The sequence below is a fragment of the Salvelinus namaycush genome, chromosome 13 (genome assembly GCF_016432855.1).
Source record: "Salvelinus namaycush isolate Seneca chromosome 13, SaNama_1.0, whole genome shotgun sequence".
NCBI classification, from domain to species: domain Eukaryota; kingdom Metazoa; phylum Chordata; class Actinopteri; order Salmoniformes; family Salmonidae; genus Salvelinus; species Salvelinus namaycush.
The window spans coordinates 4,103,094-4,165,460 of NC_052319.1; the positions used below are offsets into that span (position 1 = coordinate 4,103,094).

At 41.8% G+C, this 62,367-nt stretch overlaps 2 protein-coding genes and 1 long non-coding RNA gene across 3 annotated transcripts; 2 read left to right on the forward strand and 1 right to left on the reverse strand.

Annotated features, from left to right (window-relative positions):
- Nucleotides 1–20,942: 20,942 nt before the first annotated feature.
- On the forward strand, nt 20,943–24,747 carry LOC120057829. The gene is made up of 3 exons (XR_005477967.1): nt 20,943–21,223; nt 23,849–23,931; nt 24,136–24,747. It is a non-coding gene; the product is annotated as an uncharacterized LOC120057829 (long non-coding RNA).
- A 2,857-nt stretch (nt 24,748–27,604) lies between these two features.
- On the reverse strand, nt 27,605–35,103 carry LOC120057830 (P2Y purinoceptor 8-like). The gene is made up of 3 exons (XM_039006290.1): nt 35,062–35,103; nt 29,778–30,096; nt 27,605–29,662 (listed from the first exon to the last, which is right to left on the reverse strand). Exons 2-3 carry the CDS (start codon nt 30,068–30,070, stop codon nt 28,903–28,905), a joined length of 1,053 nt encoding a protein of 350 aa, XP_038862218.1. The 5' UTR covers nt 30,071–30,096; nt 35,062–35,103; the 3' UTR covers nt 27,605–28,902.
- A 12,466-nt stretch (nt 35,104–47,569) lies between these two features.
- Nucleotides 47,570–56,080, forward strand: LOC120057831 (fas apoptotic inhibitory molecule 1-like). The gene is made up of 5 exons (XM_039006292.1): nt 47,570–47,734; nt 48,045–48,194; nt 48,578–48,806; nt 53,244–53,293; nt 54,406–56,080. Exons 2-5 carry the CDS (start codon nt 48,081–48,083, stop codon nt 54,553–54,555), a joined length of 543 nt encoding a protein of 180 aa, XP_038862220.1. The 5' UTR covers nt 47,570–47,734; nt 48,045–48,080; the 3' UTR covers nt 54,556–56,080.
- The last annotated feature ends 6,287 nt before the right edge of the window (nt 56,081–62,367 follow it).

The following is a 62,367-nucleotide window of genomic DNA, read 5'->3' on the forward strand; positions in this document are numbered from 1 at the left end:
AGAGTAAACTGCCTGCTACTCAGGCCCAGATGCTAGGATATGCATATAACCCTAACCCTAACCCTATTCGTAGATTTGGATAGAAAACACTCTGACGTTTCTAAAACTGTTTGAATGATGTCTGTGAGTATAACAGAACTCATATGGCAGGCAAAAACCTGAGAAACAATCCAACCAGGAAGCGGGAAATCTGAGGTTTGTAGTTTTTCAACTCTTTGCTTATCCAAGATACAGTGGAAATGGGGTCATGGAAATGCACTTCCTAAGGCTTCCACTAGATGTCAACAGTCTTTAGAACCTTGTTTGAGGCTTCTACTGTGAGGTGGGGGCGAATGAGAGGGGAATGAGTCAGAGGTCTGCCAGAGAGCCACGAGCTGACCAGGCGCGTTCACGTGAGAGAGTTAGCTTGCGTTCCATTGCATTTCAGAAGACAAAGGAATTCTCCGGTTGGAACATTATTGAAGATTTATGTTAAAAACATCCTAAAAATTGATTCTATACATTGGTTGACATGTTTCTACGGACTGTATCGGAACTTTTTGACTTTTCTTCTGCACCTAGTGATCGCACGTCATGAATTTTGATTACTGGGCTAAACGCGCTAACAAAAAGGAGGTATTTGGACATAAATGATGGACTTCATTGAACAAAAGAAACATTTATTTTGGAACTGGGATTCCTGGGAGTGCATTCTGATAAAGATCATCATAGGTAAGGGAATATTTATAATGCTATTCTGACATCTGTTGACTCCACAACATGGCGGATATCTGTTTGGGTTGTGTTGGTCTCTGAGCGCTGTACTCAGATTATTGCATGGTGTGCTTTTTCTGTAAAGTTTTTTGAAATCTGACACAGCGGTTGCATTAAGGAGAAGTCAATCTAAAATTCCATGCATAACAATTGTATCTTTTAGCAATGTTTATTCTGAGTATTTCTGTAAATTGATGTGGCTCTCTGCAAAATCACCGGATGTTTTGGAACTACTGAATGTAACGCGCAAATGTAAACTCAGATTTTCGGATATGAACTTTACCGAACAAAACATACATGTATTGTGTAACATGAAGTCCTATGAGTGTCATCTGATGAAGATCATCAAAGGTTAGTGATTAATTTTATCTCCATTTGTGCTTTTTGTGACTGGAAAATGGCTGTTTTTCTGTGACTTGGCTCTGACCTAACATAATCGTTTGGTGTGCTTTCGTCGTAAAGACTTTTTGAAATCGGACACTGTGGCTGGATTTACAACAAGTGTATCTTTAAAATGGTGTAAAATACTTGTATGTTTGAGGAATTTTAATTATGGGATTTCTGTTGTTTTGAATTTGGCGCCCTGCAGTTTCACTGGCTGTTGACGAGGTGAGACGCTACCGTCCCACATACACTAGAGAGGTTAACAAAAACACTCATAATTGTTCATATTTCATGCACAAAGCATAGGATGGACACTTCATGTGTGTAGTGGGCATACTTTCCAAGTTACAGTATTTCCTTTATATCATTTTTAATGATATCACAAAATAACAAACTAAATGACATTAGTGTTCTATAGGCAGCCTCTGACCATTCCTCACGTTCTATGTTAGAAATATTGTTCCAGTATTCACTTTAGAACGTGTTAGAGTTTCAGCGGAAAAAGGTCTATTGAAACAAAAGACATTCCTCTTGTGAACATTGGAGAGGGAGTGCTGAATGTTCTGTCAACATAAAACATATTTTCATATGACCCTCTATAATGTTTATGACCACAAATAAGAATAACTGCAGCAACCCTGTGTTTATAAACGTGGGTATAAACTTTTCCACTTCAGCATGCTTTTGTGGCACTGTCGATGCCGTACGGGCAAGAAGGTTGAGGGTTTGCCGACCACGACGGACAAAGCATACTGATTTCGGGCACTTCAATATCATGGTTTGCGTTTTCAACACCGCAATAAAGACTGTCAATCTCGACCAACAGAAAATACATCCCTCCCTACCTTGTAGTTTTACCCAGTATTGAAAGTTTGGCTTGACAATCTCCAAATGTCATTAATATTTTTGGTGTTTTGTAACAGATCTCTCTTTCCAATCATCAAATGGCTGCTGCACAGATTGTTGTTAACATCCTGTGTGTGTGTTGTTCAGGATGTGGTGAACTCTCACACATGCCTGGCCTTCCTGAAGGAGACGTCTGACTTTCACTCAAGCTACATCATCACAGAAAGTCAACATACATACCACACCAAAATACCACTAAGTTTGTCTGAAGAGGTTAAAGTGTTTTGTTAAATATCATGTAAAATGTGTTCCGTCTTAATTGGATTGTGTGAGTGACTCTGAAGCATTGGTGTGACAATCTTTATTTTTTGGGTGTGTGAGGATGAGCTGAAGTGGACTTTTGAGTATAATGGAGGCCATTAAAGCTGTCTGTTGTGTATGCAGGCTGTCTCTTGTTAATAAATCATTGTGTTGTGTACCTTGCAGGTTGTCCAGAGGATATTCTACAATGTCAACAGGTCATGGACAGGCAGGATCAGCTGTTCGGAGCTCAGGAAAAACAGATTTCTCCAGGTAGGAAGGAAATTCTGAGGTGGAATGGATAATTTGTCAGATGTGGAGGGGCTGTTTGGAGTCTGGATCCTCCCATGGTTTCTTCCCATCAAGGGAGGTTTTCCTCGTCACTGTATAGTGAAAAGTGCTAAATAAGTCACTATTAATTGATTGGTTAATTGATTGTTTGGCTGGTTGGTTGTTGAATTGATTAGTCCAACAGAATGTGTCCCTGCTAGAGCAGCAGCCGGAAGAGGATGTGAACCAGCTGAGTTCTTCTCGTATTTCTATGTCATCTACTGCAAGTTCTGGGAGCTCGACACAGACCATGACCTCTACATAGACCAGAGAATCATTCACTTGACGTCCCAATGAGCTTGATTTATCTTGTGTGATTGTGGATCACATCTCCCCTAGTCTAAGGCATTTTTTTCACTACATTGACATTTTGGCTTCTACAGACATTTCTGTAATAGGCACCATCAAGTATTTTATGTCTATGGATTCAGCAAACTGTTAGCTACAATAAATATAATGTCAACAACAACAAAAACGTTGAGACACATGAGTGAAAATATGCCATAAAGGTAAAAAATATATAAAATGTTGAATTTCTTTGTTTCTTGTTGCGAAAAGCACTGTAAACCATAATAAACAAGATATCCAACACCAGATTGTGGTTCCCCCAGGTCTTGAGAATAATGTACCAGTGTTTGGAGGCACAAATATCAATGAAACAAACAACTATATACATATTTGGGACTACTGCCAACGTCTGTTTTCAACAGAACATAAGCCCATTCATATATAATGGCCACGTCTGACCCTCACATATTTTGTCACAGGTTAAAGCCATTCCTAATTTCACAGAGGGTCACCCCAGTGATCCCACAGTCATTAGTGGGACTAGCTCCCCATCTACTGGCCTTCATGTGTATTGCACCGTAGGGAACTACTTAAGCAATAAGGCCCGAGGAGGTGTGGTATATGGCCAATATACCACAGCTAAGGGCTGTTCTTATGCATGACGCAACGCAGTGCCTGGATACAGCTAATAGCCATGGTATATTTGCCATATACCACAAACCCCTGAGGAGCCATTTTGCTATAAACAGGTGACCAATGTAATTAGAACAGTATAAAAAAATATATGTTTTGTCATACCCGTGGTATATAGTCTGATATAGCACAGCTTTCAGCCAATCACCATTCAGGGATCAAACCACCCAGTTAATAATAATGTGTGTATGCATGTACAGTTCATTCGGAAAGTATTCAGACCCCTTGACATTTTCCACATTTTGTTATGTTACAGCCTTAATTCGACTAACCGTTGCCCCAGCACATTGACTCTGTACCGATACCCCCTGTATATAGCCTCGCTATTGTTATTTTACTGGTGCTCTTTAAATATTGGTTACTTTTATTTCATTTTTTTAATGTATTTTTCTTAACTGCATTATTGGTTAAGAGCTTGTAAGTAAGCATTTAAGGTGAAATTTAAGGTAAGGTGAAATTTCACTCAAGCAAAACACCAGTCTCAATGTCAACAGTGAAGAGGGGACTCCGGGATACTGGCCTTCTAGGCAGAGTTCCTCTGTCCAGTGTCTGTGTTCTTTTGCCCATCTTAATCTTTTATTTTTATTGGCCAGTCTGAGATATGGCTTTTTCTTTGCAACTTTGCCTAGAAGGCCAGCATCCCGGAGTCGCCTCTTCACTGTTGACGTTGAGACTGGTGTTTACGGGTACTATTTAATAAAGCTGCCAGTTGAGGACTGAGGATATTGAGGATATTTCCAGAGTAAACTGCCTGCTACTCAGGCCCAGATGCTAGGATATGCATATAACCCTAACCCTAACCCTATTCGTAGATTTGGATAGAAAACACTCTGACGTTTCTAAAACTGTTTGAATGATGTCTGTGAGTATAACAGAACTCATATGGCAGGCAAAAACCTGAGAAACAATCCAACCAGGAAGCGGGAAATCTGAGGTTTGTAGTTTTTCAACTCTTTGCTTATCCAAGATACAGTGGAAATGGGGTCATGGAAATGCACTTCCTAAGGCTTCCACTAGATGTCAACAGTCTTTAGAACCTTGTTTGAGGCTTCTACTGTGAAGTGGGGGCGAATGAGAGGGGAATGAGTCAGAGGTCTGCCAGAGAGCCACGAGCTGACCAGGCGCGTTCACGTTTCTCAAACTAGACACTCTAATGTACTTGTCCTCTTGCGCAGTTGTGCATCGTGGCCTCCCATTCCTCATTATATTGTGCTTAGAGCCAGTTTGCGCTGTTCTGTGAAGGGCGTAGTACACAGCGTTGTACCAGATCTTCAGTTTCTTGGCAATTTCCAGCATGCAATAGCTCAAAACAAGTATAGACTGACAAGTTTCAGAAGAAAGTTCTTTGTTTCTGGCCATTTTGAGCCTGTAATCGAACCCACAAATGCTGATGCTCCAGATACTCAACTAGTCTAAAGGACAGTTTTATTGCTTCTTTAATCAGGACAAAAGTTTTCAGCTGTGCTAAAATAATTGCAAAAGGGTTTTCTAATGATCAAATAGCCTTTTAAAATTATAAACTTGGATTAGCTAACATAACGTGCCATTGGAACACAGGGGTGATGGTTGCTGATGGTCCTCTGTACGCCTATGTAGATATTCCATAAAAAAATCAGCTGTTTCCAGCTACAATAGTCATTTACAACATTAACAATGCTTACACTGTATTTCTGATCAATTTGATGTTATTTTAATGGACAAAAAATGTGCTTTCTAAGTGACCCCAAACTTTTGAACGGTAGTGTATCGAATCAAATGTTATTGGTCATATCCCATAGGAAAGCAAAATCCAAGATGAGAGCTCCTTTATAACCACTGTCCATTTTGTCTCATAGAGCACTAGTCAATACTAAAGTGAAATGCTGTGCATTTTCTCATGCATCTCAATTGTCACTCCTGAGAAGTAGACATGGATCTGTCTCACAGTGACCACTGTATGAGTTCTCTGAACTCTCTCACACGTGTCTCTTTTCTCAGTCTCAGCTACTAGATAAATGAGAGTAGTATTTAAAGATTTCAATGTGATACGAACAATTAGATGCTCTATCTCAAACATGTCTTACATTCATCCCATACAGATCTCAGTGGTATTCACACATTGTAATCTTGAACCTATCTCACATATGAGACTAATTATTACAGGTCTGATCAATTCATGCAAATGTCATCTCAGAGATATCTCTACATTATCTCAAAGTGGTGCTGAAGGGGGAAATAATCACAAAAGTGGAGCAGATATGATTTATTTCCATTAATTCATCATTCAATATACATTCATACTGTTCCAACACAAGTCATTTGTTGAGCATACCTAGTCCTTCTCAAGTGTGTTTTGAAAAGGAGTTGCAAACACAATACCGGGCATAGACGTCAAGTCAAGGAAAACAAATTTGACCAAAACACATGCTCAAGGGCAATTACAACTGTGTTGACAGGGGTGTCCAATAGGGGCTCAACATGAAAGCATGTACCATGTGTTACAGTATCTTGCAGCAAAGAAAAACCTGCACATTCAAATTCGCTAATAAGTTCCCATTTGTCACCTGATTCCTCAGAGGTAAAGAAATCAATCTGCCCATACTTTATTTGTGCTACTTTAGAAGAAGAAAAAAATGTAAAATGTGTCCTTATTTCTCCTTTCCCATAATGCCTTGATGTGAGACGAGTTCTCTTAACTTGTGCCCTGTAAAATGCCTTCACTGAATGTGGTGAATTACTGTGGCGACCAGCATGTTTTTCTATTGCAGAGAGGTGCCTTGCCTCCAGTTGATGTTCACTTGATGCTCCAATGATGTTTGTTCTCGACTTATCACTGTTTTCGTCATAAAAACTATGGTCACTGGTCTTCCGTGCGTAAAAGTCAGCTATGGCATTAGCTGGCTTTAGGATTTTGCAAAATAGCAGGGATAGACTGCACTAGTGTGACTGCATGGACCATTTGCATGGGTATATTTTGAGTACACTTAACAAATAGCCATTTTTGTCTTCAAAATGGAAACAAGAATGAGTCCATGATGGGCCAAGGGCTCTGACGCTGTCTGCTAGGTGCACAAGAAGTTGAATATATGCAGTTTGGTAACGCTCACCATAGAGATGACTAATTTGAGAGCAAAAGTTCCATAGCAGTTTCTCTGCATGACCAATATGTTGTATTGATATTGAGTCCATCAGAAGAATGAAAATAACTTAGAAGGAGGAAGTGGTTGTAGTAAAGCGTTCCAAGAACACAACGGAAAACAAAAGGTCCAAAAAAGATTAAAACAGTCCTATATTCTGATGCCTTAAAAAACATCCTGTGAGATGCTACTGATCGAGGATATCGTGTCAAGGATGGTGGTCGGACATCTTGCAATCGCTTGTCTATTTTTTTTTTTTTCTTTTGAAATGCTGAAGGTCTGATGAGAAGACTCGGTGGAAAATCATAGAAGCATCAGAAGGCGCATCAATCCTAACAGCTGAGTGCATGTAGTCAATGCCAGTGCTACGGATTAGGTCATAACTTTTAAGTTGGCTGAGCCAATAGGGACCCTTCACACCTTTCACAGTGGTTTTTGTCTCAGGCCATTTTAGCATCATCATCAAATGTTTGATGCGTGCGAGGTGGCCCTTTTGGATGCATTTCTTCGAATGGAAATGCATGAACATGCCTCCTTTGCCCTGTCTTCAGTCTTTCCAGGCTGCTCACATTTCGAACATCCAAAGTTCCCATTGAACTGCACTATATTTAGTACTATCGCTTCGGCAGGCAAGTCACATGTGCCAGCAATGGTGAGCACTTTGCACAAAAAAAAAGTTGCAGAGCCCTCTGCAAGTTGCACATGAATTCCATCCTCTTGAAGTTTACTCAGTGTGTTACTTTGTGGTCTAAGAAATGTAACCATAGATGGTTTTGAGTCCCCATACCAAAGCCCAGCAAAAATCGTATTACATTTTTTTGTGCGTTCAATAAAGCTTAATTCATTAATGATACAATAAAGGCCACACTGAAAATGTCAACAATTTAAACATTTGTACCCCATCTGTGTTCCATGTAAGTGAGACGTTTCTAGGATCACTAAGAGGTCCACCTCCATCTGCATGATGTCTGTAAACTTCTGCATCATATGTATATTCTATGTTGTGAGGATCTTTCTTCATCCTACAAAATCTAAAGTTAAGCTTTTCCTGAAAAAAAAACCGGCTTGAGAAACAATGATCTTATGTGAGCGTCAATTTCAACCTCCATGAAGGATGTGGCTGATCCTTCTTCTGACATGCCGGTCCCACAGGTGAGACAAGTCTCTGAACTTCTGTACACTGCCCAAGCAGTCTGTACTGAGACTGGACAGTGCAATGCTGTTATTTAAGCAAAACACTAAGGGCCTTACCAGTTACTTTATGACAGTTTGCGTAAGCCATGATTACCAAAAGGCACTCTCCAACGGTTATGGATGCATTGTCATATAATGGTTTGCCTGAGTCGTTGGATGTTGACTGTGCACCCTCCTCGCTAGACACCTTTTCAAATCCCTCACTGAAGATAAAGTTATCATCATAGGGTCAATCCATGAAATCAGGCAACGCTTCCTCAAAGGATTCAGATGGATCATACTGATCAGTATTGTCACATACAGTTGTTAGGACATCAGGAGTATCTCTGCTGGCCGATCTGAAGTTGGAAGTTGGCTCTTCATTTTCAATGGTCATTGAAACATTCTCTTGTGCTGGTAACAGCAAATAATAAAACAACAGTTTAATAGTATGTTTAGACAGCATTTATTAATAGTAGAACATTGTGTTGCACAATCACTGTGTGTGTACACATGGGTCTCAAACAAAAAAAACTTGGCAAGATAACACACGTGATTAAAATAAAATGTGATGTTTATGCAAATATGTTTCTAGTACAAGAGGGTGCTACTATAAAACATAGGAAGTGGAATAAGAACGTTTAATAACTTACTGAAATATTGTTCATTCGTCATGATGGGGCGGGTACGTTCTGTCCTGATGGGGCGGTTGCGTTCCATTCATGCGGGCAGGCTGCAGGGAGTAAAATGAAAAACAATATTAAAATTGTGTCTGCTATGTTAAAAGATGGCAGAGCAATGCCACGCCACTCACCAAATGTGCAATCCTTCTTGGTCATTTAAGTGGCCCAGCGTTGTCTTCATTCACCTTTCTTCTCCATCGGCTTCCATGCTCTGGTCTTGTCATTTTGAGTCTCCAATATTATTCAATAGAGATACAACTAATTACGGCTAGCCCAGTGCTGCAATGTGTTTGCTCACTCAATTATCATCAAGATATATAGGCCTCATCTTATAAAGATTTAAGATGCAATACTAATATGCATTGCCAAATAAAATTGTTAGGAATTTTGTCCCTTATAAACAGTACACACACATGCTGAAATACTAGGGGTGTTGTGCATATCAACAACTAAATAATAAGGCTACCAGCTAGGCTAACGTTATATTGGAATGGAATATGCATGGGGGTCTCGACTGAAGTATATTATGTGATAAAGTTGCAGAACTAACACAAACAGATAAAGCTATTTTACTTACTTAGTTAACTCTTGCGAACACTGACACAACTTTTCCCTGATGAGTTTGTAAGAAGAGCTCCCTGGCAAAACCATATAAAGTCTATTTGCTCCCTGGCAACTAGCTAATCAACCCGGGCATACACTGTTTTGCGTTTATTTCAAAGAACATATAATTCATTGGACGACCTTACTTGAAATGTGATTGGACGCCAGTCAAAGACCCGCGGGAATGTGTAACGGCATTCCTCCTCCTCTTCATACGAAGAGGAGGAGTAGTGATTCGACTAAAGTGCAGCGGGTTGTGAATACATAATGATTTATTACAGCAAACGACGAAACACGAAAACAAACACTTGGAAGTATTACAAAATAACAAAAACGAATGTAGACTGACCTAAACCATGAAAACTTACATATAACACGAAGCACGTAGGAACAGGTACAGACTATAACAAACGAACGAACAAACGCTACAGTCCCGTGTGGTGCGCAGACACAGACGACAATCACCCACAAACAAACAGTGAGAACAACCTACCTTAATATGACTCTCAATCAGAGGAAACGTCAAACACCTGCCTCTAATTGAGAGCCATACCAGGCAACCCCAAAACCAACATAGAAACAGAAAACATAGACTGCCCACCCAAAACTCACGCCCTGACCAATAAACACATACCAAACAACAGAAAACAGGTCAGGAACGTGACAGAACCCCCCCCTCAAGGTGCGAACTCCGGGCGCACCCCTACAACTCAAGGGGAGGGTCTGGGTGGGCATCTGTCCGCGGTGGCGGCTCCGGCGGTGGACGAGGACACCACTCCACCACTGTCTTTGTCCCCCTTCTTAGCGTCCTTTGAGTGGCGACCCTCGCCCCCGACCATGGTCCAGGAACCTTCACTAAGGCCCCTCCTACATAGAGGAGACAGCTCAGGACAGAGAGGTAGCTCAGGACAGAGAGGTAGCTCAGGACAGAGAGGTAGCTCAGGACAGAGAGGTAGCTCCGGACAGAGAGGTAGCTCCGGACAGAGAGGTAGCTCCGGACAGAGAGGTAGCTCCGGACAGAGAGGTAGCTTAGGACAGAGGGACAACTCTGTACTAATGGCAGCTCCGGACTGAGTGGCAGCTCCGGACTGGGTGGCAGCTCCGGACTGGGTGGCAGCTCCGGACTGGGTGGCAGCTCCGGACTGGGTGGCAGCTCCGGACTGAGTGGCAGCTCATGACTGAGTGGCATGACTGTAGGGCAGCTCATGACTGTAGGGCAGCTCATGACTGGAGGGCAGCTCATGACTGGAGGGCAGCTCATGACTGGAGGGCAGCTCATGACTGTAGGGCAGCTCATGACTGTAGGGCAGCTCATGACTGAAGGGCAGCTCATGACTGAAGGGCAGCTCATGACTGAAGGGCAGCTCATGACTGTAGGGCAGCTCATGACTGTAGGGCAGCTCATGACTGTAGGGCAGCTCATGACTGTAGGGCAGCTCATGACTGTAGGGCAGCTCTGGCTGCTCCTGACTGGCTGGCGGCTCTGGCAGCTCCTGACTGGCTGGCGGCTCTGGCAGCTCCTGACTGGCTGGCGGCTCTGGCAGCTCCTGACTGGCTGGCGGCTCTGGCAGCTCCTGACTGGCTGGCGGCTCTGGCGGCTCCTGACTGACGGACGGCTCTAATGGCTCGGGACAGACGGGCGGCTCTAATGGCTCGTGGCAGACGGATGGCTCTAATGGCTCGTGGCAGACGGATGGCTCAGAAGGCGCTGGGCAGACGGATGGCTCAGAAGGTGCTGGGCAGACGGATGGCTCAGAAGGCGCTGGGCAGACAGATGGCTCAGACGGCGCTGGGCAGACAGATGGCTCAGACGGCGCTGGGCAGACAGATGGCTCAGACGGCGCTGGGCAGACAGATGGCTCAGATGGCACTGGGCAGACGGATGGCTCAGACGGAGCTGGGCAGACAGGCAGTGCAGAAGGCGTTGGGCAGACGGCCGACTCTGACCCGCTGAGGCGCACAGTAGGCCTGGTGCGTGGTGCCGGACTGGAGACACGCACCTCAAGGCTAGTGCGGGGAGCAGGAACAGGGCACACTGGACTCTCGATGCGCACTATAGGACTGGTGCGTGGTACCGGAACTGGAGGTACCGGGCTGAGGGCACGCACCTCAGGGCGAGTGCGGGGAGAAGGAACAGTGCGTACAGGGCTCTGGAGACGCACAGGTGGCTTAGTGCGTGGTGCCGGAACTGGAGGCACTGGGCTGGAGACACGCACCATAGGGAGAGTGCGTGGAGGAGGAACAGGGCTCTGGAGACGCACTGGAAGCCTGGTGCGTAGTGTAGGCACTGGTGGTACTGAGCTGGGGCGGGAAGGTGGCGCCGGATATACCGGACCGTGCAAGCGTACTGGCTCCCTTGAGCACTGAGCCTGCCCAACCTTACCTGGTTGTATGCTCCCCGTAGCCCGTCCAGTGCGGGGAGGTGGAATAACCCGCACTGGGCTGTGTTGGCGAACCGGGGACACCATGCGTAAGGCTGGTGCCATGTACACCGGCCCGAGGAGACGTACTGGAGGCCAGATATGTTGAGCCGGCTTCATGGCACTTGGCTCAATGCTCACTCTAGCCCGGCTAGTGCGGGGAGGTGGAATAACCCGCACCGGGCTATGAACACGTACAGGAGACACCATGCGCTCTACTGCGTAACACGGTGTCTACCCGTACTCTCGCTCTCCACGGTAAGCCCGGGAAGTTGGCGCAGGTCTCCTACCGGACTTCGCCACACTACCCTTTATCCCCCCCCCCAAGAAATGTTTGGGTTGTACTTGCGGGCTTCCAGCCTTGCTTCCGTGCTGCCTCCTCATAACGTCGCCTCTCCGCTTTAGATGCCTCCAGCTCCGCCTTGGGACGGCGACACTCCTCTGGCTCTGCCCAGGGTCCTTCTCCGTCCAGAATCTCTTCCCATGTCCAATCCTCCTTGACCCACTGCTGCTGTCGTTGCTGTCCGTTAACCCGCTGCTTGATCTGGGTTTGGTGGGTGGTTCTGTAACGGCATTCCTCCTCCTCTTCATACGAAGAGGAGGAGTAGTGATTCGACCAAAGTGCAGCGGGTTGTGAATACATAATGATTTATTACAGCAAACGACGAAACACGAAAACAAACACTTGGAAGTATTACAAAATAACAAAAACGAATGTAGACTGACCTAAACCATGAAAACTTACATATAACACGAAGCACGTAGGAACAGGTACAGACTATAACAAACGAACGAACAAACGCTACAGTCCCGTGTGGTGCGCAGACACAGACACGGACGACAATCACCCACAAACAAACAGTGAGAACAACCTACCTTAATATGACTCTCAATCAGAGGAAACGTCAAACACCTGCCTCTAATTGAGAGCCATACCAGGCAACCCCAAAACCAACATAGAAACAGAAAACATAGACTGCCCACCCAAAACTCACGCCCTGACCAATAAACACATACCAAACAACAGAAAACAGGTCAGGAACGTGACAGAATGACAGTTGGAGATTGGATTGAGATCATTACTTTGCTGATGATGAGTGAGTAGTAAAGTAAAGAAGGTAAGCATCATAATCAACTGAATACACTGTGAATTATTAAATTATCGTACCCCAAGGTGAAATAATAATAATATATATAATATATAATTTTCAGGGTCATTTTCCAACATTAGCTACAGCCAGGTTAGCAGTTGCGTGTTGAAAAATACAACGGCACAATTTTCCATTTTGATCTCCCAGACTAGTGCTATTGTTCAGATTTAAAGTTACTGGTTTTAACAAAAAGGTATAATTATGGATAAAAATTAGCTAGCTAGCTACCAGCACTTCTAAATAATCTCTAACTTCTGTCCAAATGACCCAATAATTTTCATCTGCTTGCTAAATTAACTGAATTTAGATAAAGCAATGATTGTAGTTATCATTATATCATGAGTGATTGATGGGTTTGAATTTGTATTTATATAAATTGGTCAAAGCAGGCAAGTTACAATTGAAACGGCAAATTCTCTTGAAAACAAACAGATTGAAATTACTATTCACAGAATGGACATGCCAAAGCCTAAGAAGAATTGTCCTCCAAAGAGACAAAGGTTTCCCACAAAGAAGGTGCAACATATGTCTCCAGAATTGGACCCAAATGAGCATTCTGGTAAGTACTGCGCTAATCTGAAATCATATCAACGTTTTCTACCCGTAGGATAAGCACCATGCAGGAGAAAATAATGATGTGCAAATATGTGTCTCAACCAGTGATCTTTTGAGTAACACATGGCAGACCGCCTTTAACATTTTCTCTCCCTCTTCTCAATTTCTCTCAGGACATTTAGCTTTTGTGAGGTTTGAGGATGGATACACTGCGAAAATCTTCCAAACATCTGATATTCTAGGTGAAGAGGACGTTCCTATCAGACAGCTGCAAGATCTTAGGTCAGGAGTAGCCATTCTAGCCAAGGGGTCAGATGGCAGATTGTATAGGGCCACTGTTGAATACATTAGGCAGCCAGACCAGATTGGGAAAAAAAGGTTTGAAAGAAAAACAATGACAGACTCTTAGAAATGGACAACCAAGAGAAGGGCCGCCCAACTCAACCAACAGTATGTCAGTCACCCACAACTGAACATTAAAGCTCACTGTGTACAAGTGACACTGTAATAATTGAGAGGAGCCCATTGTCTGAAAACAGCGAAGATGCAGATCAATACCCCCCCCCCTGCAGACAAAACACAGCCAGTCCACCTCTCTATGGTGGCAACGCACCCGCCCTAGTGAGACAGCATCAACCAGCCCCAAATTAACAGTACGCACCAACCCCAGTTGTGCAGCATCCCACAGCCCCCTTGAGACAGCACACACCCACTCTGTTGAGACAGCATCCACCAGCAGTGGGATAGCTTCCCCTAGCCCCCGTGGGACAGCACGCACCAGCCCCCACTGGATGGAACGCACCAGCCCCAGTGGGACAGCATGCACAAGCCCTCACTGGATGGAACGCATCAGCTCCAGTGGGACAGAACGCACCAGCCGCATGGCAGCCATGTGATGGTTGCAGTTACGAGGTCGAAAAAAATCCTCCGTGACAAGGGAAGGATGGAGGAAGTTTGCATTTGCATGGCAAAGAGGGACTTTGCTGTTAATTGCAATTCATCTGATCACTCTTCATAACATTCTGGAGTATACACACATTGCCATCATACAAACTGAGGCAGCAAACTTTGTGAAAATTCATATTTGTGTCATTCTCAAAGGTTTTGGCCACGAGTGTACTGTATGTGCTATTGTCTCCTCTCAGACTCAGTCCAGATCCGAGAGCTGCAACCTCTCATTGACATCGTTGGAGAGAAACACTGTGAGCTACAGGAGAGAAGGCCATCGGTGCCGTTCGGCCAGCAAGAGTTGTTTTCTGACAGTGGCATGTTCCTCTCATCGATCTAGGCAAGATGGCTTGCGTCTGTTTCATTTGCTTTTTGACCATTTTTTCTCAGTGGAAGAATGTGTCAATTCAGTTGCCTTTGGATGCCATGGCAAGATCCCCCGAGGGGAAGCGAGTCCTTGACCGGAAGAAGGTCAGCGGAATTCTAAGTAAGCATTTTCTCAAAGCTAGGTTACTTTGTTACTTAACTGTCTACAGCAAATTAGGATTTATTCTTGATGAAAAATGTACGTATGTTATTTGCTAATACATTACTGCAATCAAGTTTCTGAAAAAATGCAGCTTAAATACCTCAGAAACAAACCAAAATCCCCAATGTCCTTTTAAGACGTTTGTGTTTTGCATACTGTGAGTCCTTGAGTAGAATTGTCATGTGTTATTTATGTGTTATTTGTCAAAATATGAATTAAATGTTTTAAATACTTTATTCCAGCCTACGTCTTGCGATGTGCTACCTTGGATGGTTGGACCGGAATCGATGAAGCCAAACTGAAGAAGACTTTCATCAACAAGTGTAGGACCAGAGCAGGACATAAAGAGTAGTGACTGTTCTAAAATATTTTTGTTTGTGTACCATGTGCAATGTTCATATTTGAAATAAGGTTAATTTAAGAACACACTGTTATGGGCTAACTGGTGTCACATGTAGGTTAGATTTTATGTTCACTACATCTGGTGGGTGGCAACTGCCTATTTTCATTTCTACAATATTATTTGGGGGTTTACCTAATGTTTCAAATCAGGTACAAGAGCATATGCTAAATATTAATTTTCTTTACGTTCTTAGAGTTAATGGAACCCAAGCTGTGCTGGGAATGAAAAGTGATATGCTTTGTAAATATAATAAGCACTGTTGAATACATTTGTTGAACACTATCAGTTTTCATTCTGGTTTTTAATCATAATTAATACTGCAAATGAATGCTAACAAATTAAATTCTTAATTGTTTCTCATCCCATTAATCAAGCTCATGCATAGCTTCTGTAGTAATTTTAAGATACATCAAATGTAGAGATCTCCTTTATGGCTCATTCTTCTTAGATATTTCTGAAATGATCACCTCAGACGAAGATCATTAGTCTAATAAAAGTCTCAAACTTGTCTCAGGAACTTATTATTGCTCCTTTAAAATAACAGAGGCAAGAATGAGCATCAAAGGTATACAATGATGAGACCTCCTCTGCTGATCATACTTCTCAAATACTGCAAAAACCATCATCTCAATTCATCTTCATGTGTTCTATATACGTCTCATAGAAGTCTCTTCATCTCAATATTTCGCCTAAGGGGCCTTTAGGAGCAATAAACCAGACACAAACGGTCACAGAATGATTCAAAATTGAGAAGCTCTAGGTAGTCTCAAAAGATCTGGAGGATATCCGAGTGAGCAACAGATATTTTCCTATGGGATGTGCCGAATGCAGGTGTAGAACTTACTGTGAAATGCTTACTTTACACGCCCTTAACCAGCAATGCAGTTGTAAGAAAATATAGTTTTTTTTAAATTACAAAATAAACTATATAAACAAATAAACTATATATAGACACAGTGCCTTCGAAAAGTATTCAGACCTGTTGACTTTTTCCACATTTTGTTATGTTAGTCTTATTCTAAAATATAAATAAATTAAAATAATCCTCAGAAATCTATACACAATTTCACGAAAATGACTAAGTGAAAGCAGGTTATTAGAAACTTTTGCAAATGTATAAAAATAAATGATTTACATAAGTATTCAGACCCTTTGAGGTGAGACTCGAAATGGAGCTCAGCTGCATCCTGTTTCCATTGATCATCCTTGAGATATTTCTACAACTTGATTGGAGTCCACCTGTGGTAAATTCAATTGATTGGACATGATTTGGAAAGGCTGTCTATATAAGGTCTCACATTTGACAGTGCATGTCAGAGCAAAAACCAAGCCATGAGGTCAGGAATTGTCCGTAGAGCTCTGAGACAAGATTGTGTCAAGGCACAGATCTGGGGAAGGGTAAAAAAAAAAAAACATCATTAAAGGTCCCCAAGAACACAGTGGCCTCCATCATTCTTAAATGGAAGAAGTTTAGAACCACCAAGACGCTTCCTAGAACTGGCCACCCGGCCAAACTGAGCAATCGGGGGGGAAGGGCCTTGGTCAGGGAAGTGACCAAGTACCTGATGGTCTCTCTGACAGAGCTCTAGAGTTCTTCTGTGGAGATGGGAGAACCTTCCATAAGGACAACCATCTCTGCAGCACTCCACCAATCAGGCCTCTATGGTGGAGTGGCCAGACAGAAGACACTCTTCAGTAAAAGGCACATGACAGCCCACTTGGATTTTCCCAAAAGGCACGTAAAGACCCAGACCATGAGAAACAAGGTTGTCTAATCTGATGAAACCAAGACTGAATTATTTGGCCTGACTGCCAAGCGTCACATCTGGAGGAAACCTGCCACCATCCCTATGGTGAAGCATGGTGGTGGCAGCATCATGCTGTGAGGATGTTTTTTAGCGGCAGGGTCGGGGAGACTAGTCAGGATCCTGGGAATGATGAGTGGAGCAAAGCACAGAGAGATCCTTGATGAAAACCTGCTCCAGTGCTCAGTGCCCCTCAGACTGGGGTCTGAGGTCCAAAAGGACAACGACCCTAAGTACACAGCCAAGACAACGCAGGAGTGGCTTCGGGACACGTCTCTGAATATCCTTGACTGAACCAACCAGAGTGTAACCTGATTGAGCAACTCTGGAGAGACCTGAAAATAGCTGTGCAGAAACCCTCCCCATCCAACCTGACAGAGCTTGAGAACATCTGCAGAGAAGAAAGGGAGAAATCCCCAAATATAGGTGTGCCAAGTTTGTGGCATCAATCCCAAGAAGACCAGATGCTATAATCACTGCCAAAGGTGATTCAACAAAGTACTGAGTAAAGAGTCTGAATACTTATGTAAATGTGAAACCTGTTTTTGATTTGTCATTATGGGTTATTTTGTGTAGATTGATGAGGGGGAAAAAACAACTTTAATACATTTTAGAATAAGGCTGTAACGTAACAAAATTCGGAAAAAGTGAGTACTTTGCACACTCTTGGCATTCTCTCAACCAGATTCATGAGGAATGAATCAAGACAACAGTCTTGAAGGAGTTCCACCATATGCTGAGCACTTGTTGGCTACTTTTCCTTCAGTCTGCGGTCCAATTTGGTTGAAGTCGGTTGATTGTGGAGGCCAAGTCATCTGATGCAGCACCGTCAATCTCCTTCTGGTCAAATAGCCCTTAAACAGCCTGGAGGTGTGTTGGGTCATTGTCCTGTTGAAAAACAAATGATAGTCCCACTAAGCGCAAACCATATGGGATGGCGTAACGCTGCAGAATGCTATGCTGGTTGAGTGTGCCCTGAATTCTAAATAAATCACATACAGTGTCACCAGCAAAGCACCCCCATACAATCACACCTCCTCCTCCATGCTTCACGGTGGGAACCACTCATGCAGAGATCATCCGTTCACCTACTCTGCGTTTCACAAAGACACGGCAGTTGGAAGCAAAAATCTCAAATTTGGACTCATCAGACCAAAGTACAGATTTCCACCGGTCTAATGTCCATTGTTCGTGTTTCTTGGCCCAAGCAAGTCTCTTCTTATTATTGGTGTCCTTTAGTAGTGATTTCTTTGCAGCAATTCGACCATGAAGGCCTGATTCACGCAGTCTCCTCTGAACAATTGATATTGAGATGTTTGTTACTTGAACTCTGTGAAGTATTTATTTGGGCTGCAATCTGAGGTGCAGTTAACTCTATTTTTTATTTAACTAGGCAAGTCAGTTAAGAACAAATTCTTATTGACAATGACGACCTACCAAAAGGCAAAAGGCCTCCTGCGGGGACGGAAGCTGGGATTAAAAAATAAATAAAATATAGGACAAAACACACATCACAACAAGAGAGACAACAGAACACTACCTAAAGAGAGACCTAAGACAAAAACATAGCAAGGCAGCAACACATGACAACACAGCATGGTAGCAACACAACATAACAACAACATGGCAGTAGCACATGGGAGCAGCACAAAACATGGTACAAACATTATTGAGCACAGTCTGATGGCCTTGAGATAGAGACTGAAAAACAGCTTCTCGGTCCAAGCTTTGATGCACCTGTACTAACCTCGCCTTCTGGATGATAGCAGGGTGAACAGGCAGTGGCTCGGGTGTTTGTTGTCCTTGATGATCTTTTTGGCCTTCCTGTGATATCGGGTGCTGTAGGTGTCCTGGGGGGCAGGTAGCTTGCCACTGGTGATGTGTTGTGCAGACCGCACTACCATCTGGAGAGCCTTGCGGTTGTGGGCGGAGCAGTTGCGGTACCTCTCTCTCCCTTGATGTCCTTGAATAAACTGGAAAAAAAGTGTAAAATGGAAAACACCAGTTAGCTAGGTGGAGAGAGTGAGGTTCCTTTATTGGAGGTCCTGGTTTGGGGTGGTGGTCAGGTAGCTCTCTCTCTCAAAATTGACTCATTATTCCACAGTACAGGCAGAGGAGTGGTGGCAAATGTAGAGGTCAGAGAGAGTGAGAAGAGGGAGGGCAAGAGAATAAAAACAACAGCTGTCTTACACCTCCAATAGGCCTCTTTCTCTCTTCCTAATGCACTTATCCTCTGCAGCAGAGGTGACTCTGGGTCTTCCTTTCTTGTGGCTGTCCTCATGAGAGCCAGTGTAATCATAGCACTTGATGGTTTTTGCAACTGCACTTGAGGAAACTTTCAAAGTTCTTGAAATGTTCAAGATTAACTGACCTTGATGTTTTAAAGTAATGATGTCGTTTCTCTTTGCTTATTTGAGCCGTTCTTGCCATAATATTACTAAATAGGGCTATCTTCTGTATACCACCCCTACCTTGTCACAACACAAGTGATTGGCTCAAACGCATTAAGGAAATCAATTCCACAAATTAACTTTTAACAAGGCACACCTGTTAATTGAAATGCATTCCAGGTGACTACCTCATGAAGCTGGTTGAGAAAATGCCAAGTGTGTGCAAAGCAGTCATCAAGGCAAAGGGTTTGAAGAATATTTTTATTTGTTTAACAACTTTTTTGTTACTACATGATTCCATATGTGTTATTTCATAGTTTTGATGTCTTCAATATTATTCTACAATGTAGAAAATAGTAAAAATAAAGAAAAACCCTTGAATGAGTAGTTGTGTCCAAACTTTTGACTGGTACTGTATATTACAGAGTTTGTTGTATATGAAAAAAAAGGGTCCAGTACCCTGTACCATCTCTTAGTCTTGTGGTACACAGAGTAGTACTGTAGTGTCCATCCACCTGGTAAAGAGGAGGTTTACCATCCCTGACCCACCTGACCTGTGGTGTGGCTCATCTTATCTTGACTAAAATAAAAGTAGTTCTAAATTGTAAAAATGTTGCCACATTTCAAAAGCAGAAAATCCTTCATTACCAACATTCATACTTTTTCCCCCGACTAAATGATCTACCCTTCCCCATTTAGCTCAGTGGAGGTGTGTAAGGGGAGAATGTTAAAGCCTGCCCTATGCTATTGTTTTGTTGTAGTGGTAGGGGGTTGAGGGAAGTTATGTGAAAATATATCATTGTTTATTTTTTTGTGCTAAAGCCTATCATGATGTAGTCTATTTCAATATAAAATAAACCCTGTATCACCAAATGTATATATTTTCATTTACAGATGTATTCAGCAATGAAATAAATAATAACGGCACATCCAGTAAAGTTATTGTAGACTTCGCTACTGCCTTATCGTACCAACAAAGTAAATAGACGGCGAATTTACCGTTAGGCTATCAAAACAGTAAAATAATAAAATGCCTTGGATGTTACCGTTATCCACACTGTAAATAGTAAATGTTTTCGAATGAACCAAATAGCCGATATGTTATCACACGGTAAATATTTCTGAAGAATATCACAATTATAAAGTAGACCTATTTACGATTCCTCCACAATGAATTCCATCCAGTTCATCATAAGAAAACTACCTAGACCAAATCATCTCCTTCATCCTCACTGATCTTCAAAGTCTCGTCTAACACTTGTTTCATGGTGAACGATTTACTTTCCATAATTGTTCATGCACAAAACAAACAGAAAACTTAATATTTCTACCTCACAGACGTGTTCACTCGCCCCGTAGGCTTCGGTATGAAACTGAGAATCACAAACTGACTTCCAGTTAGTTGTGTGACATCATATGACAAGGTGACAACAAAGTCTGTGATTGGGTAACAAAGTCTGTACACATCGAGATACTGTAAGATTGACTACTGTACCATCCATTGATGTGTCCAGGGAAATCCAGATAAACTGGACGTTTTCCGTCACCTTACGTAAATTGTGATACCCGGAACTAGACAAGCCATATACCGTGTTATTCAGCGAAATGTCAGCTTTCATTGAAAAAACTATGTTTCTAACAATTACCGTTCAAATGTTATTAATATAAATATAAACTATGCATGTTTGGCGCATGGGTTCGTCAATCGACTTTAGGGCTTTCTATAATGAAGACCATGTACAGTGACTCACGTCACATTATCTTGCTGAGGTTGTAAAAGTTATTTATCTTGTGTGTTTTCCAGCCATTTCCCACAAGATTATTAAAATAATATTTTACGGGAGAGTTACCAGGTAAGAAACATGAACGAATGGCTGTTATGTAGTTCCACACTGTGTTTTGTATTGTTGGTCAATTTCTTCAACAAATGATCAGGTCTATATAATTATCAAACATACATTAGTAATGGAAAGGAAACACAGACTCTTTGTTTAAGTATTACAATTATCCTTTAGTAATACAATTGTAGGCAGAAGTTGGTACAGAGTACAGTACATGATAGCTCTCCCCAGATTCTGCAAAATGTCTTAAGACATTCTGTAACTCATATAGCCTCTCCCAGTCCTCCTTGCATGAGTTTCCATGGCAACAAAATTCTGAACATCAGTAGAAAGAAGGGCAAAACCAGCAATAGTCAAATTCATGTGGGCCTGCATGAAGTAGGTGATGTTATTAATCCAATCCCCTAATACTTTAATTCCAACCCCTGGGAAGAGTGCCAATCTGAACAGTTCACCATTGCTAAGAGAAAATCCACTAGCCAAGCCATTATCTGCCTTTGCTCGTTTCACACGGCTACTGCGGTGCGCTGTAGAGTTACGCTTAGTCTCCAATAGGGTCAGCAGTTGGTCGCGACTTCAATTTGAGTTTGGCCTAAATAACAGCAACCATCCCACCCATTAGGCAATTGTAGGAAGCCATTTTCACCGCAAACCCACATAAGCCCATTAGGAGCCCCCAATCCAGACCCTATAACGGATATCAAAATCAAATTTGTTTATATAGCACTTCTTACATCAGCTGATATATCAAAGTGCTGTACAGAAACCCAGCCTAAAACCCCAAACAGCAAGCAATGCAGGTGTAGAAGCATGGGTATGGGTATTCCAGCTATAGAGAATATAGAGTCAGAGAATGTTAATGCATGATTCATATTAAGGGAGGGTTCAGTAGTTGGTGGCACACCCACGTAACTCCTACAGCTGTCTGAAAGGCCCATGGTAGTACTATCTCTACCACAAAGACAAAGTTGGGGTTCGGTTACAGGTATCAAATTATTCAAGACAGGTTCTATCTTGTTATTTCTAGATACCAAAGGCAGTGGAAAACACTAACATAACATGTCATAATAGGGCATTGGGCCACCACAAGCCAGAACAGCTTCAATGCGCCTTGGCATATATTCTACAAGTGTCTGGAACTCTGTTGGAGGGATGTTGGAGGGACACCATTTTTTCACAATATTGTTTTGTTGATGGTGGTGGAAAACCCTGTCTCATGCGCTGCTCTAGAATCTCCCATAAGTGTTCAATTTGGTTAAGATCTGGTGATTGAGACCGCCATGGCATATGCCTTACATCGTGTTCATGCTCATCAAACCATTTCAGTGACCACCCGTGCCCTGCGAATGGAGGCATTGTCATCCTATGGGGGCATAGCCATCGTTGCCAAAATAATGGCCTGCCCACCATTTTTATACATGACACGAAGCACGATGGGATGTTCATTGCTTAATTGAATCAGGAACCATGTGTGGAAGCACCTGCTTTCAATATACTTTGTATTCCTCATTTACTGAAATGTTTTCTTAGCTGGCATGCCTGTTGGCAAGGTTAGCAATAATTAAATGTACTGAATAACTCACATTCCTTTACATTTTTACCCAGATTTTAGCATAGATGCAGAGAAGCATGTTACATTTCTTCAACAAAATAACCACCAGTCAGAAAACAGACAGCTCAAGAGGAATGCTTATATATGCAGAAAAATATACACATTTTTTTACATAGAATTAAGCATACCGATTGTGGCTCTAGATTGCAGGAAAAGGCTGTTTCAGGAGTTTGAAGCATGCAAAATTGTATAACTTCCAGACCAACCCCAAGACGTCGTCACATACATTGTGCCCCCTCAGCGCTTCAATCCTTCACAGAGCCAATTAGACACTCTCAGAGGTGAACCAAAGTGAATGCTTTTTTCTCACGGAAAGACATTGTTATTTCATAACTTAACACCTTTGTCCCGAGTCTGATCACCAATCCACCATCTAATAGAAAAGTGACTACTCTATACTACAATGGCCATGAGGCAAATCAAATAAAACAATAGATCTTTATTACATGTTCCAAACCAATAGTCCCATAATGCATTTGTTTGAACATATGTGAAAACCCCTCTTGTGCAGTTACTGACGTATCTGTACTATTCGTGTTAGGACGCAATATGTTTCGCATGTGAAAAGCTGTCATCAAAAACCATTGATTATTAATACCTCCTCTTCACCATCAATACACAATGCAACATACAGGAACTGTCCAATACAAAAGACATTCTCTGACAATAAAGCTATGCATGTAGTTTCTTTTGATCCAGTACATTGTTTTTGTTTAAATATAGCCATATTTATTTTATAACTTTCCCCCTGTGGAATCAGTGACTCGCGTAAAAACGCTTCCAAAAACTACAGAAAGTGTCCATAGACACATCACCTAACAAATACTAATATCCTCTTTAACTTGTAGCCTTGTGTGTGTATTATTGGCTGTCCTACAGGATTTAAAGTCAATTGTTAGGTCAGGTTTGAGGAGGAAAATATGAATTGATTTATAGTCCAGCACCACCTCTGTGTAGATACATTAGCTATAACTGCAGCTGTGCATTTAACATCCGATTGTATTATCATGATTCAATTCTAACAGGAACAGGAAGTGAACTGCACGAGCCTACAGCTGTACGAGCCTACAGTCTGACAAAGAAGAACACTGCCATCTGCTGGGGAAAGGTATGATGTGTAAGACCCACAGGATCAAACAGTGCTGAGAGTGGTGGTATTTTCTCTAGTCTTATGGATGGGTTTTTGATCGTCATTGCACAATACCCTGACTTAATCAATTTCTGCAAACAATTGATTTCCAGTCAAGTTTGGGGACCTTGGGTATTTGAGTCGTATTTGAGTGCAGTGATCTTGTTCTCGTTTTCTCTAAAGGAAAGTGTCTACCTCTACTGTGGCTGTCGTACTCTGCTCCAGTGAAGAGGTGCTCCAGAATGAAGTCAAGCAGCGTCCTCTGAAGTTTAGAGTTGTGGGTGTAGAGCAAGGGGCCCACACCTGCAAATGCTAGTTCTGGGCCGTCAGGACATCACAGAGAAAGGGGGGGGGGGGAGATAATGCATGCACATCGATGGGGCAGAAGCCATTAATTGTTACAATTCCGAACGGTCAGATAGCATACAACATTGACAAGAAGCTGCCATGTGGGTGGTTTGTTTCAGCTGAAAAAATATATATAGATGCAACATGCAACAATTTCAAAGATTTTACTGTTACAGTTCATCTTAGGAAATCAGTCAATTGAAATAAATAAATGATGTCTTAATCTATGGATTTCATATGACTAGGAAAACAGATATCACAAAAAAGATATCTTTTTTTTTAAAAGGTAGGGGCGTGAATCAGAAAACCAGTCAGTATCTGGTGTGACAACCATTTTCCTCATACAGCGCGACTCCTTCGCATAGTTGATCATGCTGTTGATTGTGGCCTATGGAATGTTGTCCCACTTCTCTTCAATGGCTGTGCAAAGTTGCTGGCAGTAACTGTCGATCCAGAGCATCCCAAACATGCTCAAAGGGTGACATGTCTGGTGAGTATGCAGGCCATGGAAGAACTGGGACATTTTTAGATCCCAGGAATTGTGTACAGATCCTTGCATTATCATGCTGAAACATAAGGTTATGGCAGCGGATTAATGGCAAGACAATGGGCCTCAGGATCTCGTTATGGTATCTCTGTACATTCAAATTGACATCAATAAAATGCATATGTGTTAATTGTCCGGAGCTTTTTTGGTAGCACATTTGGTTCCTTGGAAGATGTGGGAACTTACATTTTTGGTTTCCCATTGGTTCTGGGAATGAAGTAATAATTGTCCTATCCGGTTAAACTGAAAGTATTTTAAATGTTCTGAGAACGGAATTGGAAATTTTCATTCTTTAGGACGTTCTCTGAACGTTACTAAAGTTTTCTTGTGGTTTTTGTGTAAAGTTTTCTTAACGTTCTCGAAACAATTTGAGATAGAACCATGAGAAAACATTAACCTGTAGGAAAAGTTATATTTTCTCAGAATGTTAAGCAAAACGTTCCATAAAAACCACAAGAAAACTTGTAACGTTCAGAGAACATTTGAATAATATTATTTAAAAACGTATACCTTCCGTTCTCAGCATCAACAAAACTCTCTCTATTCCTTATCCTGTTAAGTGTGTTCAGGTTGGTTGGACTCGCCCACTAATTGGCCACGCCTGATCTTAATAAGTGCTTGTTTCCTTTGAAACAACAAAAATTAACAGCTTTGTATGCGTAAAAAAAACATGGCATTCTTTCTCCATTCTGATGATGCAGTGAACTAATTCCATAGATAGAGAACAGAGATTATAGGTTTGAATCTCACGACTGCTGTGTCCCAATTTTTTTTAAAGTGTGTTTGCATGATCAATACCTAAGGAAATTAATTTCCATGTGTCCTAAAAAAAGATAGCAGTGAAGTTACTCAAAACTTACTCATTACGTTGGTCGTCAAAAATGTAAATATAAATTACAAAACATACACTATACAGCACATTTGGAAAGTATTCAGACCCCTTGACTTATTCCACATTTTGTTACGTTACAGCCGTATTCTAAAATGAATTAAATAGTTTTTTCCCCCTCATCAATCTACACAAAATACCCCAAAATGACAAAGCAAAAGCAGGATTAGACATTTTTGCAAATGTATAACAAAAAAAAAACTGAAATATCATATTTACATAATTATTTAGACCCTTTACTCAGTACTTTGTTGAAGCACCTTTGGCAGCGATTACATCCTTGAGTCTTCTTCTTGGGTATGACGCTGCATGCTTGGCACACCTGTATTTGGGGAGTTTCTCCCATTTTTCTCTGCAGATCCTCCAAGCTCTAAGGTTGGATGGGAAGCATTCCTGCACAGATATTTTCAGGTATCTCCAGAGTTCAAGTCTGGGCTCTGGCTGGGCCACTCAAGGACATTCAGAGAATTGTCCCGAAGCTACGCCGGAGTTGTCTTGTCTGTGTGTTTAGGGTCGTTGTCCTTTTGGAAGGTGAACCTTCGCCCCAGTCTGAGGTCCTGAGAACTCTGGAGCAGGTTTTCATCAAGGATCTCTGCACTTTTCTCTGTTCATCCTTCCCTCAATCCTGACTAGTCTCCCAGTACCTGCCGCTGAAAAACATCCCCACAGCATGATGCTGCCACCCCCATGCTTCACCATAGGGATGGTGCCAGGTTTCCTCCAGACATTACATTTGGCATTCAGGCCAAATAGTTAAATCTTGGTTTCATCAGACCAGAGAATATTGTTTCTCATGGTCTGAGTCCTTCAGATGCCTTTTGGCAAACTCCAAGCTGGCTGTCATCTGATTCCGTTACTGAGTTTGGGTAATTCAAATGTTACGTTACTGATTACAATTTTGGGCAGGTAACTAGTAACTGTAACGGATTACATTTAGAAAGTAACCTACCCAACCCTGTAAATCAGACATGATTACTCGTACTGTAACAAATCTTAATATACATTTTCAAAACACTATCAAGACTCATATGCAAACATACTCAGATCAACCACATGGTGGCGATATTTGGCACACATGCTCAGGGATGTGAGTATAGCTAACCTGTAGAGTATGGTTGTGTTTGGCCTCATGGTGGAACTGTTGGAAGAAGGTGAGCAACAGTTTTCTCTAGAATCTTTGAAAGGAAAAGTAGTTATTATTTGTATTTATTTAACATTTATTTAACTAGGCATGTCAGTTAAGAACAAATTATTTTTTACAATGACGGGCTACACAGGCCAAACCCGTACGACTATAGGCCAATTGTGCACTGCCCTACGGGACTCCCAATCACGGCCGGTTGTCATACAACCTGGAATTGAATCAGGGTGTCTGTAGTGATGCCTCAAACACTGAGATGCAGTGACTTAGACCCCTGCGCCACTCGGGAGGTTTGAGATGGGCCTATAATTTTTCAGATCATCTGGATCAAGATCAGGTTTTTTAAGGAGTGGTTTAGTTACAGCCAGTTGTTTTCTAGATATTGTAGTTTAGATTTTCAATATATATTATACACTGGCAACAGCCAAAATAAATAACCTAGGAATCAGGCTTAACCTGTCATATCTGAACATTCACAGGTAGGGCAAGACTACACAGCCTTCCCTTAAAGGTGAAAACACATCCACCGAATTATGGTCTGCCGTTCGCTGACTGCGTGGTGTGTTTTAGGGACCACCCCGCCAGTGGGCGTCTGACTGCCAAATGGGTTTGCAAATTACAGTGGGCACACTGTTTAGACTGGCGGTAAGTACTCTCGGCCGTGCTATGAACCCAAAACGAATCTGAATCACAGGACTTCAAAAAGATATATATACTTGCCAAGATAATTTCTATATCCATCAAGGCTTGAGTATAACATTTAATCACAGTTTCTAAATTGAACACTTCATAATTTTCTTTCAACTCACACAAGTTTTGACCTCAATCATAACACAGAGGCCATATAGCCCTAGGCCTCTTTCTATCCATGCTCAGATGTGTGTGTGCTCTCAACATTAGAAAGGACAAAGAAACCAGACAAATGCAAACTTTGAGCGCTCCAAACTAACGACATCGGGGAAAATGACTGTAAACTCCTAAATCGAATGAAATAAACCAAAACGTATTTCTGACAAGTGTAGCATAGTTTGTGAGATCTGAAAACAATGTGTCCACTCAGAGTTAGAACGGTAAATTCATATGCATATATATTTCAGGAAAGAACAAAGATTAGCGATGTAACCACACCATAACGGTCTAGATTACTGGGAAATGATGGTGATTAACAGTAAATGCATTACTGGTGATATAATTAGCGGGGAATCAATAAACATTGAACAAACAAAGGGTATACTTAATAATTCACACAATGAAATAATGAATTTGCCCGAATTGGCAGGAGGCAGAGAGCACATAAGCTCTCACTTAGCCACACTATCTTATTCCTATCTTTATGCAAGTTGCAACATTCCTTCACAAAATAAATAACCCTTTTTTACTAAGGCCAAGATTCAATAATATTAAGCCGAGGTTTTGGCAGTGTAGGAGGTGGAACTGCATTGGAGCTGTCAAATCAGTGAGCAGCGGCTCTTGCAATCATTGTCAGGAAAGCCACACCCGCCCTACTTGCGTTAGATGTTCAGAGCAAGTGTAGGCTTTATATAAATAATTACTTTCAAATTGAAAAATCATTCAACTAAATTATGAGTATTTCTATCATCTTAAACCAGGTGTAGATTACATCTCACATTCCAGTGTTCAAACTTGTAAACAAGGCTGCAAGTGATTTCTGTTAATGCGAAATCACTTTCAATGTTAATGCGAAATCACTTGCAATGTCCTCTTTAGGTATACTGCCAGGAGCCACTTGTGGATTTGACAGCTCTAACTCAGTTCCACCTCTGACAGCATCAAAACAACAGCTATGCCGATGTCGGCAAAAGCAGATCTGATTGAATAGAGCCCAAACTTTGGAAATGCAGAAGCACCATCTGCCCTGGTTTGTTACTGGATCTATATACAGCACACAAAAACATTCCATCCTGTGAAATTATTTTGAAATGTCATTTGACCCAACACGAGATATTGCGACATGCCATCTTGGTTGTCATCTGCCCTCTCTCTCCACTTTACAGGCAAAGTTTTTTAACAGTGTTGTTTAACAGAAACTCTGGTGTTTTCTCCGCCCTGTCCCCCAGACACATACTGGGCAGAGTACAGGCTCTCTCGGTGCGGGTCTGTCTTCCCTGTGTCCAGACTGCTCAGTGTTCTCAGCCTTAGCATCTGCCTCAGCTTTTGACGGAACTCCCTAGAGGCAAAGTAGTAGATGAAGGGGTCGAGGCAGCTGTTGAGGCAACTGAGGGAAAGAGTCAGCTTGTAGGCCATGTAGAGGGAGTCCCCGTAGAAGAGCCTCCGGATGGTGTGAGCCAGGAGGAGGATGTTGTTGGGAGCAAAGCAAAGTGTGAAGACCGTTAGGACGGTGACAGCAAGACGGATAGCTTTCTCTTTCTGGTTGGTCTTGGAAACTCGAGCCAGCTTGCGGATGATGCCGACGTAGCAGAATACAGTGATGCAGAACGGGATGAGGAAGAGGATGACAAACAGGGTAAGTAGGAAAGCGGCCCAGGCCTCCATTGATGGAAGCATGTCCCTCTTCAGAACGTCAAAGCAGGTGGTGATCCCGAGTTCTGGAACGTAGAACGTCAGGTCGGTTGTCATTAATGGGTACAGGACAGATAGGACGACTGTCCACATGGCGAAACAGCAAATAACAGCGAATGACTTCCTTTCCCTGGTCTCACGGAAGAGCATGGGCCAACAGATGCCCAGGTAGCGGTCTCCACTGATGGCGGTCATAGTTAGAATTGAGCAGTACATGTTGGCAAAGAAAACCAGGGTCAGGAGCCTGTGGAAGATCAGAATATATTTAATCGTTATTCATCTGTGACAAAGAAAGACATATTTCTCAATGAGACTGATCAGGATAAATAAATGATGATTAAAAAAATAAACAAGAATACCTGCATATGCCCGGGCCCAGGCTCCAATTATGCCCCTGCATCTGATACTTGATCTGGAAGGGCAGGACGAGGCCCAAGACCAGGTCAGTCAGGGTCAGGTTTATCATGAAGATGATGGAGGGAGTTTTGGGAGAGGTACGGAAGAGGAGAAGCCACATGGAGAGGCCATTTCCTGTCAGGTTGATGACGGTGACCACGATGTAGATGATGGAGATAGCTGTGCTGGCTGTCACGTTCTGGAACAGGGACAAGGTGATGTTGTCCAGTTTGGTGCTGTTGGTACTCCAGGCCATGGTGACAATGACGTCACACAGACTACCTATGATCAGACAGACATTTAGATTATGTAAAAGGGTAGCATTGTCTTGTCTGTAGCCCAATGTACTAGCTAGTGTCGCGTGGGATCTGAACTTTTGTTTTAAAACAAGAATTGGCAGACAATAATGTGCCAATGAATTAAAGATCACCAAATATTTGTCACCACACCCTAATAGGGTAATTTCCCACCTAATATTGTATTAAAATATGCAAATTAGTAACCATCTAATTAAATATGCACATATTTGTATATACCGCAAATACATTTTCTTGGACACTGGATGAAGTCAGCCTAAATATTTTTGTTTAATTTTGTTATGACATTCCAGGACCGGACGCGTAAAGAGCAGATTGTGGATATTTACTTTTGTAATCTTTAAAATACTAAAGACATGTACGTAATCAGCATTTTTGGTGCATATTTCCAAATAAAATTTTATCTAGAATCAACATTTTATAAAATATCAACAACTTTGTGTATACAAGTCTGGAGAATACAATGGCTTCGCAAAGTGTTCAGACCCCTTGACTTTTTCCATTTTTTGTTACGTTACATCCTTGTTCTAAAATGTATTAAATAAATAAAACTCCTCAGTAATCTACACACAATACCCCATAATGACGAAGCGAAAACAGGTTTTTAGATTTTTTTTGCAAATTAAAAAATTAAAAAAAACTGAAATACCTGAATTAAATAAGTATTCAGACCCTTTGATATGAGACTCGAAATTGAGCTCAGGAGCATCCTGCTTCCATTGATCATCCTTGAGATGTTTCTACAACTTGATTGGAGTCCACCTGGGGTAAATCCAATTGATTGGACATGATTTGGAAAGGCACACACCTGTCTGTATATAAGGTCCCACAGCTGACAATGCACCTCAGAGCAAAAACCAAGCCATGAGGTCGAAGGGATTGTCCATAGAGTTCCGAGACAGGATTGTGTCGAGGCACAGATCCGGGGAAGGGTACCAAAACATTTCTGCAGCATTGAAGGTCCCCAAGAACACAGTGGCCTCCATCATTCTTAAATGGAAGACGTTTGGAACCAGCTAGACTCTTCCTAGAGCCGGACGCCGGGCCAAATTGAGCAATTGGGGAAGAAGGACCTTGGTCAGGGAGGTGAAAAAGAACCCGATGGTCACTCTGACAGAGCTTTAGAGTTCCTCTGTGGAGATTGGAGAACCTTCCAGAAGGAAACCATCTCTGCAGCACTCCACCAATAAGGCCTTTATGGTAGGGTGGCCAGACGGAAGCTACTCCTCAGTAAAAGGCACATGACAATCCGTTTGGAGTTTGCCAAGAGGCACCAAAAGACTCTCAGACCATGAGAAACAAGATTCTCTGGTCTGATGAAACCAAGATTGAACTATTTGGCCTGAATGCCCAGCGTCATGTCGGGAGGAAACCTGGCACCATCCCTACGGTGAAGCATGGTGGTGGCAGCATCATGCTGTGGGGATGTTTTTCAGCTGCAGGGACTGAGAGACTAGTCAGGATCGAGGGAAAGATGAACAGCGCAAAGTACAGAGAGATCCTTGATGAAAACCTGCTCCAGAGTGCTCAGGACCTCAGACTGGGCAAAGGTTTATCTTCCAACAGGACAATGACCCTAAGCACACAGCCAAGACATCACAGGAGTGGCTTTGGGACAATTCTCTGAATGTCCTTCAGTGGCCCAGCCAGAGCCCAGACTTGAACCCGATTGAACATCTCTGGAGAGACCCGTTGCTGTGCAGCAACGCTCCCCATCCAACCTGACAGAGCTTGAGAGGATCGGCAGAGAAGAATTGCAGAACTCCCCATATAAAAGTGTGCCACACCTGTAGCGTCATACCCAAGAAGACTCGAGGCTGTAATCACTTACAAAGGTGTTTCAACAAAGTACTGAGTAAAGGGTCTGAATGCTTATGTAAATGTAATTTTTCCGTTGAAAAATAGATATACACTACCATTCAAAAGTTTGCGGTCACTTGGAAATGTACCTGTTTTTGCAAGAAAAGCAATTTTTTTGTCCATTAAAATAACATAAAATTGATCCGAAATACAGTGTAGACACTGTTAATGTTGTAAATTACTATTGTAGCTGGAAACGGCAGATTTTTTATGGAATATCTACATAGGCGTACAGAGGCCCATTATCAGCAACCATCACTCCTGTGTTCCAATGGCACGTTTTGTTAGCTAATCCAAGTTTATGATTTTAAATGTCTAATTGATCGTTAGAAAACCCTTTTGCAATTATGTTAGCACAGCTGAAAACGTTTGTCCTGAGTAAAGAAGCAATAAAACTGGCCTTACTTAGACTAGTTGAGAATCTGGAACATCAGCATTTGTGGGTTTGATTACAGGCTCAAAATGGCCAGAAACAAATAACTTTCTTCTGTCAGTCTATTCTTATTCTGAGAAATGAAGGCTATTCCATGCGAGAAATAGCCAAGAAACTGAAGATTTCATACAATGCTGTGTACTACTCCCTTCACAGAACAGCGCAAACTGTCTCTAACCAGAATAGAAAGAGTGGGAGGCCCCGGTGCACAACTGAGCAAGAGGACAAGTACATTAGAGTGTCGCGTTTGAGAAAGAGACGCCTCACAAGCCCTCAACCTAAGTGTATGTAAACCTCCGACTTCAACTATATTAGAAAACATTTCTAAAAACCTGTTTTTGCTTTGTCATTATGGTGTATTGTGTGTAGATTGAGGAGAAAACATTATTGAATCAATTTTAGAATAAGGCTGTAATGTAACAAAATGTGGAAAAGGTCAAAGGTTCTGAAAATTTCAGAATGCACTGTATATCTAGGGATAACCACAAACAAAATCGGTGAATGCAGATGCTTCTGAAGCTGAGAAAAATGTGTTAGCATGTGGAAAGAGACTGACTTTCTGTAAATGGAAGTTAAAGAGAAGAACAATACATTTTGTCCACCAAACGCTTATTTAGGCCAGGGTTTCCAAAACTCTGTCCTGTGCACCTCCCCCCCAACACACCTGATTCAAATAATCAAAGCTTGATGATGAGTTCGTTATTTGAATCAGCTGTGTAATGCTAGGGCTAAAACCAAAATGTGCACACAAGGACAGAGTTTGGGAAACACTGATTTAGACCCAATCACAATCTCTTCAGAGTAAGTTATTACATATAGTCCAGTTTTAACATTCTCTATGAAATGGGCTTTTTAAGTTATGTATGATTACATGCAGTAAGCTTTGAAATTATAGATGAATGTCCATTTGAATGTGGTAAAAAGTCATGACATTTTGACGATGGCAGTATGATAAACAAAAGAAAATATACATTTACGGCTAATTGTTGAAATGTTTATGTTTGCTTTTTTAAAGTATTATTATTACATTTGCAATATGTAACTTTTTTGGTGACCTGACCAAATTCACATAAAAATGTGAGTTATAGAACTGTCATTCTTATTGAAAGCAAGTCTAAGAAGTGGTAGATCTGTTCTATATGCTCTATTTTTATGCTTCCAGTTCTTCATTTTAATTTTGTGTCTTTTACTTTCGGTTTTGTACACCAGTTTCAAACCTCTAAAAATACAATATTGTTATGTAATTAAAATATATTTCACAGGGGTTAAGATGGTACAATGATTCTCTACTCCATCCATTGCTTATTTTATCACATCAACTGAAATAAGGCAAACTTTTCCAATTTTAGCAACCAGGAAATGGGGGAGCGATTTCTGCATATTGCACCTTTAAAGGACCAAAATAACCCAAAATCTCTAAATGTATAAGTAGTTGCAAACATGTAAATTAAGCCTAAAATGCAATGTGACTGCACACAGTTTATTTCTTCATTGAAGTGCATTATTATTTAAACTTTCTCTTAATGAAAGCCAATATTAGGCTATACCATCGATAAGTTTAAATATCATCATGTCTAGAACAGCCTTCCATCCGGAAGTCAATTCTGAATGAAAAAAGTATTAAAGGGGACAGTTAAAAACTAAGCCTGCGCTAATAGTCCTCTGGAACCACCTTCACTCTGGGAAATAACATAACTGAGAATCTCTTGTAATACTAGTCCTGTGCAAATAGGGCTTTAGGCAACAACAACTATTGTGTATGATGAACTGTATCATATATTATAGGTGTTAGTATACAAATATTGTATCAAATCAAATTTGCATTGAGTGTGATATTTTTCTATTCTTGTGGTGACAATAATGTGTTTTTGGCTCTGGAGTGAACTTCCCATTGTAAAATACTACAACACACCACGAGGACTAAAAACACTTTCACCCAAACATATTGAGGGTGTTCATAACCACAAACCAAATGTGACTGTGTCTGCTGGTGCTTTCTATATACTACAGAACACATTTCCAGTGTTGTACAAAATATGAAATTCCAAAAGTGCATGGAATTCCAACAGTGCATCTTGGCTCTTGCACAGTAAAATCCCCCTCCATGTGCAAGTGAAGTGGCACTCTAACCTTATATGAACTATATAACCAAAACACAAGCTTTGCCAAAAGTAAATAGCACAGGTACTGTATGCATCTAAACAGAATGCATTCATTCTAACTTCAAATATAGAATGTAATATATCTGAACATTATCCCTATTTCTGAGACAAGGTACTCTGAATTGAAACAAATATTTTAGGCTTTAACAATCTTTAACAATCTCGAATTCAGATTTTGGACATTAACAGTTCAAATTGAAGTATCTCTGTATTAAGGGCTCCCGAGTGGCGCAGCGGTCTAAGGCACTGCATCTCAGTGCTCGAGGCGTCACTACAGACACTATGGTTTGAATCCAACCGGCTGTGATTGGGAGTCCCATAGGGCGGCACACAATTGGCCCAGCGTCGTCCGGGTTTGGCCAGTGTAGGCCATCATTTTAAATAAGAATTTGTTCTTAACCGACTTGCCTAGTTAAATAAAGGTTACAATTAAAAATGTAAAAAGTGTAAAGCAAAGAGACAGAGCAGTACTTACCTCTGAGAATACACAGACTTGATTCAGAGAGGGGCGGTTGGGGGTTGGATGCATTGTACTGTAGCAGGTCAGGAAACGGGTGCACGTTACTGTCGAATAAGGGAAGTGCGTCATGTCTTCATATCCAACTGCCATAGGCAGGCATAACTAGTAAACAAGGTGTAATAATGTATGTGCACTCTGTTTCTGTTTGGTATTTGCTTTTCTTTTATTAGGTAAGTTGATTCAGGATACATTCTCATCTACAACAACGACCTGGAAAAAAAGTGTGCGTGTGCAATAATTAAATTCGCTCTTGCACGCCTTGTATACAATGCCATTTTTTTGGGGGGGGGGGGGGCAAAAGGTTACATCCACAAAACTTAGTGCACTGTGTTAATAACAGATTGTAGTTTTGGGAACAGAGAACTGTATTGAGTTTGGGCTTTTTTTCTATGAGAAAATCAGCAGAATGTCGGCCCAGTTCCATCTCCAGACGCCTCACAAGTCCTCAAATGGCAGCTTCATTAAATAGTACCCGCAAAACACCTGTCTCAACGTCAACATTGAAGAGGCGACTCCGGGATGCTGGCCTTCTAGGCAGAGTTCCTCTGTCCAGTGTCTGTGTTCTTTTGCCCATCTTCATTTTTTATTTTTATTGGCCAGTCTGAGATATGTTTTTTTCTTTGCAACTCTGCCTAGAAAGCCAGCATCCCGGAGTCGCCTCTTCACTGTTAACGTTGAGACTGGTGTTTTGCGGGTACTATTTAATGAAGCTGCCAGTTGGGGACTTGTGACGCGTCTGTTTCTCAAACTAGACACTCTAATGTACTTGTCCTCTAGCTCAGTTGTGCACCAGGGCCTCCCACTCCTCTTTCTATTCTGGTTAGAGACAGTTTGAGCTGTTCTGTGAAGGGAGTAGTAAACTGCGTAGTATTTTATCTTCAGTTTCTTGGCAATTCCTCCCATGGAATAGCCTTCATTTCTCAGAACAAGAATAGACTGACGAGTTTCAGAAGAAAGCTCTTTTGAGCCTGTAATCAAACCCATAAATGTTGATGCTCCAGATACTCAACTAGTCTAAATAAGGCCAGTTTTATTGGTTCTTTAATCAGAACAACAGTTTTCAGCTGTGCTAACATAATTGAAAAATGTTTTTCTAATGATAAATACGCCTTTTAAAATGATAAACTTGGATTAGCTAACACAACGTGCCATTAGAACACAAGAGTGATGATAATGGGCCTCTGTACGCCTATGTAGATATTCCATAAAGAATCTGCTGTTTCCAGCTACAATAGTCATTTACAACATTAAACACAGTCTACACTGTATTTCTGATCAATTTGATGTTATTTTAAGGTACAAAAATGTGCTTTTCTTTCACAAACAAGGACATTTCTAAGTGACTCCAAACTTTTGAACGGTAGTGAATGTGTGTGGAGTGTATGTGTTTGCGAATGCTGTGTGTGTGTCTCTTCACAGTCCACGCTGTTCCATAAGGTGCAGTTTTAGCAGTTTATTTAAAATTCTGATTTTTCTGCTTGACTGTGTTACACGATGCGGTATAGAGTTCCATGTAGTCATGGCTCTATGTAGTACTGTGTGTTACTTGTAGTCTGTTCTGGACTGTGAAGAGACCTCTGGTGGCATGTCTTGTGGGGTATGTATGGGTGTCTGAGCTGTGCGCTCGTTGCTTAAACAGGCACCTCTGTGATTTCAACATGTCAATACCTCTCACAAAGACAAGCAGTGATGCAATCAAGCTCTCCTCCACCCTGAGCCAGGAGAGATTGACATGCATATTATCAATTGGGTGGAGGCCGGCTAGTGGTGACTGTTTAACAGTCTCATGGCCTGGAGATAGAAGTTGTTTATCAGTCTCATCTGTCCCAGCTTTGATGCAACTGTACTGTCACCGCCTTCTAGATGGTAGCGGGGTGAACACACCTCCAGCCTGTCAGTGATTTAACCAAGCAATAGACCAGTGAGCAACAAACCCATCCTCACAACATCAATGCTAGCCAAGATATTTAGAAATAATGTCACTATATATTAACAAACAATTATATGTACAGAATATAAAATAATAATATAATAGTAGTACAAATAATAAGTAATAATGTAATAAACATTATTACAATATAGAGTTCCAAAGTAAGGTCGCTCTCACTCTAAAGATGCCGGTATTTTGCAGAGTTAAATTAACTATATATCAGTAGACAGCTGCATACATGTACTTTCACAGTTACAGTGAGAAATGTAATTGATGACTAGCATGACTTTATACACACGGCACAACACACAGGTCTAAACATTGAACTGGAGGAGTGGATAAAAACACTATGAATGAAAAGAGAACCATGTAGAAATCTTAGGAGAGCAGAGATATACTTGACATATTATAAAAAATATTGACCAAAAATCTTAAAGTTGTCATGAAAGGTCACTCTTCTTGTGTTGTCACAATAACCCCATGATTATAGGATACGGTAAAAGCTGAACTCTTGCTATCAACAGGAAGACAGCCCATGCCTGCCCATGAGCAGACATCTCGTGAATCTGGTGAACAACAATGAAGAAAGCACACTGTTCTCTGTTCCCACTTCAGTCTCATAACATCACATTTCACAGCTGTAAGCAGTTAGCTAGATCTTGCTCGCCCACTCTCCACACACAGATTACATATCTGACACGTCTGTGGTCATTCCACAAATAGAGTGCCTTTTGTGTATGTCTAAGATTGTCTGTGCATTTTGATGAAAAACTCAAAACTCCAATAGCACTGTTTTCTTAAAAATAAAAATAAATATTTCTCTGAAAATGTCAAACTTCTGTGAAAATTTTTATCCATTGAACCACAAGATGTTTACATGTTTTCACAAAAAAAAAAAAAAAGTCAAATCATAAAATTAATAGTCAAATCATAGAGCAAAACAGGTGAGCTGGTTCTACTCTTTCGGACATTTTCTATTTGTGTTTTGTAGTGAAAAACTGAGCGCGTAAAGAATAACATGTCAACGCTGTTACCCATAGATAGACAGGCTAGACATTTTGTAACAAGTTCAAATATTGTTGTTAAGTTTGCATTCAATTTCCCCTCCCTGTTGCAGACAACAAGCTTCAATGGTTGATTTAAGATGAAATTGTCAACCTTTTCACGGTCCACACTCACTTTCATAGTCACTTTTATATACATTTCTCTTAATTTAAACTCTTGAGATGGGATGTTTATGAAGTTGAACATGTGTTTTTTATGATATGTTACAATTTATGAAATAAATTGTTATTTTGGCCAAAATTACACAACCCTATTCACAGAATGACCCAAGAGCAACGTATCACCAACTGGATATGGCATAGATAAAGGAAGACAGAGCAGTACTTGTCTGAGAATACACATACTCGAGTCAGATAGCGGCGGTTGGTGTATGAATGTAATGGTACTGTAGAGGGTCAGGAAATAGGTGGACATTACTGTAGAAAAGTGGAAGTGCAAAATTTCTTCATATCCAACTACTTTGCCACCATGGGCAGGCAACACTAATAAACAAGGTGTACATAGTGCACTCTGTTTGGTATTTGCTTTTCTTTTATTAGGTAAATTGATTGAGGACACGTTCTCATTTATAACAACAACCTAGAAAAATATTGCTGCCGACAACATTGCAAATCCCAAACATTTGGGCAGCAATTGTCTAAATATTTCATATTATATGTGTAAATAGCGTAAAACACTTCCCCAAAGTGTAGTTAAATATCCTGAGTTAGTTAACAATTTACATCTTCTCCATTAACAAACACATATTCAGGTGTGTGGTGCTTACCCAGAGATGGCATGACAAGCTAGCTTGAAGTCTATCTTCTTCCCAGAGAGGTAGATAGAGATCTGCATTTGAGCCCTTATGGTGATAAAGACAGAGAAAGAGCAATCTACAGACCTCATTGGGTTGGACAACATTGAAATTGGGAGATACGCACATACACACATCAATACATGAACATGCATATTCACATACAGTTGAAGTCTGAAGTTTAAATACACCTTGGCCAAATACATTTAAACTCAGTTTTTCACAATTCCTGACATTTAATCCTAGTAAAAATCCCCTGTCTTAGGTCAGTTAGGATCACCACTTTATTTTAAGAAAGTGAAATGTCAGAATAATAGTATAGAGAATGATTTATTTCAGCTTTTATTTCTTTCATCACATTCCCAGTGGGTCAGAAGTTTACATACACTCAATTAGTATTTGGTAGCATTGCCTTTAAATTGTTTAACTTGGGTCAAACGTTTTGGGTAGCCTTCCACAAGCTTCCCACAATAAGTTGGGTGAATTTTGGCCCATTCCTCCTGACAGAGCTGGTGTAACTGGGTCAGGTTTGTAGGCCTCCGTGCACGCCCACACTTTTTCAGTTCTGCCCACAAAATTTCTATAGGATTGAGGTCAGGGCTTTGTGATGGCCACTCCAATACCTTGACTTTGTTGTCCTTAAGCCATTTTGCCACAACTTTGGAAGTATGCTTGGGGTCATTGTCCATTAGGAAGACCCATTTGCGACCAAGCTGTAACTTCCTGACTGATGTCTTGAGATGTTGCTTAAATATATCCACATCATTTTCTTTCCTCATGATGCCATCTATTTTGTGAAGTGCACCAGTCCCTCCTGCAGCAAAGCACCCCCACAACATGATGCTGCCACCCCTGTGCTTCACGGTTGGGATGGTGTTCTTCGGCTTGCAAGCCTCCCCCCTTTTTCCTCCAAACATAACGATGGTCATTATGGACAAACAGTTTTATATGTGTTTCATCAGACCAGAGGACATTTCTCCAAAAAGTACAATCTTTGTCCCCATGTGCAGTTGCAAACCGTAGTCTGGCTTTTTTATGGTGGTTTTGGAGCAGTGGCTTCTTCCTGGCTGAGCGGCCTTTAAGGTTATGTCTATATAGGACCCGTTTTACTGTGGATATAGATACTTTTGTACCGGTTTCCTCCAGCATCTTCACAAGGTCCTTTGCTGTTGTTCTGGGATTGATTTGCACTTTTTGCACCAAAGTACGTTAATCTCTAGGAGACAGAACGCGTCTCCTTCCTGAGCGGTATGACGGCTGTGTGTTCCCATGGTGTTTATAATTGCTTACTATTGTTTGTACAGATGAACATGGTACCTTCAGGCGTTTGGAAATTGCTCCCAAGGATGAACCAGACTTGTGGAGGTCTACAAAAAACAATCTGAGGTCTTGGCTGATTTCTTTTGATTTTCACATTTTCCCACAGAGTTTGAAGGTAGGCCTTGAAATACATCCACAGGTACACCTCCAATTGACTCAAAATGGTGTGAATTAGCCTATCAGAAGCTTCTAAAGCTATGACATAATTTTCTGGAATTTTCCAAGCTGTTTAAAGGCACAGTCAACTTAGTGTATGTAAACTTCTGACACACTGGAATTGTGATACAGTGAATTATAAGTGAAATAATCGGTCTGTAAACAATTGTTTTAAAAATGATTTGTGTCATGCACAAAGTAGATGTCCTAACCGACTTGCCAAAACTATAGTTTCAAAACAAGAAATTTGTGGAGTGGATGTTAAACATGTTTTAATGACTCCAACCTAAGTGTCTGTAAACTTCCGACTTCAACTATACGTCCTACCATGCAGCTTTCACCTTTCTCACCACATCCTTTCACACCTCCAGCTTGTGAGTTTTTTAACCAAGCAACACCCCAGTGAGCAACAAACCCATCCTCACAACATCAACATCAGACACAATGCTAGACAAATTATTTTGAATTAATGTCACTATATATTATAACAAACAATCCTATTTACAATGTGTAAAATAATGCAACAATAAGTAATATTCAAAAGTAATGTAATTATTATTACAATATACTGTAGATCCACAAACTAAGGTTGCTCTCACTCTAAAGATGCCGGTATTTTGCAAAGTTAAATGAATTAGATATAAAAGTAGACAGCTGTGTTTATGTACTTTCATAGTTACAGCGAGGCAAGTCATTAATGACGAGCATGACTTTATACACATGGCACACCGCACAGGTCTAAACATTAAACTGGAGGAGAGCAGAAATACGCTTAACATATAATTTTAAAAAAAGTCAAGTTATCATGAAAGGGCACGCCTCCTGTCTCATCACAATCACCCAATGATTATAGGATACGGTAAAAGCTGAACTCTTGTTATCAACAGGAAGACAGCCCATGCCTGCCCATGAGCAGACATCTCGTGAATCTGGTGAACAACAATGAAGAAAGCACACTGTTCTCTGTTCCCACTTCAGTCTCATAACATCACATTTCACAGCTGTAAGCAGTTAGCTAGATCTTGCTCGCCCACTCTCCACACACAGATTACATATCTGACACGTCTGTGGTCATTCCACAAATAGAGTGCCTTTTGTGTACCTCTGAGATGGTGTGTACATTTAGATGAAACACTCAAAATTCCAATAACACTGTGATTTCTTTCAAATAATTTGTTGGTTGTCTCTGAAAATGTCATACTTCTGGGAAGATTTTAATCCACTCAAACCAAGATTTTCCTAACTTTTCCCCACCATTGTAAAGCCCTCAGGTTTAAAATAAACCCTCTAATGTGAACTAAACTCTCGCTTTAATATGGTAAAACTTTTAAAAAAAATGTTATAAAGCGACATTGAACTTCTAATAGTCAAATCATAGAGCAAAACAGGTGAGCTGGTTCTACTCTTTCGGACATTTTCTATTTGTGTTTTGTAGTGAAAAACTGAGCGCGTCAAGAATAACATGTCAACACTGTTACCCATAGATAGACAGGCTAGACATTTTGTAACAAGTTCAAATATTGTTGTTAAGTTTGCATTCAATTTCCCCTCCCTGTTGCACACAACAAGCTTCAATGGTTGATTTAAGATGAAATTGTCAACCTTTTCACGGTCCACACTCACTTTCATAGTCACTTTTATATACATTTCTCTTAATTTAAACTCTTGAGATGGGATGTTTATGAAGTTGAACATGTGTTTTTTATGATATGTTACAATTTATGAAATAAATTGTTATTTTGGCCAAAATTACACAACCCAAAAGGCACTCTATTCACAGAATGACCCAAGAGCAACGTATCACCAACTGGATATGGCATAGATAAAGGAAGACAGAGCAGTACTTGTCTGAGAATACACATACTCGAGTCAGATAGGGGCGGTTGGTGTATGGATGCAATGGTACTGTAGAGGGTCAGGAAATAGGTGCATATTACTTTAGAAAAGGGGAAGTGCGAAATTTCTTCATTTTTTCTTCCACCATGGGCAGGCAACACTAATAAACAATGTGTACATAGTGCACTCTGTTTGGTATTTGCTTTTCTTTTATTAGGTAAATTGATTGAGGACACGTTCTCATTTATAACAGCAACCTAGAAAAAAATAGCTGGCAACAACATTGCAAATCCCAAACATTTGGGACTTCTCAAACAAATATGAAAGTGTGTGGCGATTACCCAGAGAGGGCATGACAAGCTAGCTTGAAGTCTATCTTCTTCCCAGAGAAGTGTTCTTCGGCTTGCAAGCCTCCCCCCTTTTTCCTCCAAACATAACGATGGTCATTATGGACAAACAGTTTTATATGTGTTTCATCAGACCAGAGGACATTTCTCCAAAAAGTACAATCTTTGTCCCCATGTGCAGTTGCAAACCGTAGACTGGCTTTTTTTATGACAGTTTTGGAGCAGTGGCTTCTTCCTTGCTGAGTGGCCTCAGCAAGGAAGTTAGCAGGTTATGTCGACATAGGACTCGTTTTACTGTGGATATAGATACTTTTGTACCTGTTTCCTCCAGCATCTTCACAAGGTCCTTTGCTGTTGTTCTGGGATTGATTTGCACTTTTCGTACCAAAGTACGTTCATCTCTAGGAGACAGTCTCCTTCCTGAGCGGTATAACGGCTGTGTGGTCCCATGGTGTTTATACTTGCGTACTATTGTTTGTACAGATGAATGTGGTACCTTCAGGCGTTTGGAAATTTCTCCCAGGAATGAACCAGACTTGTGGAGGTCTACAATTATTTTTCTGAGGTCTTGGCTGAATTTTTTGATTTCTCCATGATGTCAAGCAAAGAGGCACTGAGTTTGAAGGTAGGCCTTCAAATACATCCACAGGTACACCTCCAATTGACTCAAATGATGTCAATTAGCCTATCAGAAGCCTCTAAAGCCATGACATAATTTTCTGGAATTTTCCAAGCTGTTTAAAGGCACAGTCAACATAGTGTATGTAAACTTCTGACCAACTGGAATTGTGATACAGTGAACAATATTTGTAAAACAATTTTTGTAAAAATGACTTGTGTCATGCACAAAGTAGATGTCCTAACCGACTTGCCAAAACGATAGTTTATTAAGAAGAAATTTGTGGAGTGGTTGAAAAATGAGTTTTAATGACTCCAACCTACGTGTATGTTAACTTCCGAGAACAGTAGATAAAGAACTGCATTTGAGCACTTATGGTGATAAAGACAGAGAATCTACAGATCTCATTGTATTGGAAAACATTGAAATTGTGAGATAGGCACATACCACGTGTGTACGTCAATACATGAGCACGCATGAGGTCTTTATTCCTGTCTGCACGATGTACTGAGAACCCAGATAGCTGAATAGACATGGAAAGAATATCCAGAGACAGCCATGTTTCCATGAAACAGAGTATGTTACAATCCCTTTTGTCTCTCTGGAAGGAGATCCTTGCCCTGAGGATGCCTGGTTGTTCTTTAAAAGTGCTTTCCTCACCATCTTAAATAAGCATGCCCCTTTCGAAAAATGTAGAACTAAGAACAGAAATAGTCCTTGGTTCACTCTAGACTTGACTGCCCATGACAAGCACAAAAACATCCTGTGGCGTACTGCACTAGCATCGAATAGTCCCCATGATATTCAACTTTTCAGGGAAGTCAGGAACCAATATACACAGTCAGTTAAGAAAGCTAAGGCTAGCTTTGTCAAACAGAAATTTCCATCCTGTAGCACTAACTCCCCAAATTTTTGGGACACTGTAAAGTTCATGGAGAATAAGAACACATCCTCCCAGCTGCCCACTGAATTGAGGATGGGAAACACTGTCACCACCGATAAATCCACGATAATCAAGAATTTCAATATCTATTTCTCTATGGCTGGCCATGCTTTCCACCTGCCTACCCCAACCCCAGCCAACAGCTCTGCACCCCCGCAGCAACTGGCATAAGCCCCCCCGCTTCTCCTTCACCATAATCCAAACAGCTGATGTTCTGATAGAGCTGCAAAATCTGGATCCCTACAAATCAGCTGGGCTAGACAATCGGGACCCTCTCTTTCTAAAATGTTCAACCTCTCTTTCGTATCGTCTGAGATTCCTAAAGGTTGGAAAGCAGCCGTGGTCATCCCCCTTTTCAAAGGGGGAGACACTCTAGACCCAAACTGTTACAGACCTATATCTATCCTGCCTATATCTATCCTGCCTTGCCTTTTTAAAGTCTTCGAAAGCCAAGTGAACAAACAGATCACCGACCATTTAGAATCCCACCGTACCTTCTCAGCTATGCAATCCGGTTTCCGAGCTGGTCACGGGTGCACCTCAGCCACGCTCAAGGTCCTAAACGATATCATAACCGCCATCGATAAAAGACAATACCATGCATCATCAACCTGGACAAGGCTTTCGACTCTGTCAATCACCGTATTCTTATCGGCAGACTCAACAACCTTGGTTTCTCTAATGACTGCCTCGCCTGGTTCACTAACTACTTCTCAGAGTTCAGTGTGTCAAATCGGAGGGCCTGTTATCCGGACCTCTGGCAGTCTCTATGGGGGTGCCACAGGGTTCAATTCTTGGGCCGACTCTTTTCTCTGTATTTATCAATGATGCGGGTGATTCTCTGATCCACCTCTACGCAGACGACACCATTATGTATACATCTGGCCCTTCTTTGGACACTGTGTTAACAAACCTCCAAACAAGCTTCAATGCCATACAACACTCCTTCCGTGGCCTCCAACTGCTCTTAAATGCTAGTAAAATGAAATGCATGCTCTTCAACCGATCGCTGCCTGCACCCACCCGCCTGACTAGCATCACTACTCTGGACAGTTCTAACTTAGAATATGTGGACAACTATAAATACCTAGCTGTCTGGCTAGACTGTAAACTCTCCTTCCAGACTCATATTAACCTTTCTGGGAAGGGGGTTCCGCTAGCGGAACACCTGGCCTACAGCCAGTGAAATTGCAGGGCGCCAAAATCAAACAACAGAAATCTCATAATTAAAATTCCTCAAACATACAAGTACTATACACCATTTTAAAGATAAACTTCTTGTTAATCCAGCCGCTGTGTAAGATCTCAAAAAGGCTTTACGGCGAAAGCACACCATTATGTTAGGACAGCGCCTAGCCACAAAACCATACAGACATTTTTCAGCCAAGGAAAGGTGTCACAAAAGTCAGAAATAGCGTTAAAATTGATCACTTACCTTTGATGATCTTCATTTGGTGGCACTCCCAGGACTCCATGTTACACAATAACTGTTCGTTTTGTTCGATAAAGTTCATCTTTATGTCCAAAAACCTCCTTTTTGTTCGCACGTTTAGTTCAGTAATCCATATGTACAAAGCGCGGGCACAACATCCAGACGAAAAGTCAGAAAAGTTCCATTAAAGTTCGTAGAAACATGTCAAACGATGTTTCTAATCAATCCTTAGGGTGTTTTTATCATAAATATTCAATAATGTTTCAACCGGACAATACCGCTTTCATTAGAAAGGAAGGGGAACGGCCGTCGCGCTCACGGCCACACGCGATAAACAACTCATGGCTTTCAGCTGAGCCACTTACTCTGAGTGCTCTTATTCTCTCCCCTTTCACAATAGAAGCCTGAAACAACTTATAAAGACTGTTGACATCTACTGGAAGCCTTAGGAAGTGCAATCTGACCCCACAGACACTGGGATTTCGATAGGCATTCACTTGAAAACTACAAACCTCAGAATTCCCACTTCCTGATTTAATTTTTCTCAGGTTTTCGCCTGCCATATGAGTTCCGTTATAGTCACAGACATTATTTTAACAGTTTTGGAAACTTTAGAGTGTTGTCTATCCAAATCTACTATTATATGCTTAGTCTAGCTTCTGGGCCTGAGTAACAGGCAGTTTACTTTGGGCACGCTTCTCATCCAAACTTCCCAATGCTGCCCCCTATCTTAAGCATCTCCAATCCAAAATAAAATATAGAATCAGCTTCCTATTTCGCAACAAAGCCTCCTTCACTCATGCTGCCAAACATACCCTTGTAAAACTGACTATCCTACCGATCCTTAACTTCGGCGATGTCATTTACAAAATAGCCTCATACAGTCTATCACAGTGCCATCCGTTTTGTCACCAAAGCCCCATATACTACCCACCACTGCGACCTGTATGCTCTCATTGGCTGGTCCTCGCTACATATGCATCGCCAACCCCACTGGCTCCAGGTCATCTATAACTCTTTGCTAGGTAAAGCTCCGCCTTATCTCAGCTCACTGGTCACCATAGCAACACCCACCCGTAGCACTCGCTCCAGCAGGTATAATTCACTGGTCATCCCCAAAGCCAACACCTACTTTGGCCGCCTTTCCTTACAGTTCTCTGCTGCCAATGACTGGAATGAATTGCAAAAATCACTGAAGTTGGACACATATCTCCCTCACTAACTTTAAGCATCAGCTGTCAGAGCAGCTTACACAGCTTACGCTGCGTAAGCTTACGCTGCAGCTGTACACAGCCCATCTGTAAATAGCCCATCCAACCAACTACCTACCTCATCCCATATGTTTTTCTGCTCTTTTGCACACCAGTATTTCTACTTGCACTTCCTCATCTGCACATCTATCACTCCAGTGTTAATTTCTAAATTGTAATTACGTCACCACTATGGCCTATTTACTGCCTTGCTTCATTTGCACACACTGTATACAGATTTTTCTATTGCGTTATTCACTGTAAGTTAGTTTATCCCATGTGTAACTCTGTGTTGTTTTTGTCGCACTGCTTTGCTTTATCTTGGCCAAGTCGCAGTTGTAAATGAGAACTTGTTCTCAACTGGCCTACCTGGTTAAATAAAGGTGAAATAAAAATAAAAACATTGTTGGTTTGGGGCTCGTAAGTAAGCATTTCACTGTAAGGTGACCTGTTGTATTCGGCGCATTTGACTAATACAATTTGATTTGAAATGTATTAACTAGGTTGAAGGCCGACTGGTCAAGCTCTGTTTTTATCATGACTTCGAAATACTGAGTTTCTACTTATCATTAAACATATTCTGACTTACATGTACACAGTAGGAAATAGGTCATTTTATGCAGTCAGAAGCCTACATATGATTCCATTTTAAATTTGGCTCCCCAGTGCGGGCTGACTTCCTGGCTATTTTGACGCATCTGGCAGTTCCTTCTCTTCCTAGCCTGTCACGTGGCATGGTTTCCATAGTAACGTATCAGTTTTGGTTGTTTTGATGCGTTGCTGGACTTGAAGCAAACTGTGGATGTGCTAGCAACAAACAAGCACGTTACGTGTAGATATAGCTAGCGAACTAGCTAAACTATTGTTATATTTTTACAGTAGCAAGCTTTCTAGCTAGTTAACCGTTCCCGAAACGTAGCTAGCAAGGTACTGAAAGGTAAGCCTAACGTTAGCTAGCTAGCTAGCTTTGGCTATCAGTGTCATGATTAAGTTAGCTACGTTAGCTAACTAGCTAGCAAGCAGGCTCCTTAATAACTAATATGTAACTAACAGTAACGTTAATCTAACTAAGGTTAGCTAGCTAAATTATATAATATGCTAAATTATCTCCAGGCTAACGTCACTGTGGTTACTCAAATTAACTAGCGAACGTAGCTAGGTCCTTCTAATAGATTTATTTCGGTGTGGCACCATGCTATGTCGTGACCCCTTTGAAAAGTTTAGTTAATCTTGTTTCAATGTTCTAGAGTTGGTGGCCAAAGCGGGCCAGTGAGGAGGTCAGAATGTCGGGCGACCTGGTAGGAGTGTGGGAAGTGGCCCTGAGCGATGGAGTCCATCGGATTGAGTTTGAACATGGCACAACCACTGGGAAAAGGGTAATCTACATAGACGGAAAGGTAAAACTTGATAAATAATGGTAATAATGTTACACTTAACCCTATTTATTAGACAAGCAGACAAAACGTCAAGCATCAACAAACTCGGAGAATCTTTCCCACTCACTCAACTCACTCCCTCCCTCTCTCTGTTTGAGATTGAGTGGTAGCTTCTCTTGATCTCCCTCAATGGCAGTCGCATTCAGAGTACCATTTGACATGTCAGCCTTTGCCATGTTGTGTGTGTGTGTATGTATATGTATATTCGCTTACAATTACTACTCGGGTACTGTCAAAAAAGTAAATGTAGGCATTTTGAATGTAGGTCCAATATTATAACAGTATGACAATAACATAGAATCACACTGAATTATTGGACCTCTTGCATTTGTCCCTTTGCCCAGGAAATTGTAAGAAGAGACTGGATGTTCAAGCTGGTGGGAAAGGAGACCTTCAACGTGGGAAGTGCGGCCACCAAAGCGACCATTAACATTGACGCAGTGAGCGGCTTTGCTTACGAATACACCCTGGAGATCAATGGAAAGAGCCTGAAAACGTACATGGAGAACCGCTCCAAAGTCACCAACACTTGGCTGCTCAACCTGGACGGCATCGACTGCAGGGTCGTCCTGGGTAAGATATTTCCTCTCCCCAGCTTTTAATGCAAACATACAGTATGTCAACCACTATAAGGGAAAACTGGTATTGATGGTGGCCTCCATTAACACATTGTCTGCCTGACTTTTTGAGCCATTGAGATTTATTTACAAAGTGCCAAAGATTGCTGTGACAATGTTTGTATTTTGTGGATGTTTGCAAAGCACCTCCCATAAAATATAAATGACATCAAATTACTCAAGTCTGAATGCTGATAGGCTATGTCAGCCACTCCGGAACTTCAAAGCGAAATAGATGGGTTCAAAATAAACTTCACTGTTTTTAAAATGTCCCAAGGTAACGTTAGGTCTGACTTGTCGTAACACAATGAAAGGCAATGGTGCTAAACAAAATTTGTCACAGACCCATGTGTTAGGTTATTGGTTGTTGCATTTGTTAGTTTGAGGATATGGAACTAGCTAGCCTATAGTACCTTTAATGGTTCACTATTGAACAGAGTGGGCATGACTGTAAAAACATTCACTCCTAGTGTGGTTAGTATAGTGTTAGCCTATTTCTTTATGCTACAGCCCTTAAAACTCGTGCCCCTCAACAATCAAAACAAAGACCACCTGAATTGACTGGACTATTTAGAATAGCAACACTTATCTTCCACTGGTGCTATGTCATGGATGAGGCTGTTATTTTTATAGCCTCTAAACTCCACACCACCATCCTAGGGCTTATGGAAAACAGTAGGCCTTGTAACTGTTCCAGACTGGGAAAGACAGGTAGCCCAGAGGTTAAAGAGGTGGGCCAGTAACCAGAGGGTTGCCAGTTCCAATCCTAGGTCTGAGGGGGAAACCGAGAGCTGGATGAGAGCTGGCAAATGGAGATGCCATCACCTGCTGTTGTGCCCTTGAGCAAGGCACCTCTCACCTAAAACTGCGCTTCCGAGTGGCACAGCGGTCTAAGGCACTGCATCTCAGTGCTAGAGGCGTCAAAAAACAGACTCTGGTTCGATCCCGGGCTGTATCACAACTGGCTGTGATCGGGTGTCCCATAGGGCGGCGCACAAATGGCCCAGCGTCGTCCGGGCTAGGGGAGGGTTTGGCCGGGGTAGGCCGTCATTGTAAAAAAAATATTAAAAAAAATGCACCAGGGGCTCATTTCTAAGGCCAAATTCTTATTTTTCTGATTCATTTGGCACTTTGCCATCTGTCCTCTACACCACTGCTCAGATAAGTTCAGATATCAGGTGATACTGTCCCATTTTCTAAGAATTGGCTCAGATGGGTTGGCCGGTCTAGCGGTAATACCGCAGCGTCTACAGTGTCAGCATAGGTTTGAATCCGGCCTACTTTCCCCACTGTTATACTCTCACTATCTGTTTTAATAAGGTCTGAAAATACCTTTAAAAAATACATATTTTACCATTGCGTGTAATAATGTAAAAAAAACTGAAGACACCACGTAATTTTTGGACACATTTTATTGACACGGTAGCGCCACGGATACGGCAGCGTCATGCTCATTAGCAAAATAGTGTAGAAGCAATTGCCTGACTGTAAACCATTTTAGGTGGCTAGCTAATCATCTTGGCTAACTGTGGGGGGAAACAATTCACTTATTTACCATTAATTAACCACTGCAAATGCATTTCCTAACAAACACGACGCTGTCTCCAAAGTCAAGGTTTCTCCAGCAATATTTACTTGACGTTCTTTGACGTCTCCACTTTACAAGCTCAGGGTCCACTTGTGTTGGTAGGCAGTTAATTGTATGTGTTCCTTGATTGTATTTGGCAACCCTGTCCCTGTATTCATAGAGAGAAGCAACTGGTTGGCGTGAAAATGGGCGCGGTCGGCTCGTTGACGCAGCTGATTTGTAGAGGCCCCCCATCTTGGCGGTGTGATCATTTGTATCATTTTTAGGCCAATTTCCTGCAATTCTACATGGAGCGGATTTTTTAAAATTCAGTTTCAGAAGCAATTTTTCTACAATTCTACACATTTTGACAGGCAGCTGAGAGAAAATGTTGTAATTTTAAAGCTACTTTCCTGCAATTCTATGCATTTTGCCATGGATAATTCTGTATTCTTTTGCTCAAACAAAATAAATACTGCTCAATTTTATTTTATAATATTATTTTGAGAATTTTCTATTCTCCCTGACTGTCTAGCTTTTATATTGGTGATTGTTAGTTCTCAAAGACTATATTGTAAAAAAATATATATACAGTTGAAGTCGGAAGTTTACATACACTTAGGTTGGAGTCGTTAAAACTCGTTTTTCAACCACTCCACACATTTCTTGTTAACAAACTATAGTTTTGGCAAGTCAGTTAGGACATCTACTTTGTGCATGACACAAGTAATTTTTCCAACAATTGTTTACAGATTATTTCACTGTATCACAATTCCAGTGGGTCAGAAGTTTACATACACTAAGTTGACTGTGCCTTTTAAACAGCTTGGAAAATTCCAGAAAATTATGTCAAGGCTTTAGAAGCTTCTGATAGGCTAATTGACATCATTTGAGTCAATTGGAGGTGTACCTTTGGATGTATTTCAAGGCCTACCTTCAAACTCTGTGCCTCTTTGCTTGACATCAACAGAAAAATGAAAAGAAATTAGCCAAGACCTCAGACCTTTTTTTTTAGACCTCCACAAGTCTGGTTCATCCTTGGGAGCAATTTCCAAATGCCTGAAGGTACCACGTTCATCTGTACAAACAATAGTAAGCAATTATAAACACCATGGGATACCGCGTCATACCGCTCAGGAAGGAGACGCGTTCTGTTTCCTAGAAATTAACGTACTTTGGTGTGAAAAGTGCAAATCAATCCCAGAACAACAGCAAAGGACCTTGTGAAGATGCTGGAGGAAACAGGTACAAAACTATCTATATCCACAGTAAAACGAGTCCTATAGGGACATAACCTGAAAGGCTGCTCAGCAAGGAAGAAGCAATTACTCCAAAACCGCCACAAAAAAGCCAGACTACAGTTTGCAACGGCACATGGGGACAAAGATCATACTATTTGGAGAAATGTCCTCTGGTCTAATGAAACAACAATAAAACTGTTTGGCCATAATGACCATCGTTATGTTTGGAGGAAAAAGGGGGAGGCTTGCAAGCCGAAGGACACCATCCCAACCGTAAAGCACGGGGGTGGCAGCATCATGGTGTGGGGTGCTTTGCTGCAGGAGGGACTGGTGCACTTCACAAAATAGATGGCATCACGAGGAAAGAAAATTATGTGGATATTTTGAAGCAACATCAAGACATCAGTCAGGAAGTTACAGCTTGGTCGCAAATGGGTCTTCCAAATGGACAATGACCCCAAGCATACTTCCAAAGTTGTGGCAAAATGGCTTAAAGACAACAATGTCAAGGTATTGGAGTGGCCATCACAAACCCCTGACCTCAATCCCATAGAAATTTTCTGGGCAGAACTGAAAAAGTGTGGGCGAGCAAGGAAGCCTACAAACCTGACTCGTTTACCCCAGCTCTGTCAGGAGGAATGGGCCAAAATTTACCCAACTTATTGTGGGAAGCTTGTGGAAGGCTACCCGAAACATTTTACCGAAGTTAAACAATTTAAAGGCAATGCTACCAAATACTAATTGAGTGTATGTAAACTTCTGACCCACTGGGAATGCGATGAAAGAAATAAAAGCTGAAATAAATCATTCTCTATACTATTATTCTGACATTTCACATTCTTAAAATAAAGTGGTGATCCTAACTGATTTAAGACAGGGAATTTTTACTAGGATTAAATGTCAAGAATTATGAAAAACTGAGTTTAAATGTATTTGGCTGAGCTGTTTGTAAACATCCGACTTCAACTGTAGGTCATTATCTTTTCTACATAATTTATATCTGGTTTTAGTTGTTTCAGTTTACACTGAATGGGTTCCCCCCCACTGTTTGGATTTAGGTGACCCGAAAAAAACACTTAGGTGGACCACCCAAGAATTTCAATGGCATAATAATCGCTGAGTCCCTCACCCTTGCTCTCAGAAACAATTGAAGTGTTATGCACACTACCCTTAAACGTCACATCTACTTTAAATTAACAGTTTAATTGAATGTGCTCTCTAAATAATTACATAAAAAATAACACTGAAGGAAAACACAAATGAGTTAGGCCTACTACCATAACCAACAATGCCATCTCGATAAATGATAGCAGGAGAGCATTTGAAAGAGACTGGAGAAATCCAGGTTTATTTTCAGTTCCATTGGTAATTTTACTCACGCTCCTTTGAAATCAGTCTAAAGCTTATCTGAACATAGCCTAAAGAAAATGCTTTACTTTGGCAGAAGCCAAGTCACAGCTAACTTAAAGGCATGTTCTCATGGTGATCATCAATCAGGAGTACAATATGCGCTGCTTACATTTTCTGTGTATCCTGAAGTATTTTATTGATGTTTGCCTAATATGTGTTATTTCTCTTTCCACAGAGAAAGACACTATGGATATTTGGTGTAATGGACAAAAAATGGAGACAGCGGTAAGCATCTTCCCTCCAATCATGCTGAGAATAGTAACAACACGGATGCCCAGTCTACCGGACAATCTGTTTATTTCCTGTGTTTGAGGGGTGCAAAGTCGACAGCTGACGATTCGCAACAAAACGTTTGATTGTCCGGTGGTCACACTTCAATAGTTTAGCTATTTAAAGAGTGCTTCATCCGTCTGAAAGGCATTTTAAAATGTTTGACTTTTCAGTTTCAATTAAATCAATTTTTTAAGTTAGTTCAGTATTTCCCCATTAACGTTACAACCGCAGACATTTTTGTAATGACCTGTCAAGCACACTCCGGTAATGGCTGGAAAGGGCTCAATGGAATGCGTTGTTTTTCTGTTGCATCGATAAGAATGTTTAAGCTTTGTTGTAGATTTAACTCATCGTCTCAACACTTACATCACAAGAAAGAGAAGAAAGTTACATTTTTTGATGGGTGTTAATTTTTGGGGAATTGAAGAAAGTAATAATTTAATATAGTTGAAATGTTTACAAATTAATGTGCTGTTATGAAAGCAACTTCTGAAAATGAACACTTGGATTATAGTGATATTATGGCTGTAATCTAGAGCCAAGTGTGTTGATTTTTAATCCAAGGGGATCTTGCTATTGACACACTTGTTGAATTATGTAACAGAATGTGACAACAATGGTAATTAATGAGTCAGTCTAGACAGCACTGGTATATGCAGGTACTGTAGGCCTAGACAAAGTACCTTTTTGGTGGTTGCAGCCCTGTTCCACACCTTTATGTTAATGTATTAAATACACCCAGTGTATTAATGCAAATGAGGCACATATCATTTTGATTATTTTAACACAAAATATTTTTTTCAATTCCTGATACCATTAGAAAAATGTATGAGAGGATTCTAGGAAAAAAGGTTGCATGATTAACATTATTTGATTTTATAAACAAGACGCAATAAAAACAGGTAAATGCACCACTCCTAACCTCCTAGCCCACTTAAAATCAAATTGGCCCTCTATATCCCTCCATACACTCTTAATTTATGTATAATATTTACATTACATTAAACTTTACTGAAATCTATTGATCATAAATGACAATCTGTTCATCTCTATCTCGTTCACAGGGGGAGTTTGTGGAAGACGGTACTGAGACACACTTCACTCTAAGCGCCCATGACTGTTGCATTAAGGCCGTGAGCAGTGGAAAGAGGCGAGATGGCATTATCCACACTTTGCTTGTGGACGGCACAGAGATAGCTGAAACCACAGAGTGATTGTCTGTATAGGTGTTTTGAGCACTTTGTTGGAGTGAAGAAAGCCTTTTTCAAATCAGGGACAAAATAATAGACTGAACATTGGTGCTGTGTGATATTTCACTGTCAAGCTGGAGTCCATGAGGTACCTCTGCACAATGTCCATGGTTAACCACCAAAGATCATGAGCATCGTGCAGAGGTACCTCTTGGGCTCTAGTTCTGTAGACATCATTTTATCTGGTAAACTGACATTATCACCAGTGGGTGAAAGGCAGGTTGCACAGTTGTGTCAAGAGGAGTAGTTATGTCAATAAAAATGTTTTTCCTAAATGGGAAAACATTTCTTAATTTTTAAGTTGATATTCCAGTCACATTCCAGAAAGTGCACTGTGTATGAGGAATCATCCTTGTACTTGTAATTTACAAAACACACATTCTGCTTCCCAAAATGGCACCCTATTCCCATTGACCAGAGGGAGCAGATGGGCCCTGGTCAAAAGTAGTGCACTATATAAGGAATAAGTTGCCATTTGGAGAACCTGTCCATGGGCCATGCAGCTCACTTATAATGCATTAATGTGCCAGGATTATTTGCTTTTGTGTGTAGGCTGCAACATTCTAAAGCAAATGAATTGTAATAACTGGAGTATTTATAAACAGATCTGTCCCGTGCATAGTTGGTAACATCAATGGTATGTTTATGTTAATGATTATTTGATGTCAGCCCTTACAATTAATTAATACATTGAGTTTAGTCAAGTTTGGTAGGGGATAAGTATATGTAAATACAGTATATGAACTTGTTGGCCCAAATTCTAACAGTTGCAGATAAAGGAAAACCACACTGGGGGTTCACTCAGAATGTTGATGCTGTATTGGAGGTGTAAAGTGTTAATAATGATTAATAGCAGTTAACCCAGAACTATAGTCTCGCATAATTGGTCAGATACTTGATTATGTTCTGGGTGTTTAGAGAAACCGTAACGAAGAGCTCCACAATCTTTCTTTGCAAGTTACGGGCAAGTCTATGGGCAAAATGGCCACTCCCCTTCGGAAGTGCTAACATCTGTGAAATTGTGATTTGTCCAAAGCACCAGAACTAATGCTGCTCGTTATCTCATGCATCCCGTTGTATTTTGACAGATCTACGCTACCATTTATATTTATGTAGTCTGTCCAGGAGAGATTAAAAACTGACACTTGCCATTGGATATTGACGTGAAAATACACCTGTCCTAAGTATAACGTAAACCTGTCCATGCACCAGTTTTCCTATATCTGTGATTGATTGATTTGGGGTCAATTCAATGGAACGGGACTTCTTTTGCTAGATTCTAGCCAGTGTCTGACATGAACGGAATAAACTGTGCTGTTACCCTCAGATTCTATTTATTTTATATCAAAAGAGGACTATATGTATTCAGGCATAGTTACTTTATTGTTTATATTATGTACACTGCATGACCAAAAGTATGTGGACAGACACCTGCTTGTCGAACATCTCATTCCAGAATCATGGGCATTAAGTTGGTCACCCCTTTGCTGCTATAACAGCCTCCTCTCTTCTGGGAAGGCTTTCCACTAGATGTTGGAACATTGCTGTGGGGACATTGCTGTGGCTTCCATTTAGCCACAAGAGCGTTGGTGAGGTCGGGCACTGATTAGACCTGGCTCGCAGTCTGCGTTCCAATTCATCCCAAAGGTGTTCGATGGGGTTGAGGTCAAGGCACTGTGCAGCCTAGTCAAGTGCTTCCACACCGATCTCGACAAACCATTTCTGTATGGACCTCACTTTGTGCACGGAGGCATGGTGATCTTAGGCTTGTGTGTGGATGCTTGGCTATGGAAACACATTTCATGAAGCTCCCGACGAACAGTTCTTGTGCTGATGTTGCTTCCAGAAGCAGTTTAGAACTCGGTAGTGAGTGTTGCAACCGAGGACAGAAGATTTTTACGCGCTACACACTTTAGCACTCAGAGGTCCCGTTCTATGAGCTTGTGTGGCCTACTACTTTTCGGCTGAGCCGTTATCGCTCCTAGACTTTCCACGTCACAATAACATCACTTACAGTTGACCGGGGCAGCTCTAGCAGGGCAGAAATTTGACAAACTGACTTGTTGGAAAGGTGCCATCCTATGACGGTGCCACGTTGAAAGTCACTGAGCTCTTCAGCAAGGCCATTCTACTATCAGTGTTTGTCTATGGAGATTGCATCGCGGTGTGCTCGATTTTATACACCTGCCAGCAACGGGTGTGGCTGAAATAGCCGAATCCACTCATTTGAAAGGGTGTCCACATACTTTTGTATATATAGTGTATATTTTGTTTTGTGTGTCAGGTGTTTAAACATTTTTGTAATGTGTATATTTTGTTGAACTTGTCAGACATTACTTATTTTATTAAATCCATGTAATTTCACTCAAAGTTGACCCTTATTGTCTTTGTCTAGACTGTTAAAACCACTTTCAGAATCAGTGTGACCTCGCCAACCTGTGTCACATATGCTGTAGTCAACTGTGGTGGAACATGTAGCCAAGGCCTAGTTACCTAGATTAGACACTGCAGAAAATGGATAGGTTTCTTGAAATGGTACATTACTACGTTATTTGTGAAGTGAAAGCTAAGAGATATATTTTTTATGAGAAGCCATTCTCTGGCGTCTGCTGGATGCCTCAAGTAAAGAGGTGTAAGGTTAGGAACCTAGGTAAAATGTGTTTTATATTGGATATTTGGTCGATATTCGGTATTCTCTCATCAATAGCTATTGAACCAAGCCATTACTATGAAAATTATATATCCTGAATCAGGTAGGATGGAGAAAGTCACCTTTTTTTTTTTAAATGTCTTTTTGTATTTTTGACCCATATTTCAATCTTCAAAAGCTCTTAAAACCTGTTACGGCTAGACGTTCCGCTCGACAACATCCGGTGAAATTGCAGAGCGCAAAATTCAAATTAAATTATTAGAAATATTTAACTTTCATAAAATCACAAGTGCAATACACCAAAACGAAGATTAACTTCTTGTTAATCCAGCCACCGTGTCAGATTTCAAAAGGCTTTACGGTGAAAGCGAACCATGCGATTATCTGAGGACAGCACCCCATCATACTAACACATGAAAATCATATTTCAACCAAGCAGGTGCGACACGAAAGTCAGAAATAACGATATAATTCATGCCTTACCTTTGAAGATCTTCTTCTGTTGGCACTCCAATATGTCCCAGAAACATCACAAATGGTAATTTTGTTGGATAAATTCCTTCTTTATATCCCCAAAATTTATTTGGCGCGTTTGATTCAGAAATACACCGGTTCCAACTCGCCCACAAATTATCTAATAAATTACCTGTAAACTTGGTCCAAACATTTCAAACAACTTTCTTAATCCAACTTTAGGTATCCTAAAACGTAAATAATCGCTAAAATCTAAGACGGAATATACTGTGTTGAATAGCGGATAAAATCAAAGTGGAGCGAGCTCCAGGTCGCGCGCACCAAACAAAAGAGTCCAATTGGCCTGACACTTAGAAAGTACAGCCGTACTTCTTCATTTCTCAAAGGAAAAACATCAACCAATTTCTAAAGACTGTTGACATCTAGTGGAAGCCACAGGAACTTCAAACCAGGTGCCTCATCTAGTTTCCCATAGAAAACCGATAGAAAACACAGTGACCTCAATTTTTTTTTTCCCCTGGATGGTTTGTCCTCGGGGTTTTGCCTGCCAAATAAGTTCCGTTATACTCACAGACATTATTTTAACAGTTTTAGAACCTTTAGAGTGTTTTCTATCCAAATATACCAATTATATGCATATCCTATATGCCTTTGGGCCTGAGTAGCAGGCATTTTACTTTGGGCATGCTTTTCATCCGGACGTGAAAATACTGCCCCCTATCCCAAAGAGATTTTAAAGCATTCCATGACTATGAAAACGCTACATTCTGAATCAGGGGAGGACAACATTTTTGTTGTTGAATTGTGATTGTTCCTTCTCTCTTTCTTTCTAGAAACAACACATGATCATGAACTCGCTGCTAGTTTAAAGCGATGACATTTCTAATTGTTACAAAGAATGAATGTATTGGCTACATTTATGAGAATAACACATGCATTTGCTTACCTTATCAAGCTTGAAGATGATACAGTTATTTATCACCAAAAAAAAGTGTGATGAGAGTGTGCACCACAAACATCTTTTCAGGGTGTTGAGGCATCCTCTTGTCACGTTCCTGACCTTATTTTCCCTTATTTTGTATTTATTTAGTATGGTCAGGGCGTGAGTTGGGGTGGGTTGTCTATGTGTGTTTTCTATGTTGGGTTTTTTGTGTTCGGCCTGGTATGATTCTCAATCAGAGGCAGCTGTCAATCGTTGTCCCTGATTGAGAATCATACTTAGGCAGCCGGGGTTTCACGTGTGGTTTGTGGGTGTTTGTTGCCGTGTTAGTGTTTTTTCACCACACGGTACTGTTTCGGTTTTCTGCACATCGTTTATTGTTTTTGTATTTCAGTGTTCAGTTCGGTTTTAATAAATCATCATGAGCACTTACCACTCTGCATATTGGTCCGATCCTTCTCGCCTCTCCTCGTCCGATGAGGAGGACGACTTAGACTGCCGTTACAGAAACACCCACCACCAAAGGACCAAGCAGAGTGGAAAAGGGCAGCAGCAGAAACAGACACAGGACTCCTGGACGGCAAGGGACCCTGGGCTCAGCCAGGGGAATATCGCCGTCCCAAGGCGGAGTTGGAGGCAGCGAAGGCAGAGAGGCGCTGGTATGAGGAGGCAGCGCGGCGACGCGGTTGGAAGCCCGAGATTCAGACCCAAACATTTCTTGGGGGGGGCACACGCGGAGTGTGGCTAAGCCGGGTAGGAGACCTGAGCCAACTCCCCGTGGTTACCGTGGAGTGAGAGGGCGTCGTACTGGTCAGGCACCGGGTTATGCGGTGGAGCGCACGGTGTCCCCAGTACGCGTGCTTAGTCCAGTGCAGGCTATTCCACCTCGCCGCACTGGCCGGGCTAGGTTGGGCATCGAGCTGGGTGCCATGAAGCCGGCCCAACGCATCTGGTCTCCAGTGCGTCTCCTCGGGCCGGCGTACATGGCACCAGCCTTACAAATGGTGTCCCCGGTTCGCCAGCATAGTCCAGTGCGGGCTATTCCACCTCGCCGCACTGGCAGGGCTACGGGGAACATTCAACCGGGTAAGGTTGGACAGGCTCGGTGCTCAAGAGCTGTTGTACTCCTTCACGGTCCGGTATATCCGGTGCCACCTCCACGTACCAGTCCTCCGGTGGCAGCCCCCCGCACCAGGGTGTCTCTCCGGGTTCTCTCTCCAGTTGCTCCCACCTGTCCAGCGCTGTCAGAGCCTTCCTCTTCTCCAGCGCAGCCAGAGTCTCTCATCTGCCCAGCGCTGTCTGAGCTGCCTGCCTGCCCAGCACCGTCTGAGCTGCCTGCCTGCCCAGCGCTGTCTGAGCTGCCTGCCTGCCCAGCGTCATCTGAGCTGCCCGTCTGTCCCGAGCCGTCAGAGCTGCCCGTCTGTCCCGAGCCGCTAGAGCCGTCCGCCAGACAGGAGCAGCCAGAGCCGTCCGCCAGACAGGAGCAGCCAGAGCCGTCCGCCAGACAGGAGCAGCCAGAGCCGTCCGCCAGACAGGAGCAGCCAGAGCCGTCCGCCAGCCATGACCAGCCAGAGCCGTCAGCCAGCCATGACCAGCCAGAGCCGTCAGCCAGCCATGACCAGCCAGAGCCGTCAGCCAGCCATGACCAGCCAGAGCCGTCAGCCAGCCATGACCAGCCAGAGCCGTCAGCCAGCCATGACCAGCCAGAGCCGTCAGCCAGCCATGACCAGCCAGAGCCGTCAGCCAGCCATGACCAGCCAGAGCCGTCAGCCAGCCATGACCAGCCAGAGCCGTCAGCCAGCCAGGAGCTGCCAGAGCCAGCCAGCCAGGAGCTGCCAGAGCCAGCCAGCCAGGAGCTGCCAGAGCCAGCCAGCCAGGAGCTGCCACAGCCAGCCAGCCAGGATCCGCCAGAGCCTGCCAAAATCGCTCTTCACTCTGGAGCTGCCGGAGGCGTCCTTCACTCCAGCGCTGCCGGAGTCTCCCGCCTGTCCGGCGCTGCCGGAATTCCCCATGCATTCGGGACCCATGGCTAGGGTCCCCAGGCCAAGGTCGGCGGCGAGGATCGCCGCTCATAAAAGGCCACGGGGGCGATTAAGGAGGTGGACAAAAACATTGTTGAAGTGGGGTCCACGTCCCGCGCCAGAGCCGCCACCGCGGACAGACGCCCACCCAGACCCTCCCCTAGAGTTTTAGGTGGTGCGCCCGGAGTTCGCACCTTAAGGGGGGGGTTCTGTCACGTTCCTGACCTTATTTTCCCTTATTTTGTATTTATTTAGTATGGTCAGGGCGTGAGTTGGGGTGGGTTGTCAATGTGTGTTTTCTAGGCAGCCGGGGTTTCACGTGTGGTTTGTGGGTGTTTGTTGCCGTGTTAGTGTTTTTTCACCACACGGTACTGTTTCGGTTTTCTGCACATCGTTTATTGTTTTTGTATTTCAGTGTTCAGTTCGGTTTTAATAAATCATCATGAGCACTTGCCACTCTGCATATTCGTCCGATCCTTCTCGCCTCTCCTCGTCCGATGAGGAGGACGAAATAGACAAACGTTACACCTCTTCCCAATGCAGCCTCTTCAAACACCATGGGTAGGGGAAGGGTATCCATCTGCAAAAGTGAAGTTTTGCTTTGAAGTCAAGTCATATTGTTTCTACTAGAGGTCGACCTATTAATCGGAATGGCCGATTAATTAGGGCCGATTTCAAGTTTTCATAACAATCGGAAATCGGTATTTTTGGACACCGATTTGGCCGATTCTTTTATTTTTATTTAACTAGGCAAGTCAGTTAAGAACACATTCTTATTTTCAATGACGGCCTTGGAACGGTGGGTTAACTGCCTCGTTCAGGGGCAGAACGACAGATGTTCACCTTGTCAGCTCGGGTGATTCAATCTTGCAACTATACAGTTAACTAGTCCAACGCTCTAACCACCTGCCTCTCATTGCACTCCACGAGGAGACTGCCTGTTACGCGAATGCAGTAAGCCAAGGTAAGTTGCTAGCTAGCATTAAACTTATCTTATAAAAAACAATCAATCAATCATAATCACTAGTTAACTACACATGGTTGATGATATTACTAGTGTATCTAGCGTGTCCTGAGTTGCATATAATCGATGCGGTGCGTATCGTTGCTCCAATGTGTACCTAACCATGAACATCAATGCCTTTCTTAAAATCAATACACAGAAGTATATATTTTTAAACCTGCATATTTAGCTAAAAGAAATCCAGGTTAGCAGGCAATATTAACCAGGTGAAATTGTGTCACTTGCGTTCATTGCACGCAGAGTCAGTGTATATGCAACAGTTTGGGCCGCCTAATTTGCCAGAATTTTACGTAATTATGACATAACATTGAAGGTTGTGCAATGTAACAGGAATATTTAGACTAATGGATGCCACCCCTTAGATAAAATACGGAACGGTTCCATATTTCACTAAAAGAATAAACGTCTTGTTTTCGAGATGATAGTTTTCGGATTCGACCATATTAATGACCTAAGGCTCGTATTTCTGTGTGTTAATATGTTATAACTAAGTCTATGATTTGATAGAGCAGTCTGACTGAGCGGTGGTAGGCAGCAGGCTCGTAAGCATTCATTCAAACAGCACTTTCGTGCGTTTTGCCAGCAGCTCTTCGTTGTGCGTCAAGCATTGCGCTGTTTATGACTTCAAGCCTATCAACTCCCGAGATTAGGCTCGTGTAACCGATGT

What these genes read in the sequence shown, in the direction of transcription:
- LOC120057830 (XM_039006290.1), bottom strand. Translation starts at nt 30,070, where the DNA reads ATGGCCTGGAGTACCAACAGCACCAAACTGGACAACATCACCTTGTCC. An exon ending in CTGGGCCCGGGCATATGCAG is followed by an intron (nt 29,663 to 29,777) that starts GTATTCTTGTTT and finishes GATCTTCCACAG; the next exon opens with GCTCCTGACCCTGGTTTTCT.
- LOC120057831 (XM_039006292.1), top strand. Translation starts at nt 48,081, where the DNA reads ATGTCGGGCGACCTGGTAGGAGTGTGGGAAGTGGCCCTGAGCGATGGA. An exon ending in CGACTGCAGGGTCGTCCTGG is followed by an intron (nt 48,807 to 53,243) that starts GTAAGATATTTC and finishes CTCTTTCCACAG; the next exon opens with AGAAAGACACTATGGATATT. An exon ending in GACAAAAAATGGAGACAGCG is followed by an intron (nt 53,294 to 54,405) that starts GTAAGCATCTTC and finishes TCTCGTTCACAG; the next exon opens with GGGGAGTTTGTGGAAGACGG.